Below are 72,089 nucleotides of genomic sequence, written 5' to 3' on the forward strand. Positions count from 1 at the left end.
GCCTACAGGCTTCTGACCCAGTCTGTTGAGGAATGGGAACCCTCATCTGACGAATCAAGCGGGTCAGAATACGAACCTGTAGAAAGCAGTGGCAGTCTGACCCAAAGTTCGGACGATGAGGTTGAGGTCCCTGATACCACCAGGCGTACCCGGCCCCGTGTTGCTAGACCACAGGTTGCGCAGGATCCGCTTCAAGGGCAGCAGAGTGGGGCTGGCGCTGTCGGATTACGTGGTGAGGCATAAACCAGCAGCGCAGCCCATCCTGGACCTAGTACCAGCACTGCCGTAGAATATGGTGAAGTGGCGAGCACCAGAAGGGCTGTTGAAGCTGGTACGGTGGCACGTGCAGTAGTTCCCCCGTCGCAGCCACCGCACAGACAGGCCCGTAGGGCCCCTAGAGTCCCTGAGGTGCTGGCAAACCCTGATTGGCAGCCCCGATCTTCAGCTGCACCAGTAGTTCCCCCTTTCACCGCCCAGTCTGGAGTTTGGGTAGAGACAGCTCAGATCGGATCGGCACTGGGGTTTTTTGAGCTGTTCTTCACTGCGGAGCTCTTTGACTTAGTCAAGGCAGAAACAAACCGGTATGCCACTCAATTTATAGACGCAAAACCCGGGAAGCTTTTATGCCCAGTCTTTCCGGTGAAAACCCGTCCAAGTTTCCGAACTTAAGACTTTTCTGGGCCTTCTCCTCAACATGGGCCTGACAAAAAAGCATGAATTGCGGTCATATTGGTCCACAAACCCAATTCATCACATGCCCATGTTCTCTGCTGCCATGTCCAGGACACGATTTGAGACCATCCTGCATTTCCTGCACTTTAGTGATAACAGCACCTCTCGTCCTAGAGGCCACCCAGCTTTTGACCGGCTCCACAAAATTTGGCCCCTCATAGACCACTTTAACACCAAATTTGCAGATTTGTATACCGCTGAGCAAAACATCTGCATAGACGAGTCCCCCATACATTTTACCGGGCGCCTTGGCTTCAAACAATACATCCTTTCCCCCCCTTTCCCCTTTGCCTTTCCCCCCCCCCCCCTTTTTTTTTTTTGCACATTTTTTGGCTGAGATTTTTTCATCCACATTGATCGATGCGAATGAAGAAATCTGTGCCGTTCATTTTTTCTTTCAGCCCAGAGGCTGAACGGAAAAAATATATATCTCATTACCCGTATGCTCAATATAAGGAGAATAGCAGAAACTCCTAATGCTGGCCATACATGTAATGATTGCGGAGACCCTCAAATGCCAGGGCAGTACAAACACCCCAGAAATGACCCCATTTTGGAAAGAAGACACCCCAAGGTATTCGCTGAGGGGCATATTGAGTCCATGAAAGATTCAACTTTTTGTCACAAGTTAGCGGAAAGGGAGACTTTTGTGAGAAAAAAAAAAAATCAATTTCCGCTAACTTGTGCCAAAAAAAAAAAAAAATTCTATGAACTCGCCATGCCCCTCACGGAATACCTTGGGGTGTCTTCTTTCCAAAATGGGGTCACATGTGGGGTATTTGTACTGCCCTGGCATTTTAGGGGCCCTAAAGCGTGAGAAGAAGTCTGGAATCCAAATGCTTAAAAATGCCCTCCTAAAAGGTACTCATTGGAATTTGGGCCCCTTTGCGCACCTAGGCTGCAGAAAAGTGTCACACATGTGGTATCGCCGTATTCAGGAGAAGCAGGGCAATGTGGTTTGGGTGTATTTTTACATATACCCATGCTGGGTGAGAGAAATATCTCTGTAAATTGACAACTTTGTATAAAAAAAAATGGAAAAAGTTGTCATTTACAGAGATATTTCTCACACACAGTATGGGTATATGTAAAAATACACCCCAAAACACATTGCCCTACTTCTCTTGAGTACGGCGATACCACATGAGTGACACTTTTTTGCAGACAAGATGCGCGAAGGTGCCCAAATTCCAATGAGTACCTTTAGGATTTCACAGGGCATTTTAACGCATTTGGATTCCAAACTACTTTTCACGCTTCAGGGCCCCTAAAATGCCAGGGCAGTATAAATACCCCACAAGTGACCCCATTTTAGAAAGAAGACACCCCAAGGTATTCCGTGAGGGGAATGGCGAGTTCATAGAAAAAAAAATTTTTTGGCACAAGTTAGCGGAAATTGATATATATTTTTTTTTCTCACAAAGTCTCATATTCCACTAACTTGTGACAAAAAAATTAATTTTACATGAACTCACCATACCCCTCACGGAATACCTTGGGGTGTCTTCTTTCTAAAATGGGGTCACTTGTGGGGTATTTATACTGCCCTGGCATTTTAGGGGCCCTGAAGCGTGAGAAGTAGTTTGGAATCCAAATGCGTAAAAATGCCCTGTGAAATCCTAAAAGGTACTCATTGGAATTTGGGCCCCTTTGCGCATCTTGGCTGCAAAAAAGTGTCACTCATGTGGTATCGCCGTACTCAGGAGAAGCAGGGCAATGTGTTTTGGGGTGTATTTTTACATATACCCAGGCTGGGTGAGAGAAATATCTCTGTAAATTGACAACTTTGTATAAAAAAAAATAAAAAAGTTGTCATTTACAGAGATATTTTTCACACACAGTATGGATATATGTAAAAATACACCCCAAAACACATTGCCCTACTTCTTCTGAGTATGGCGATACTACATGTGCGACACTTTTTTGCAGCCTAGGTGCGCAAAGGGGCCCAAATTCCAATGAGTACTTTTAGGATTTCACAGGGCATTTTTACGCATTTGGATTCCAAACTACTTCTCACGCTTCAGGGCCCCTAAAATGCAAGGGCAGTATAAATACCCCACAAGTGACCCCATTTTAGAAAGAAGACACCCCAAGGTATTCCATGAGGGGTATGGTGAGTTCATGTAAAATTTTATTTTTTGTCACAAGTTAGTGGATTATGAGACTTTGTAAGAAAAAAAATTTTCATTTTTTATTTCCGCTAACTTGTGACAAAAAATAAAAACTTCCATGAACTCACTATGCCCATCAGCGAATACCTTAGGGTGTCTACTTTCCGAAATGGGGTCATTTGTGGAAACATGGGGTCATTTCATCAAACATGACAGGTGCTCAAAAAGTCAAAGTGCGTAAATTAATTTTTTTGCACCATAGTTTGTAAACGCTATAACTTTTATCCAAACCAATAAATATACACTTATTGCATTTTTTTTTTATCAAGGACATGTAGAACAATAAATTTTGAGAAAAATTTATATAGAAATGTAGTTTTATTTGAAAAATTTTACAACAGAAAGTGAAAAATGACATTTTTTTACAAAAATTTCGGTCAATTTTGATTAAGATCAAAAAATGTAAAAATGTCAGCAGCAATGAAATACCACCAAATGAAAGCTCTATTAGTGAGAAGAAAAGGAGGTAAAATTCATTTGGGTGGTAAGTTGTATGACCGAGCAATAAACCGTGAAAGTAGTGTAGTGCAGAATTGTAAAAAGTTGTCTAGTCATTAAGGGGGTTTAAGCTAGGGGGCTGAGGTGGTTAAAAGGACTTTTTGGGCCCTATTAGCTAGCATTTGGTGTCTCTATACTCTCTAACAGTCTGTACCTGCTGCACACAGCAACCTGTTCGAACAGCAAAAAAGCAAAATTTGCCGCAAAACGACCGCCGGCTGAATGGCAAGGCCGACTCTACTGACGATGACTTGCGAAAATGGGCACACACGCGGCGCACCTTCACAAGTAGCTCAGGCAAATTCGGGTAGGTTTTGAGAAACCTCTGAACCACTAGGTTGAACACGTGTGCTAGGCATGGTATGTGTGTGAGCTTGCCGAGCTCCAAAGCCACCACAAAGTTACGGCCATTATCAGACACAATGTCACCTAAGCAGACCAATTTAAGTAAGGCCTGTTGCCGCTTCCCCACTGCAGTGCTACACTGCTTCCAGCTACTGACTAATGTCTGACTGGTGCTGCAAGATGATAATTCAGAGGTGGAGGTGGAGCAAGAGGGGGAGCAGGAGAAGGTGGGGTTGTAGCCACTAACGTAGGTGGTGGCGTAAACCCTGATGGAAGTAGGGCCCACAATCCTTGGTGTTGGTAGCACCGGTGACATCCCAGGGTATGACTCGCTCCTTGTTTCCACAATGTTCGCCCAGTGTGCCATCAGGGAAATGTAGTGTCCCTGGCCCAAAGCACTTTTCCATGTGTCAGTCGTTAAGTAGAACTTCCCAATAACTGCGTTGGTCAGGGCATGGGTGATGTTATGGGACACATGCTGGTGTAAGGTTGGGACTGCACACCGTGAAGAAATATTAGCGCTGTGGACAGAGTAACGTGGGACAGCCACCGCCATCAGGCTGCGGAAAGCCTCAGTGTCCACAAGCCTAAATGGTAACATTTCCAGGGCCAGCAATTTGAAATGGTGCGCATTTAGTGCTATGGCCTGTGAGTGGGTGGCTGGGTATTTGCGCTTTCGTTCAAAGGCTTGGGGTATAGACATCTGTATGCTGCGCTGGGACACAGAAGTGGATGTGCTAGTGGATATTGCTTGCGAAGGTCCAGTTGCATGACGGAAGGCATCCGGGCCTGCGTTCTGGACAGGAAATTGTCCAGCACGTTACACAGGGGAAGAGGAGGCAGTGGTGTGACCCCCAGACACTGATTGTGGACCCAGGTGTTCGGTCCGCCTATTAGGGTGCTTTGATGCCATGTGGCGGATCATGCTAGTGGTGGTGAGGTTGATAGTGTTCACACCCCTGCTCATTTTTATATGGCACAGGTTGCAAATGACAATTCTTTTATTGTCCTCACTTTCCTCAAAAAAGTGCCAGACTGCGAAACACCTACCCCTTGGCAAGGGAGATTGCCGCAAGGGGTTGCTCTGGGGAACAGTTGCGGGCCTGTTTGGTGTGGTCCACCTTCTCCCTTTTGCCACCCCACTGCCTTTTCCAGCCTGTTGTGGTGCTGCGGATCCCTTCCCCTCTGTATTGCTGTCCTCGCTCGGCTTGCAACCTACCCAGGTTGGGTCAGTGGCTTCATCGTCCACCACCTGCTCTTCTACTTCCTCACTCTGATTTTCCTCCTGACTTGTTCACCTAACAACAACCTCAGTTATTGACAACTGTGTCTCATACTCATCAAGAACCTTTTGAGACACTAATTGCGGTTGACTTATTGGCAACTGTGTCTCATAATCATCATCCACCTCGTGAAACACTAATTGCCAATCCCCATCATCATCTTCTTGTGACTGTGGATGCTCAAGAGTTTGGGAATCAGGGCACAATATCTCCTCTAGCGAGCTTGTTGAGAGGCCCAAATCAAGGAATGGCGATGAAAAGAGCTCCTCGGAATATTCGAGTGTGAAATCACTTGTTTGCCAAGACTCTCCATGGAGGGAAGAAGGAGTATCAGGGTGAAGATTCTGTTGACCAGACTCTTGGCTACTGAGACTGAACTTTGTGGAAGACAGGGTGGTGCTTAACCGACTGGAAGCATTATCTGCTGCAATCCAACCGACCACCTGGTCGCACTGGTCTGACTTCAAGAGTGATGTCCTGCGACACCCTGCAAACTGGGACATGAAGCTAGGTATCGTGGATGAGTGCGTTTCTTGTGCTCTGGCAACAGGCACAGTTTCACCGTGCGAAGGGCCACGGCCTGCGTGCACCATCAGCAGCACGGCCACTTCCCCATCCCTTACTGTTCACCTTGCGCATATTAAATGGTATATACAGTGCTGCCCATAATTATTCATACCCCTGGCAAATTTTGACTTAGTTACTTTTATTCAACCAGCAAGTAATTTTTTGACGGGAAATGACATAGGTGTCTCCCAACAGATAATAAGATGATGTACAAGAGGCATTATTCTAGAAAAAAAATTATTTCTCAGCTTTTATTTACATTTGAGCAAAAAGTGTCCAGTCCAAAATTATTCATACCCTTCTCAATAATCAATAGAAAAGCCTTTATTGGCTATTACAGCAATCAAACGCTTCCTAAAATTGCAGACCAGCTTTTTGCATGTCTCCACAGGTATATTTGCCCATTCATCTTTAGCAATGAGCTCCAAATCTTTCCATCACCCTGATCTTTAGCTCCCTCCACAGATTCTGAATTGGATTCAAGTCTGGACTCTGGCTGGGCCACTCCAAAACATTAATGTTGTTGTCTGCTAACCATTTCTTCACCACTTTTGCTGTGTGTTTTGGGTCATTGTCATGCTGAAATGTCCACTGGTGCCCAAGGCCAAGTTTCTTTGCAGACTGCCTGATGTTGTCGTTGAGAATCCTCATGTATTGCTCATTTTTCATGGTGCCGTTTACTGTGATTAGGTTCCCTGCTCCATTGGCTGAAAAACACCCCCAAAGCATTAGGTTCCCACCACCATGTTTGACAGTGGGGATGGTGTTCTTTGGCGTTGAAGGCTTCTCCGTTTTTACGCCAAATGAAGGAAACATCATTGTGACTAAACAATTAAATTTTTGTTTCATCTGACCATAACACAGAAGACCAGAAGTCTTCTTCTTTGTCCAGATGAGCTTTTGCAAAGGCCAAGCAAACTTTTTTATGCCTTATCTGGAGAAGCGGCGTCCTCTTTGGTCTGCATTGTGCAGTGTCCGTTGGATTGTCTGCCTTGAGACATTGCCAACAGCAGAGCCCAGATTCACCAGGATGGCCTTGGTGATGATCCTTGGATTCTTTTTCACCTCTCTAACTATCCTCCTGGCCAGCACAGGTGTCACTTTTGGCTTCCGACCACGTCTTCTGAACATCTTGTATTTTTTGCTCAAATGTAAATTAAAGCTGAGAAATGTTTTTTTTTTTTTCCACAATAATGCCTCTTGTACATCATCTTATTATCTTTTTGGAGACATCTATGTCATTTCCCGTCAAGTAATTAATGTCGCTGTCACCAGCGGCTAATAAAAAATTACACTGAAGGAATTGCACTGATATTTAGGATGCGCAAACGTTATACAGGAGGTATAGCGCAAGTAATGTCGCTGTCACCAGCGGCTAATAAAAAAAATTACACTGAATTAATGTCACTGATAATTAGGATGCGCAAACATTATACAGGAGGTATAGCACAAGTAATGTCTCTGTCACCAGCGGCTAATAAAAAATTACACTGAATTAATGTCACTGATATTTAGGATGCGCAAACATTATACAGGAGGTATAGCGCAAGTAAAGACGGACCGGGTGCATCCGCAGACATGGTTATAAAGATAACTCGCTAACTTGTATCGCAAGTTTTTCGTAGCGTGCTCAAACCCCAGAGACAAAGTCCAGAAAATTTCACATAAGTAGAGAAGGGGGCTGCACAGTTACACCAACAATCCGCACTGTAGCGAGGCAATTATCTGTGCTGATGAGGATCTACACACTGCCGGTGGTGCACAGCTGATCGCAGTAAGTAAGGTACATATGGTCACAATGACAATTCTTAATCACACATCACAGGGCTAGAGATTGTATCCGCCCCTCTCCAGGGGGAGGGACAGACATCGCCTCCTCCTGCAGAGGGAAGCAAGATGGATATTGCGCACTCAAGCTCTGGGTGAGCTAGGATTAAATGACAGGAATGATTTGAGTCCAGTCTTATAGTTTAATGTTGCACACGTAATTGTCATGTGGAAGTGTAGTGCTTGGTATTTATAGTTGTTACGTTACATGTGAATTTTTCTATTAACCTTTGATGTGGGCGCAACTTTGTTGTCTATTACCATGACAACAGGCAGCGCCGGTATTTAAAAGGGTGGCGCGAATGTACGCGCTGACGCACAGCCTGAGGAAGCGCGAAACGGCCGTCGCTGTTTGATGCGTGACTAAGAATTGTCTGCCCCCTGCTACATCTTATATATGGAATAAAAGCACCTTTCTGATACAACACACTGGTGAGTGCCGCTGTACATTCCTTCTCTCTTAAGGCTGTTTCACACGAGCGAGTCCATTGCGGGAATCACGCTCCGTGTGTGAGTGTGATCCTCTGCTCTGGACTTGCAGGAGCGCACGGCATTATCATGATTTATAATGCTATGTGTCTATGCTTGACTTTATTTCTACAGAATCATACTGACAGCTTTATGTCACTATGATTCTGTGGAAAAAAGGCCATGCAGAGACACATAGCGTTATAAATCATGATAATGCCATGCGCTCCTGCAAGTCCAGAGCAGAGACTTACACACGGAGCATGATTCCCGCAATGGACTCACTTGTGTGAAATAGCCCTTATTGTGACCATATGTACCTTACTTACTGCGATCAGCTGTGCACCACCGGCAGTGTGTAGATCCTCATCAGCTCAGATAATCGCCTCGCTACAGTGCAGATTGTTGGTGTAACTGTGCCGCCCCTTTCTCTACTTATGTGATATACACATATCACTGTTGCAGTTATCTGTGGCAGAAGCGTTTAGTGGCCTATTTCTGTACAGAAAGAAAAATATATTCTCAGTTCACATTGGCGGTTATATGTGTTGAAAGCATTTAGTGGCCTATTTCAATACAGAAAGAAAAATATATACACATTTCACTGTTGCAGTTATTTGTGGCAGAAGCGTTTAGAGGCCTATTTATATACAGAAAGAAAAATATATTCTCAGTTCACATTGGCGGTTATATGTGTTGAAATCGTTTAGTGGCTTATTTCAGTAAAGAAAGAAAAATATATATGCACTTTACTGTTGCAGTTATTTGTGGCGAAAGCGATCAGTAGCCTATTTTAGTTCAGAATGGAAAATATATTCTCAGTTCACTTCGGCAGTTATATGTGTTGAAAGTAGAGTTGAGCGAACACCTGGATGTTCGGGTTCGAGAAGTTCGGCCGAACTTCCCAAAAATGTTCGGGTTCGGGATCCGAACCCGACCCGAACTTCGTCCCGAACCCCATTGAAGTCAAAGGGGACCCGAACTTTTGGGCACTAAAAAGGCTGTAAAACAGCCCAGGAAAGAGCTAGAGGGCGGCAAAAGGCAGCAACATGTAGGTAAATCCCCTGCAAACAAATGTGGATAGGGAAATGAATTAAAATAAAAATAAAAAAAATAAAAATGACCCAATATCAATTGGACAGAGGTCCCATAGCAGAGAATCTGGCTTCACGTCAGCAGAGAATCAGTCTCTTCATGCCATAGCAAAGAATCTGGCTTCATGTCAGCACAGAATCAGTCTCTTCATGCCATAGCAGAGAATCTGGCTTCATGTGAGCACAGAATCAGTCTCTTCATGTCATAGCAGAGAATCAGGCTTCACGTCACCCACCACTGGAACAGGCCACTGTCACACATTTAGGCCCAGGCACCCAGGCAGAGGAGAGAGGTCCCGTAACAGAGAATCTGGCCTTATGTCAGCACAGAATCTGTCTTCATGTCATAGCAGAGAATCAGGCATCACGTCACCCACCACTGGAACAGGCCACTGTCACATATTTAGGCCCAGGCACCCAGACAGAGGAGAGAGGTCCTGTAACAGAGAATCTGGCCTTATGTCAGCACAGAATCAGTCTTCATGTCATAGCAGAGAATCAGGCTTCACGTCACCCACCACTGGAACAGGCCACTGTCACACATTTAGGCCCCGGCACCCAGACAGAGGAGAGAGGTCCTGTAACAGAGAATCTGGCCTTATGTCAGCACAGAATCTGTCTTCATGTCATAGCAGAGAATCAGGCATCACGTCACCCACCACTGGAACAGGCCACTGTCACACATTTAGGCCCAGGCACCCATGCAGAGGAGAGAGGTCGCGTAACAGAGAATCTGGCTTGATGTCAGCACAGAATAAGTCTTCATGTCATAGCAGAGAATCAGGCATCACGTCACCCACCACTGGAACAGGCCACTGTCACACATTTAGGCCCAGGCACCCAGGCAGAGGAGAGAGGTCCCGTAACAGAGAATCTGGCCTTATGTCAGCGCAGAATCAGTCTTCATGTCATAGCAGAGAATCAGGCTTCACGTCACCCACCACTGGAACAGGCCACTGTCACACATTTAGGCCCAGGCACCCAGGCCAGCGATGGACTGGCCATCGGGAGTACCGGGAGAATCCCGGTGGGCCGATCGAATTATGGGCCGGCCAGGGCCGCCAGGCATCAGGGGGGTAAAGCTCCAGTAACAGCAGGCAGTGTGGGGGCGGCGCTCACTCACTGACGTCACACGCCTGCTCCTCCCACTAGGCGGCGCAGGCGCGTGACGTCAGTGAGTGAGCGCTGCCGCCCGCACTTGTTACTGGAGGCTGGAGGCGGGAGCTGAATGTAAGGTAGTAAAGACTCTTTACTAAAGAGATGAGCGCTGTGCCCCCACGTGTAGTAGAATACCTACCTGGAGCCAGTGCCAGACTGTGCACAGAAAGGGCACTTTGTCACTGTGGACAAAGTATGGCACTTTCTGTGCACAGATTGGCTCTAGGTGGGTACAGTGTGGCACTGCAGTCACTAAGGGCACTATTTATCTGGGCATAGTAGGGCACTATCTGCCCACATAGTCAACATATGGCGCTCTGGGCACTGCCATATAATAGTGTGGGTACGGTACGGCGATATTTGGTTCTATGTGGGCACTGTATGATTGTGGGCAGATAGTGCCATACTATCCACAGATAAATGGCGCATTTAGTGCCTGTCGTGCCCACATAGTGCCATATAGAACCCATACTCGGAAAGCGCCATACTTGTGTAGACAGAGTATAATTATAGGCAAAGTATGGCACTTTCTGCCCACGTTTTAGCTCTAGGTAGGTATGATATGGCACTTTGTGGGCACTGTAGACACTAAATACACAACTTATCTGAGCATAGTATGCCCAGGTCTTCCCACGGTCATACAGTGCTCAGATAGCGCCATGTTATGCACAGATAAATGGTGTATTTCTTGCTTATGGTGCCATACAGTACCTACCTAAAGTGAAAACCTACAGTACTTTGGCCACAGTCATACAGTGCCGACATAGAGCCAAAGTATGGCACTTTCTCTCACCTAGGTAGGTACTATATGGGTACAAATGCGCTATTTTTCTGTGAATAGGAGGGCACTATCGTGCTCTATGTGGGCACTGTATCACTATTAGGGCAGATAGTGCCATAGAGACAAAATGTCTCCCAGCACATTATACATGGCTCGTCATCATGGTTACGACCTCCCTGTAATCCAGCATTGGTGGTCGAAAAAAGCACCAAACTATGTGCACTCCCACAATCCCGGCTACTCCTATAGTGTGCAAGCATGACCACCGCTGCTGGATTACAGGGTGGTCAAAACCATGGAAACGAGCAGTGCATAATGTGATGGAAAAATGACTCCCACCAGCAAAGGAAGCAATATGGACAATCACAATACATTAGTAAGTGCCTTGTATTAACTTTCTCTACAAGATAAATGCCACTTGCTGAAGAGACATAACCCCTTTTTTGAGTGTGTTTGGGAAAAATAAAGTGGGCCGGTCTGGCTGAAGTCCAGGGCCACTTTATTGTCCCAGTCCATCCCTGACCCAGGCAGAGGAGAGAGGTCCCGTAACAGAGAATCTGGCCTTATTTCAGCACAGATTCAGTCTTCATGTCATAGCAGAGAATCAGGCTTCACGTCACCCACCACTGGAACAGGCCACTGTCACACATTTAGGGCCCGGCACCCAGACAGAGGAGAGAGGTCCTGTAACAGAGAATCTGGCCTTATGTCAGCACAGAATCAGTCTTCATGTCATAGCAGAGAATCAGGCATCACGTCACCCACCACTGGAACAGGCCACTGTCACACATTTAGGCCCAGGCACCCAGGCGGAGGAGAGAGGTCCCGTAACAGCAAATCTGGCCTTATGTCAGCGCAGAATCATTCTTCATGTCATAGCAGAGAATCAGGCTTCACGTCACCCACCCATGGAACAGGCCACTGTCACACATTTAGGCCCCGGCACCCAGACAGAGGAGAGAGGTCCTGTAACAGAGAATCTGGCCTTATGTCAGCACAGAATCTGTCTTCATGTCATAGCAGAGAATCAGGCATCACGTCACCCACTACTGGAACAGGCCACTGTCACACATTTAGGCCCAGGCACCCAGGCAGAGGAGAGAGGTCCCGTAACAGAGAATCTGACCTTATGTCAGCGCAGAATCAGTCTTCATGTCATAGCAGAGAATCAGGCTTCACGTCACCCACCACTGGAACAGGCCACTGTCACATTTAGGCCCCGACACCCAGACAGAGGAGAGGTTCATTCAACTTTGGGTTGCCCCGCAATATAATGGTAAAATGAAATTAAAAATAGTATTGAATGAGGAAGTGCCCTGGAGTAGAATAATATATTGTTAAGGGGAGGTAGTTAATATCTAATCTGCACAAGGGATGGACAGGTCCTGTGGGATCCATGCCTGGTTCATTTTTATGAACGTCAGCTTGTCCACATTGGCTGTAGACAGACGGCTGCGTTTGTCTGTAATGACGCCCCCTGCCGTGCTGAATACACGTTCAGACAAAACGCTGGCCGCCGGGCAGGCCAGCACCTCCAAGGCATAAAAGGCTAGCTCTGGCCACGTGGACAATTTGGAGACCCAGAAGTTGAATGGGGCCGAACCATCAGTCAGTACGTGGAGGGGTGTGCACAGGTACTGTTCCACCATGTTAGTGAAATGTTGCCTCCTGCTAACACGTTCCGTATCAGGTGGTGGTGCAGTTAGCTGTGGCGTGTTGACAAAACTTTTCCACATCTCTGCCATGCTAACCCTGCCCTCAGAGGAGCTGGGCGTGACACAGCTGCGTTGGCGACCTCTTGCTCCTCCTCTGCCTTCGCCTTGGGCTTCCACTGGTTCCCCTGTGACATTTGGGAATGCTCTCAGTAGCGCGTCTACCAACGTGCGCTTGTACTCGCGCATCTTCCTATCACGCTCCAGTGTAGGAAGTAAGGTGGGCACATTGTCTTTGTACCGGAGATCCAGCAGGGTGGCAACCCAGTAGTCCGCACACGTTAAAATGTGGGCAACTCTGCTGTCGTTGCACAGGCACTGCAGCATGTAGTCGCTCATGTGTGCCAGGCTGCCCAGAGTTAAGGACAAGCTGTCCTCTGTGGGAGGCGTATCGTCATCGTCCTGTGTTTCCCCCCAGCCACGCACCAGTGATGGGCCCGAGCTGCTTTGGGTGCCACCCCACTGTGAACATGCCTTATCCTCATCCTCCTCCACCTCCTCCTCATCCTCGTCCTCCTCGTCCTCCAGTAGTGGGCCCTGTCTGGCCACATTTGTACCTGGCCTCTGGTGTTGCAAAAAACCTCCCTCTGAGTCACTTTGAAGAGACTGGCCTGAAAGTGCTAGAAATGACCCCTCTTCCTCCTCTTCCTCCTGGGCCACCTCCTCTTCCATCATCGCCCTAAGTGTTTTCTCAAGGAGACATAGAAGTGGTATTGTAACGCTGATAACGGCGTCATCGCCACTGGCCATGTTGGTGGAGTACTCGAAACAGCGCAACAGGGCACACAGGTCTCGCATGGAGGCCCAGTCATTGGTGGTGAAGTGGTGCTGTTCCGCAGTGCGACTGACCCGTGCGTGCTGCAGCTGAAACTCCACTATGGCCTGCTGCTGCTCGCACAGTCTGTCCAGCATATGCAAGGTGGAGTTACACCTGGTGGGTACGTCGCATATGAGGCGGTGAGCGGGAAGGCGGAAGTTATGCTGTAGCGCAGACAGGCGAGCAGCAGCAGGATGTGAACGCCGGAAGCGCGAACAGACGGCCCGCACTTTATGCAGCAGCTCTGACATGTCGGGGTAGTTGCGAATGAACTTCTGCACCACCAAATTCAGCACATGCGCCAGGCAAGGGATGTGCGTCAAACCGGCTAGTCCCAGAGCTGCAACGAGATTTCGCCCATTATCGCACACCACCAGGCCGGGCTTGAGGCTCACCGGCAGCAACCACTCGTCGGTCTGTTGTTCTATACCCCGCCACAACTCCTGTGCGGTGTGGGGCCTGTCCCCCAAACATATGAGTTTCAGAATGGCCTGCTGACGTTTACCCCGGGCTGTGCTGAAGTTGGTGGTGAAGGTGTGTGGCTGACTGGATGAGCAGGTGGAAGAAGAGGAGGAGGAAGCTGAGTAGGAGGAGGAGGAGGCAGGAGGCAAAGAATGTTGCCCTGCGATCCTTGGCGGCGGAAGGACGTGCGCCAAACAGCTCTCCGCCTGGGGCCCAGCCGCCACTACATTTACCCAGTGTGCAGTTAGGGAGATATAGCGTCCCTGGCCGTGCTTACTGATCCACGTATCTGTGGTTAGGTGGACCTTGCCACAGATGGCGTTGCGCAGTGCACACTTGATTTTATCGGACACTTGTTTGTGCAGGGAAGGCACGGCTCTCTTGGAGAAGTAGTGGCGGCTGGGAACAACATACTGTGGGACAGCAAGTGACATGAGCTGTTTGAAGCTGTCTGTCTCCATCAGCCTAAATGACAGCATTTCATAGGCCAGTAGTTTAGAAATGCTGGCATTGAGGACCAGGGATCGAGGGTGGCTAGGTGGGAATTTACGCTTTCTCTCAAATGTTTGTGAGATGGAGAGCTGAACGCTGCCGTGTGACATGGTTGAGATGCTTGGTGACGCAGGTGGTGGTGTTGGTGGTACATCCCATGTTTGCTGGGCGGCAGGTGCCAACGTTCCTCCAGAGGCAGAGGAAGAGGCCGAGGCGGCGGCAGCAGCAGCAGAAGAGGCCGAGGCGGCGGCAGCAGCAGAAGAGGCCGAGGCGGCAGCAGCAGAAGAGGCAGCAGGGGGAGCCTGAGTGACTTCCTTGTTTTTAAGGTGTTTACTCCACTGCAGTTCATGCTTTGCATGCAGGTGCCTGGTCATGCAGGTTGTGCTAAGGTTCAGAACGTTAATGCCTCGCTTCAGGCTCTGATGGCACAGCGTGCAAACCACTCGGGTCTTGTCGTCAGCACATTGTTTGAATAAGTGCCATGCCAGGGAACTCCTTGAAGCTGCCTTTGGGGTGCTTGGTCCCAGATGGCAGCGGTCAGTAGCAGGCGGAGTCTCTCGGCGGCGGGTGTTCTGATTTTGCCCACTGCTCCCTCTTTTGCTACGCTGTTGGCTCGGTCTCACCACTGCCTCTTCCTCCGAACTCTGAAAGTCAGTGGCACGACCTTCATTCCATGTGGGGTCTAGGACCTCATCGTCCCCTGCATCGTCTTCCACCCAGTCTTGACCCCTGACCTTCTGTTCAGTCTGCACACTGCAGAAAGACGCAGCAATTGGCACCTGTGTTTCGTCATCATCAGAGACGTGCTGAGGTGGTATTCCCATGTCCTCATCATCAGGAAACATAAGTGGTTGTGCGTTAGTGCATTCTATCTCTTCCACCCCTGGTGAAGAGCTAGGTGGATGCCCTTGGGAAACCCTGGCAGCAGAGTCTTCAAACAGCATAAGAGACTGCTCTATAACTTGAGGCTCAGACAGTTTCCCTGATATGCATGGGGGTGATTTGACAGACTGATGGGCTTGGTTTTCATGCGCCATCTGTGCGCTTTCTGCAGAAGACTGGGTGGGAGATAATGTGAACGTGCTGGATGCACTGTCGGCCACCCAATTGACTAATGCCTGTACCTGCTCAGGCCTTACCATCCTTAGAACGGCATTGGGCCCCACCAAATATCCCTGTAAATTCTGGCGGCTACTGGGACCTAAGGTAGTTGGTACACTAGGACGTGTGGCTGTGGCAGAACGGCCACGTCCTCTCCCAGCACCAGAGGGTCCACTAACACCACCACGACCATGTCCACGTCCGCGTCCGCGTCCCTTATTAGATGTTTTCCTCATTGTTCCCGTTCACCACAATTTTGAGAATGGCAAATTTGGGAATAGTTTTTCAACCCAGAAAAAAAAGTGTGCTTTTACGGTCGCTACAAATAACTTGACCAGCTAAAACAGTACAGATTTGCTTGAATAGAAATGTGAGACCTGTTTTTTTTTGCACTGTGTGACAGGTTAAGGTTTAATCTCAGAATCAGACTTCTATCTGCACGGTAGCGTGTGTCTTAGGTTTTTCTGAATGACACTATCAGTACCTTCAATGTAAGATATCCTTTTTAGGGTAAGATTTCAAGTAGGCCTCAAATACCAGAAACTAGTTATTTTGAGAATGGCAGATTTGGGAATAGTTTTCCAACCCAGAAAAAAAAGTGTGCTTTTACGGTCACTACAAATAACTTGAGCAGCTAAAACAGTACAGATTTGCTTGAATAGAAATGTGAGACCTGTTTTTTTTTGCACTGTGTGACAGGTTAAGGTTTAATCTCAGAATCAGACTTCTATCTGCACGGTAGCGTGTCTTAGGTTTTTCTGAATGACACTATCAGTACCTTCAATGTAAGATATCCTTTTTGGGATAGATTTCAAGTAGGCCTCAAATACCAGAAACTAGTTATTTGGAGAATGGCAAATTTGGGAATAGTTTTTCAACCCAGAACAAAAAGTGTGCTTTTACGGTCACTACAAATAACTTGACCAGCTAAAACAGTACAGATTTGGTTGAATAGAAATGTCAGGTCTATTTTTTAGGCGCTGGGTGACAGGCTCAACTTGCCCCTGATGTAGTATATGGCCAAAAAATAACCACACTGTTGATGGTTAAATGCACTTCGGTGACACAGGCTCAGCCTGCAGCTGATGTAGTATATGGCCAAAAAATAACCAGACTGTTGATGGTTAAATGCACTTCGGTGACACAGGCTCAGCCTGCAGCTGATGTAGGATATAGCACAAAATAACCACACTATTGATGGTTAAATACACTTGGTGATAGCTTGTGCTGGCGCACCACAAGTCGCAAAATGGCCGCCGATCACCCCAGAAAAAAAGTGATCTAAAAACGCTCTGGGCAACCTCAAAAAAGTGAGCAAGTCAATACTAGCACTTCAATGATCCACAGCTGCAGATCGATCACAGAATGAAGTCTTTTGGAGGAGTTAATCACTGCCTAATCTCGCCCTAACGTCGCAGCTGCAACCTCTCCCTATGCTTGAATCAGCAGAGTGACGTGCAGCGCAACGTGACCCAAGCTTATATAGAGGCTGGGTCACATGCTGCACTGGCCAATCATAGCCATGACAATAGAAGGCTGTGATGGCCTCTTGGGGCAAGTAGTATGACGCTTGTTGATTAGCTGCTTTGCAGCCTTTCAAAAAGCGCCAAGAAAGCGCCGAACACCGAACCCGAACACGGACTTTTACGAAAATGTTCGGGTTCGGGTCCGTGTCACGGACACCCCAAAATTCGGTACGAACCCGAACTATACAGTTCGGGTTCGCTCATCCCTACTTGAAAGCGTTTAGTGGCCTATTTCAGTACAAACAGAAAAATATATTCTCAGTTCACGTCGGCAGTTATATGTGTTGAAAGCGTTTAGTGGCCTATTTTAGTACAGAAAGAAAAATATATACACACTTCACTTCGGAGTTATGTACTTAAAGCAGTTATATGTGTTTAAAGCGTTTAGTGGCCTATTTCAGTACAAACAGAAAAACATATTCTCAATTCACTTCGGAGTTATGTACTTAAAGCAGTTAGTGTCCTATTTCAGTACAGAAAGAAAATTATATACGCACTTCACTGTTGCAGTTATTTGTGGGGAAAGCGTTTAGTGGACTATTTCAGAACAAAGAAAAATATTTTCTTAGTTCACTTTGGCAGTTATATGTATTGAAAGCATTTAATAGCCTATTTTAGTACAAAATCAAAAATATATTCTGAGTTCACGTTGGCGGTTTTATGTCTTAAAAGCATTTAGTGGCCTATTTCAGTACAGAAAGAAAAATATATTCTCAGTTCACGTTGGCGGTTATATGTGTTGAAAACGTTTAGTGGCCTATTTCAATAAAGAAAGAAAAATATATACGCACTTTACTGTTGCAGTTATTTGTGTCAAAAGCGTTGAGTTGCCTATTTCAGTACAGAAAGAAAAATATATTCTCAGTACACTTCTGCGGTTATATGTGTTGAAAGTGTTTAGTGGCCTATTTCAATACAAAAAGAAAAATATATTCACAGTTCGCGTCAGCGGTTATATGTGTTGAACACGTTTAGTGGCCTATTTCAATACAAAAAGAAAAATATATTCACAGTTCGCGTCAGCGGTTATATGTGTTGAACACGTTTAGTGGCCTATTTCAATACAAAAAGAAAAATATATTCACAGTTCACGTCAGCGGTTATATGTGTTGAAAGCGTTTAGTGGCCTTTTTCAGTACAGAAAGAAAAATATATACGCACTTTACTGTTGAAGTTATTTGTGGTGAAAGTGATTAGTAGCCAATTTTAGTACAGAATGGAAAATTTATTCTCTGTTCACTTTGGCGTTTATATTTGTTGAAAGCGTTTAGTGGCCTATTTCAGTACAGAAAGAAAAATATATACGCACTTTACTGTTGCAGTTATTTGTGGCGAAAGCGATCAGTAGCCTATTTTAGTACAGAATGGAAAATATATTCTCAGTTCACTCCGGCAGTTATATTTGTTGAAAGTGTTAAGTGGCATATTTCAGTACAAAAAGAAAAATATATTCTCAGTACACGTCAGCAGTTATATGTGTTGAAAGCGCTTAGTGGCCTATTTCAGTACAGAAAGAGAAATATATACACATTTCACTGTTGCAGTTATTTGTGGCAGAAGCATTTAGTGGCCTATTTCTATACAAAAAGAAAAATATATTCTCAGTTCACTTCGGCGGTTATGTGTCGAAAGCGTTTAGTGGCCTATTTCAGTACAGAAAGAAAAATATATACACACTTCACTGTTGCAGTTATTTGTGGCGAAAATGTTTAGTGGCCTATTTCAGTACAGAAAAAAAACAATATTCTCAGTTCACTTCAGCAGTTATATGTGTTTAAAGCGTTTAGTGGCCTATTTCAGTACAAACAGAAAAACATATTCTCAATTCACTTCGGAGTTATGTACTTAAAGCAGTTAGTGGCCTATTTCAGTACAGAAAGAAAATTATATACGAACTTTACTGTTGCAGTTATTTGTGGGGAAAGCGTTTAGTGGACTATTTCAGCACAGAAAGAAAAATATTTTCTTAGTTCACTTTGGAGGTTATATGTATTGAAAGCATTTAATAGCCTATTTTAGTACAAAATCAAAAATATATTCTCAGTTCACGTCGGCGGTTTTATGTGTTGAAAGCGTTTAGTGGCCTATTTCAGTACAGAAAGAAAAATATATACGCACTTTACTGTTGCAGTTATTTGTGGCGAAAGCGATCAGTAGCCTATTTCAGTACAAAAAGAAAAATATATTTTCAGTACACGTCAGCAGTTATATGTGTTGAAAGCGTTTAGTGGCCTATTTCAGTACAGAAAGAAAAATATATACACATTTCATTGTTGCAGTTATTTGCGGCAGAAGCATTTAGTGGCCTATTTCAATACAAAAAGAAAAATATATTCACAGTTCACGTCAGCGGTTATATGTGTTGAAAGCGTTTAGTGGCCTTTTTCAGTACAGAAAGAAAAATATATACGCACTTTACTGTTGAAGTTATTTGTGGTGAAAGTGATTAGTAGCCAATTTTAGTACAGAATGGAAAATTTATTCTCTGTTCACTTTGGCGTTTATATTTGTTGAAAGCGTTTAGTGGCCTATTTCAGTACAGAAAGAAAAATATATACGCACTTTACTGTTGCAGTTATTTGTGGCGAAAGCGATCAGTAGCCTATTTCAGTACAAAAAGAAAAATATATTCTCAGTACACGTCAGCAGTTATATGTGTTGAAAGCGTTTAGTGGCCTATTTCAGTACAGAAAGAAAAATATATACACATTTCACTGTTGCAGTTATTTGCGGCAGAAGCATTTAGTGGCCTATTTCTATACAAAAAGAAAAATATATTCAGTTCACTTTGGCGGTTATGTGTCGAAAGCGTTTAGTGGCCTATTTCAGTACAGAAAGAAAAATATATTCTCAGTTCAATTTGGCGGTTATATGTGTCGAAAGCGTTTAGTGGCCTATTTCAGTACAGAAAGAAAAATATATACACACTTCACTGTTGCAGTTATTTGTGGCGAAAGCGTTAAGTGGCCTATTTCAGTACAGAAAGAAAAATATATTCTCAGTTCACTTCGTCAGTTATATGTGTTGAACACGTTTAGTGGCCTATTTCAATACAAAAAGAAAAATATATTCACAGTTCACGTCAGCGGTTATATGTGTTGAAAGCGTTTAGTGGCCTTTTTCAGTACAGAAAGAAAAATATATACGCACTTTACTGTTGAAGTTATTTGTGGTGAAAGTGATTAGTAGCCAATTTTAGTACAGAATGGAAAATTTATTCTCTGTTCACTTTGGCATTTATATTTGTTGAAAGCGTTTAGTGGCCTATTTCAGTACAAAAAGAAAAATATATTCTCAGTTCATTTCTGCAGTTATATGTGTTGAAAGCTTTTAGTGGCCTATTTCATTACAAAAAGAAAACTATATTCTCTGTTCACTTATGCGGTTATATGTTTTGAAAGCATGGCTGGGAATCAGCAGAGTGGCAGCAGTAGATGGTCTGGAGCCAAACGTACCCGGGGTAGACCACCTGCCTTGCAGCAGCCTACCTGCCCGGGAAGTAGTGGTGCAGGGGTTCACGGAAGCAGCGGCGGTAGCAGTCAGTCAGTTCGAACTGTTTGGGGGGAAAATCTCCTACTCGGCAGTCTGGTCGTTTTTTGTTAAGCCGCCAGAAGAGGTTAACATGGCCATATGTAGAATATGTGGGCAGAAGGTGAAGCGTGGCCAGTGTGCCAATGTTTGCAGTTTAGCCCTGCATCAACATATGCAGCATCAACATTTGTGGTATCCTTATGCTGCTGCTGCTATTGCCATATCCACACTATGTCACCTTGCCACTCTGTGGTATGCTCCTGATGCTGCTGCTGTCGCCACCTACAGACTCTGTCATTGGGCCACTTTTTGGTCTCCTTATGCTGCTGCCAACTCCAGACTGTGTCATTGTGCCACTTGGTGGCCTCCTCCTGGTGCTGCTGCTGCTGCCACCACCTCCACCCTCTGTCATTGGGCCACTCTGTGGTCTCCTCATGCTGCTGCCAACTCCAGACTTTGTTAATGTGCCACTTAGTGGCCTCCTCATACTGCTGCCACCTCCAGGCTCTGTCATTGTGCCAATCTGTGACCTCCTCTTGATACTGCTGCCGCCACCTCCACACTTTTATTGGGCCACACTGTGGTCTCCTCATGCTGCTGCCACCTCCACACTCTGTCATTGTGCCACTCGATGGACTCCTCATACTTCTGCCACCTCCAGACTCGGTCATTGTACCACTCGATGGCCTCCTCCTGCTGCTTCCGCCACCCTCACACTCTGTCATTGGGCCACTCTGTGGTCTGCTCATGCTGCTGCCAACTCCAGACTATGTCATTGTGCCACTCGGTGGCCTCCTCATACTGCTGCCAACTCCAGACTCGGTCATTGTGCCAATCAGTGGCCTTTTCATACTGCTGCCAACTCCAGACTTTGTCAGTGTGCCACTCGGTGGCCTCCTCATACTGCTGACACCTCCACACTTTGTTGTGGTGCCACTCTGTGGCCTCCTCATGCTGTTGACACCTCCACAATCTCTCATCATCGTGCTACTATGTCCTACTCATGCTGCTGACACCTCCACACTTTGTCTTCGTTCCACTCTGTGGCCTCCTCATACTGCTGCCACCTCCACAATCTCTTGTCGTCGTGCTACTCTGTGGCCTCCTCATGCTGCTGCCACCTCCACAATCTTTCATAGTCGTGCCACTCTGTGGCCTCCTGATGCTTCTGCCAAATTCAGACTCTGTCATTGTGCCAAGATTCAAAAGTCAATGTGACTATTTGACCAATCATTTTCTTGTGTAGTGGACAGACCTAGTAACTGCAGTGCTGCTCCCATTCACTGCACAATGGAAGGTGTTGTGTAGTCCCAGCACCAGCTACCAGCACCTGAGCTACAAGGTGACAACTGATCAGCAGGAGTGTGGGGTGTTAGACCCCCACCAATCTGATATTGATATTGGTCAGAATCCTTGACAACTCCATTAACCCCTTTGTGACCTTCGTTGTAAATGTACAGCGGAAGTCGTCGTTTTAAAGATCGTGTCCACTTGCAAATGCAACAGACTTTATAGCTGCTGGATTTCTGTTGTTTGAAACAGCAGAGGTTCAGGGTGAATGTCTGTGATCGCATACATTTAACCCCTCAGATGCCTTGATTAAATGTGAAGATCTGTGAGATCGCGGAAGCTGTAATATATGGTAGTGATGGCTCAGAGCCTCAAGCAGGCTCTGATACCCATCAGTGGTATATTCCAATACGGTTAATGAGTGCTGGTTATAGTCACCCAGGGTGACCTAAAAAAAAGTTTTAAAAAATATAACAAAAAATTTAAATATAAAAGTTCAAATCAACCCACTTTCCCAAAAATGAAAATAATAATAAATAAACAATTAAAAAACATAGGCTTAGCCGTATCCAAAAATACCTGTACTAATAAAAAATAAATACATACAGCAAATGGTGTCATGGAAAAAAATTCAATATGGGCAACATGTAATTATCTTGTCACTTCAACTCCCCACAAAAAATTTTTAATAAAAAGTAATCATAAAGTTATACACACTTTAAAATGGTCTCAATGATTACTGAAAAGTACAGATTGCCCTGAAAAAAAATTAGCCCTCACACAGCTTCATAAACATAAGGAGACATACTCATTTGTCTGGTCACATGGACAGGACCTCTATGTGGACAGCACAGATTTGCCCAACAAGGGCACATGGTTTATGTAATATAGCACATGACACAGAATATCAACAAAGGCTATATTAGTGCCATATTGTAATATTACATACACATTGGCCACAAGCAGGGCCTTCTTTAACGAGGGACAACAGGGGCAGCTGCGCCGGGCCCAGTTGCTCCTGGAGCGGAAAAAGTAGCTAGAGGTAGTTAAAGGGTTTCTATCACTTCGTATGCCATAATTAGCTCTCAGACACTAGCGATCCGCTAGTGTCTGCTCTGGCCAACCATCCTAATATAAGAGCTTTTTGGGCAGCCGTTTTGCTAAAAAAATAACTTTTATAAATATGCTAATGAGCCTCTAGGTGCTAATGACGCCCACATAGCACCTAGAGGCTCATTAGCATATTTATAAAAGTTATTTTTTTAGCAAAACGGCTGCCCAAAAAGCTCTTATATTAGGATGGTTGGTCAGAGCAGACACTAGCGGATCGCTAGTGTCTGAGAGCTAATTATGGCATACGAAGTGATAGAAACCCTTTAAGTATTTTTTTTTTTGTCAATGTATGCACACACCGGCTTCACTTCGAGGGGAGGGCAATGATTGGGGGATCTGTGGTGCGGCCGGCAGTAACTCTGAATTTAGAAAGAAAGAATGGATAGGGCATACACCGGCTTCATATCTGGGGGGAGGTTGGGGGGTGGCGTTGGATGATCTGTGGTGCGGCCGGCACTAATGTCTGAATTCAGAAAGTCAAATTTTCTAAAGAGCACAACGGGGTGGCACTGCCCAAAACTTTTTCCCAAGACATAAAAACCTCCAATGCCGGGTTTTCCTCACTACAGATGGTGCTCTGCCTCCAAATCACAACAACTTATGTCACAAAGGAGAAAACAAATATGGGCGACACTTGCCAAAAAAGTAGCTTCTTTATTCAGACATCATTATTGCAGACATCAAACATTATTGTTGCAGACATGGAGCGGACTTGGCATAGCGCCAGCAACAAGGATCGTGGCGATGGCCGTTTCGCGCCTCAGCGCGTTGCATGGTAAGGTGTGGGAAGGCGGAATCCAGGGGGCCCAAGTAAATTCTTGCCCAGGGTCCTATTAATATTAAAGACGGCCCTGGCCACAAGTAGCCAGAAAGTGGCCAAGCCTTTTAGGGTCATTATTTTTCAGGGATGTCAGATCAAATAGCAGGACCTTGTCCCTAAATAATCAGAAAGCTTTTCACAGATTAATTATCATGATGGAATAGGCAGTGCGTATTGCAGAGTTTATTATCTGTGCAGAACTGCTATGCTGGTCATTTGATTACATTTCATATAACTTGTGACAGAAAAGTGGATGTTTTTGTTTAAGGTTGATTGGTGATTTTTGAGGTGGAGAGCCAATATGATTTTGATTTCCGGGAACTGATGTTTTTTTTACACATACAGTACAGACCAAAAGTTTGGACACACCTTCTCATTCAAAGAGTTTTCTTTATTTTCATGACTATGAAAATTGTAGATTCACACTGAAGGCATCAAAACTATGAATTAACACATGTGGAATTATATACATAACAAACAAGTGTGAAACAACAGAAAATATGTCATATTCTAGGTTCTTCAAAGTAGCCACCTTTTGCTTTGATTACTGCTTTGCACACTCTTGGCATTCTCTTGATGAGCTTCAAGAGGTAGTCCCCTGAAATGGTTTTCACTTCACAGGTGTGCCCTGTCAGGTTTAATAAGTGGGATTTCTTGCCTTAGAAATGGGGTTGGGACCATCAGTTGCGTTAAGGAGAAGTCAGGTGGATACACAACTGATAGTCCTACTGAATAGACTGTTAGAATTTGTATTATGGCAAGAAAAAAGCAGCTAAGTAAAGAAAAACGAGTGGCCATCATTACTTTAAGAAATTAAGGTCAGTCAGTTAGCCGAAAAATTGGGAAAACTTTGAAAGTAAGGGCTATTTGACCATGAAGGAGAGCAATGGGGTGCTGCGCCAGATGACCTGGCCTCCACAGTCACCGGACCTGAACCCAATCAAGATGGTTTGGGGTGAGCTGGACTGCAGAGTGAAGGCAAAAGGGCCAACAAGTGCTAAGCAACTCTGGGAACTCATTCAAGACTGTTGTAAGACCATTTCAGGGGACTACCTCTTGAAGCTCATCAAGAGAATGCCAAGAGTGTGCAAAGCAGTAATCAAAGCAAAAGGTGGCTACTTTGAAGAACCTAGAATATGACATATTTTCAGTTGTTTCACACTTGTTTGTTATGTATATAATTCCACGTGTGTTAATTTATAGTTTTGATGCCTTCATAGTCATGAAAATAAAGAAAACTCTTTGAATGAGAAGGTGTGTCCAAACTTTTGGTCTGTACTGTATATTCATAGAAATCCTTAAAAAGTCCCTAAAAAGATGTCCATATTAAACTGGGGTGATTTCCCCTCATCAGTGCAGAGCAAAGAGTACTGGCTTAACACAGTGAGAGGCCTAAGTCAGGACATGGGGGCTACTGTCTCTCCTTGGGGATAGAGCACTTTAGTCTGTGAGTAGACCATACATGCTGCTCTGGAATTCTGGGAAGAAAAGGATGCAAATGAGCTCTTAGCAACCTTTTCCTCTGATGCTTCTATATGTAAGGTAGCTATCCTATAAGTCAGTGTTCAACCCTTTAAATAGGCTTAAACCCCTTAAGGACTCAGCCCTATTTCACCTTAAGGACTTGGCCATTTTTTGCAAATTTGACCAGTGTCACTTTAAGTGCTGTTAACTTTAAAACGCTTTGACTTATCCAGGCCACTCTGAGATTGTTTTTTCGTCACATATTGTACTTCATGACACTGGTAAAATGAAGTCAAAAAAATCTTTTTTATTTATAAAAAAATAACAAATTTACGAAAAATTTGCAAAAAAATGCAAATTTCCAAGTTTCAATTTCTCTACTTCTATAATACATAGTAATACCTCCAAAAATAGTTATTACGTTACATTCCCCATATGTCTACTTCATGTTTGGATCATTTTGGGAATGATATTTAATTTTTTGGGGATGTTACAAGGCTTAGAAGTTTAGAAGCAAATCTTCAGGTCTGAAGTCACTTTGCGAGGCTTACATAATAGAAACCACCCAAAAATGACCCCATTCTAGAAACTACACCCCTCAAGGTATTCCAAACTGATTTTACTAACTTTGTTAACCCTTTAGGTATTCCACAAGAATTAATGGAAAATAGAGATACAATTTAAAAATTTCACTTTTTTGGCAGATTTTCCATTTTAATAATTTTTTTCCAGTTACAAAGCAAGGGTTAACAGCCAAACCAAACTCAATATTTATGGCCCTGATTCTGTAGTTTACAGAAACACCCCATATGTGATTGTAAACCGCTGTACGGGCACACGGCAGGGCGCAGAAGGAAAGGAATGCCATACGGTTTTTGGAAGGCAGGTTTTGCTGGACTGTTTTTTTTTTACACCATGTCCCATTTGAAGCCCCCCTGATGCACCCCTAGAGTAGAAACTCCATAAAAGTGACCCCATCTAAGAAACTACACCCCTCAAGGTATTAAAAACTGATTTTTACAAACGTCGTTAACCCTTTAGGTGTTCGACAAGAATTAATGGAAAATAGAAATACAATTTCAAAATTTCACTTTTTTGGCAGATTTTCCATTTTAATAATTTTTTTTAATTACAAATCAAGGGTTAACAGCCAAACCAAACTAAATATTTATGGCCCTGATTCTGTAGTTTACAGAAACACCCCATATGTGATTGTAAACCGCTGTACGGGCACACGGCAGGGCGCAGAAGGAAAGGAATGCCATACGGTTTTTGGGAGGCAGATTTTGCTGGACTGTTTTTTTTGACACCATGTTCCATTTGAAGCCCCCCTGATGCGCCCCTAGAGTAGAAACTCCAAAAAAGTGACCCCATTTTAGAAAATACGGGATAGGGTGGCATTATTGTTGGTACTAGTTTAGGGTACATATGATTTTTGGTTGCTCTATATTACACTTTTTGTGAGGCAAGGTAACAAGAAATAGCTGTTTTGGCACCGTTTTTATTTTTTGTTATTTACAACATTCATCTGACAGGTTAGATCATGTGATATTTTTATAGACCAGGTTGTCACGGATGCGGTGATACCTAATATGTATACTTTTTTTTTTATTTATGTAAGTTTTGCACAATGATTTCATTTTTGAAGCAAAAAAAAAAATCATGTTTTAGTGTTTCCATAGTCTGAGAGCCCAAATTCTTTCAGTTTTTGGGCGATTACCTCAGGTAGGGTATAATTTTGGCGGGATGAGATGATGGTTTCATTGGCACTATTTTGGGGTGAGTGTGACTTTTTGATCGCTTGCTATTACACTTTGTGTGATGTAAGGTGACAAAAAATGGCTTTTTTACGCCATTTTTATTTTTATACGGTATTCACCTGAGCGGTTAGGTCATGTGATATTTTTATAGAGCACGTTATTACGGACGCTGCGAAACCTAATATGTATACTTTTTTTTATTTATGTAAGTTTTACACAATAATATCATAAAAAAAAAAACATGTTTTAGTGTCTCCATCTTCTGAGAGCCATAGTTTTTTTCAGTTTTTGGGCGATTATCTTAGGTAGGGTCTCATTTTTGCGGAATGAGATGACAGTTTGATTGGCACTATTTTGGGGTGCATATGACTTTTTGATCGCTTGCTAATACACTTTTTGTGATGTAAGGTGACAAAAAATATTATTTTAGTTTATTTAGCACAGTTTTTTTTGTTTTTTTTACGGTGTTCACCTGAGGGGTTAGGTCATGTGATATTTTTATAGAGCCGGTCGATACGGATGCGGCGATACATAAATAAAAAAAGTATAAAATTTAGGTAAGTTTTACACAATAACAGCTTTTTTAAAACAAAAAAATTATGTTTTAGTGTCTCCATATTCTGAGCCATAGTTTTTTTTTTTTTTTTGACGATTGTCTCAGGTAGGAGCTCATTTTTTGCGGGATGAGGTGACGGTTAGATTGGTACTATTTTGGTGGGCAAACACCTTTTTGATCGCTTGCTGTTGTACTTTTTGTGATGTAAGGTGACAAAAAAATTGTTTATTTAGCACAGTTTTTATTTTTAATTTTTTACGGTGTTCATCTGAGGGGTTAGATCATGTGATATGCTTATAGAGCCGGTCGATACGGACGCGGCGATACCTAATATGTCAACTTTTTTTTTTCCCCTATTTTTTACCAATTTTTTTTTACTTTATTTCGGGAAAATGACGTTTTTGTTTATTTTTACTTGAAACTTTTAATTTTTGGGGAAAACTTTATTTGTTCAACTTTTTTTGTTACTTTTTTTTTTACCCCACTTTTGGACTTCAACTTTTGGGGGTCTAATCCCTTTTACAATGCATTCCATTACTTCTGTATTGGAATGCATTGTCTGTATGAGTAATACTGTGTGTATTACTCATACAGCTTCCGGCCTGTGAGATCAAGGGGGCTAAATCTCATAGGCTCGTCACCGGAAGGCAGCGCAGATTCCTAAGGAAGGCATTGCGCTGCCTTCCATGCCATCGGATCCCCCCTACAGCCGCATGGGGACCCGATGGCACCGCCGCCCGCCGGATAAGGTAAAACTGCAAACCACAGGTCTGAATTGACCTGCGATTTGCGGCGATCGCCGATGCGAGGGGGTCACATGACCCCCCAAGTGTTGTGACAGGATGCCCGCTGGATGATTTCAGCGGACATCCTGTTCCAATTATCCCCCGCCGCGCCGCAATGAAATTTTAAAGTTAGGACGTACCGGTATGCCCTGGGTCCTTAAGGACTCGGCAAACATGGCGTACCAGTATGTCTTTTGTCCTTAAGGGGTTAAGACATGACTTGGATATTAAATAAACCAGCACCTCAGCTGCAGACAGCTGTTTTGTGTTGATTGCCCCCTCATCAGTTCAAAGCAGAGAGTACTGGCTTAACTGAGTGAGAGGCCTAAGGCTACTTTCACACTTGCGGCAGAGAGATCCGGCAAGCAGTTCCGTCGCCGGAACTGCCTGCCGGATCAGGCAAAATGTATGCTAACTGATGGCATTAGTAAGACTGATCAGGATCCTGATCAGTCTTAAAAATGCCTGATCAGTCGAAAAAATGCATTGAAATGCCGGATCCGTCTTTCCGGTGTCATCCGGCAAAAAAGGATCCGGCATTTATTTTTTCACCTTTTTTTCAGTCTGCGCATGTGCATACCGGAACGACGGATCCGGCATTCCGGTATTCTGAATGCCGGATCCGGCACTAATACATTCCTATGGGAAAAAATGCCTGATCCGGCATTCAGGCAAGTCTTCAGTTTTTTTAGCCGGAGATAAAACCGTAGCATGCTACGGTTTTCTCTTTTGCCTGATCAGTCAAAACGACTGAACTGAAGACATCCTGATGCAAACTGAACGGATTACTCTCCATTCAGAATGCATGGGGACATACCTGATCAGTTCTTTTCCGCTATAGAGCCCCTGTGACGGAACTCTATGCCGGAAAAGAACAACGCAAGTGTGAAAGTAGCCTAAGTCAGGCTTTGGGGGGTACTGTCTCTCCTTAGGGAGAGAGAGCCTTAGTCAGTCTCCTTGGGAGACTTATAGGTCATACATGCTCTTCTAAAATTCTGGATAGCTGCCTTACATCTGGTGGCATTAGAGGCACAGCTTGTTAAGAGCTCATTTGCACCCCTTTCTTCCCAGAATTCCAGAGGAGCATGTATGGCCTATAAGTCTCCTCACGCTGACTAAGGACCTCTCTTCTCAAGGAAAAATAGTACTCCCCAAAACATTAACTCTCCGTTTACATGCAATAGTAAATCCAGCAATCACATTCTCCATAACTTTCTGGCAGCCACTTTCAACAAAATATAAGCATTATTTACTGTAGTATGTATTGTAAATGAGAGTACTCCATAATTGTGGCATTGTAACTGTTTTGCCTGTTCCTGCTTCAGAAGCTAGACAAAGGGGCAGAAGATGGCATAGACTGAGAGCTGTAATGAGCTCACTGTTTTAGCTTCTGAGAGGGTGTATATAGGCAGAAGCCCCTTTCAACATCCAATCAGTTAGATCTGTGCCCAACTTAAACCTGCTGTCCTTTTCCCAAGGCCAGTTATTATTCATTACCTTGGTTTGTCTCTCTGTGCATTTTATTAGTGTACGTGTGTTAATTGACCTGGTGTAACAGTCGCGTACACACACACACACACAGGGGGGAGGGAAGTGACCACTGCGTTCCACCCTTACCCCTGGCCCTGCCTACTTGCCTCGCGAGTCCTAATGACAGGGGACAATGGATGGCAATCCCTAACTTGGAATAAGTGCAGGGATGACAGACAGACAAACAACAGGACGTGAACGGACCGAGTCAATACCAGGAAAGCTACAAAGTACAAATGGAGCAAGCAGAGAATTGTCAGGAGAAGCCGGGGTCATAAATACCAGGAGAGACGTGAAGTACCAAAGGAGTCAGCAGTAGAAACGCCAGGAGGAGACCGGGGTCAGAATACCAGGATAGCAGCAAAGTACACAAGGAGCAGGCAGAGGATCGTCAGGAATTCAGCAGGAGGTAAGTATGCCAGGAAAGACCAAATCACAGGTGGAACCTAAATTAACAGGCAACCTGTGGCCAGCAGGCTGCCTGTATTTATAGTGGGGAGTGAGGGTCATGTGACGTGGCCAGCGTCACATGACCGACAGACCAACCAGTCGAGCACTGAGTGATCAGCTCTGCGCTCAAGGCAGACTAGGAGCAGGGATCCACCCAGCTAGTAAAGCCGCCCTGGGAATGAGGTCAAACACAGATCCTCATTCCCAAAGCTAAGCAACAGGTCTGCAGGTAATGGGGGACCGAGTGCACCTTCGGAACCCCGTTACAGTACCCCCCCTTTTACGAGGGACCACCGGACCCAAAACTTCAGGCGATGGCTTTTCAGGGTGTTCTAAATGAAATCTAGGAGCATGAACCTCCCTGGCAGGTACCCAAGATCTCTCTTCAGGTCCATACCCCTTCCAGGGAATCAGGTACTGCAAGGAGTTACGCACCTTCCTGACATCCACTATTTTAGACACGACATACTCGACAGCATCATTAACAAGAACCGGCGGAGGCGAGGCTTTTGATGGTACTACCGGTTCAAAATATTAAGTAGAGACTTATGGAACACATTATGAATGTGGAATGACTCGGGCAGCTCCAACCTAAAAGATACCGGGTTAATCACCTCCGTGATCTTATATGGTCCAATAAAACGAGGAGCAAACTTTTTAGAATCAACCTTAAGAGAGAGATTCTTGGAGGACAACCATACCTTATCCCCAACCTGAAAATGTACCCCCATTGAACGTCTCCTATCGGCCTTGAGTTTCTGAGAACTTTGAGCCTTTTCTAAGTTCGATTGAACCCGGGCCCAAACTGTGCACAGTTCAGAGGAGAGCCTATCCGCCTCAGGGTTAGAGGAGGAGACGGATGACCCAGAATAAAAACGGCGATGGAAACCATGGTTACAAAAGAAAGGTGAAACCCCAGCAGAAGAATTGACACGGTTATTCAAAGCAAATTCAGCCAATGGAAGAAATTTCACCCATAATTGCTGGTCATCAGCAACATACGACCTCAAGAATTGTTCGACAGACTGATTAAGGCGTTCAGTCTGCCCATTACTCTCAGGGTGGTAGGCAGAGGAAAAAGACAATGAAATTTTACATTTTTGACAGAAGGCCCTCCAGAATTTGGGCACAAACTGCACACCCCTGTCAGAAACAATATTTTCCGGGATACCATGCAATCGAACAATTTCTTTCACAAAAATAGACGCCGGGGTTTTGGCATTCGGGAGTTTAGACAGGGGAATGAAATGGACCATCTTGCTAAACCTATCGACCACTACCCAAACTACAGTCTTACCCTCCGCCGGCGGTAGGTCAGTTATAAAGTCCATCGAGATATGGGACCAGGGTCTACTGGGAATGGGTAGGGGTCGTAGGTTACCAGCAGGGCGAGTCCTAGGTGTCTTGGACCTGGCACAAACCTCACAGGCTGACACGTAGGACTTGATATCCCTAGTTAGAGTGGGCCACCAATAAGATCTAGAAACCAGATCCTTAGTGTCCTCAACACCCGGATGTCCACAAAAGGCAGAATCGTGACACTCACCCAACAGCTGGAGACGAAATTGTACGGGAACAAACAACTTATCTGTTGGGGTGGATACCGGTGCCAGATGTTGTTCAGACCTAATGCGAGCCGAGATATCCTGGGTAAGAGCTGCTAAGAAGATTTTTGCTGGTAGGATGGATTCAGGTGGTACCTCAGTAGGTTGAAAAGCCTGGAAGCTCCGAGATAATGCGTTCGCCTTCACATTTTTACTTCCCGGCCTGAACGTGATGGAAAAATCAAAACTAAAGTAAAAAACAGAGCCCATCTGGCTTGACGGGGATTTAACCTCTTAGCAGACTCGAGAAACATAAGGTTTTTATGGTCAGTGACAACAGTTACACAATGCCTTGCCCCCTCCAGAAAATGCCTCCACTCCTCAAATGCCCATTTAATGGCCAGCAGCTCCCTATTCCCTATGTCGTAGTTTCTCTCCGTGGGAGAGAATTTCCTGGAGAAGAAGGCACATGGTCTCAGATTAGTGAGGCTAGCAGGACCTTGTGAAAGGACTGCTCCTGCGCCGTCCTCGGACGCATCCACTTTCACAATAAAAGGTTTCTCCTGATCAGGCTGGATCAGAATGGGAGCGCTACTGAATGCCTTTTTTAATTTTTCAAATGAAGAAATGGCCTCAGTAGACCAATTCTCCAAATCCGCCCCTTTCTTAGTAAGGTCGGTCAACGTTTTAGCAATTACGGAAAAATTCATAATAAATTTACGATAGTAATTGGCGAAACCTAAGAACCGCTGTAAGGCCTTTAAGGATGAAGGTCTTACCCATTCCTTAATTGCTAGTACCTTACCAGGATCCATCTTGAAGGCGTGAGGAGTCTGAACATGCCCTAGAAACAGAATCTCCTGTACACCAAAGACACATTTCTCTTGTTTAGCGGATAGCTGATTCTCCCTCAACACCTCTAATACTTGTTTAACATGAGACACATGGGATTCAAAGTCAGGAGAGAATATCAAAATGTCGTCAAGATAGACAATAACAAATTTACCTAAGAACTCCCTAAGAATGTCATTCATGAAGTTTTGGAACACAGCTGGGGCATTGCTGAGTCCAAAAGGCATCACCTGATATTCAAAGTGTCCTACCGGAGTATTGAACGCCGTCTTCCATTCGTCTCCCTCCTTGATTCGGATTAGATCGTATGCCCCTTTCAGGTCAATTTTGGAAAACCAGGTTGCCCCCAGAACCTGGTTAAATAAATCCGGAATGAATGGGAGGGAGTATCTATTCTGGACAGTGATTTTATTTAATCTCCGGTAATCGATACATGGCCTAAGACCACCATCTTTTTTCTTAACGAAGAAAAACCCCACCCCCATAGGAGAGACAGAAGGTCTAATATGCCCTTTACCAAGGCTCTCCTTAATATAATCTTCCATGGCCTTGCGTTCGGGCATAGAAAGATTATAAATTCGTCCTTTAGGAAACTTGGCCCCCTCTTCTAGCTCTATGGTACAATCATAAGGTCTATGGGGGGGGTAGAACCTCCGGGTTGGTGATGAGAATACATCAGAATATTCTCTAACAACAGAGGGTAAAGTATCAGACTTTACTGAGACCCCAGCCTGTACCACGGACAAGCACGAGTCACACTTAGGCCCCCATCTCACCAACTCCCCATTGGACCAATCTATAGTGGGGTTATGTAGTCGGAGCCAAGGCAGCCCTAGTATTTTAATATTTTGCATCGATTTGAGCCATTTCTGTCTGAGATCCATTTTTTTAAACAGTAAAAAAGTCTTGCATGTCATACTTTTCTTTCCGTCTACACAAATGTGCATAACTCATGGACAGCATCCATTTATTTTACAAGATCCTGTTTTTTTCTGTTCTTCTGCTGGATCAGAAGAATGGACAATGATATGGTGATATGAACTCTCCCTTACCAGTACTTCCACAGTTTCATTACAGATGTGTACTGTATTTCATCCTATTAATGTAAATGGGGTTGAGTTGCAGTACCAAAAAAACCATAGTGCAACACTGTGCCAAGTTATGATGATTATTGGGGTACTATATGGTTGGACCATTGAGTAAATTAAGGGAAAATTCCTGATACCCAAAAACCCTTTAAAATCGTTTTAGCTAACTCTTGGGGGGGGGCTTACTGCATATTGATTTATTATAGAGTTTTAAAGGGGTTGTCCGATGTGGACATTTATGGCATATTTATAGATCCCACCTTTGGGACCAGCTCCTGTCTCAAGATTGGGACTTTACTGTGAATGCAGATGTCCAGATGGAACAACCTCTCCAATGGGAGCTGTATAAATCCCTATGCAATAAGGTTCATCTAGTGCAAGCTGTATTAAGAATCCTTCATTTAAAAATGCTGTGTTATAAGTTGTCTTTCAGTTAATGTGTCAGGAGACCCCTTTACTAATATGAAAATGTCAGTATTTGGTAATAAACCCATTTCTTTTTTTTTTCTACCTTATTATCTATTCTTATTCTTTGCATCATTAACTCAGTATTTTCATGCAGTAACTGGAAGGAAATTTCAATAATGTTTCAGATTAAAAATAGAGCTAAAAGAGATGCGACTAACATGATTGATTTCAGTTAAAGAGTGATCGTCATGCGGGTTTCTTACCATCACAGAGGATGTTACATGATCCCTTATAGCAGATTTAAGAAATCATTACAGTCAATCACAATGATGGACCTACATGCCTTAGGAGATTTGCAGAGTATAAATTACACACACCTCTGCAATTAAACTGGTTAATAAACAACAGAAACTGCCTTGTATGTATACGGAGAGATGAGACAGGATCTGTAATCTTTAGCTTTTCCACTTGAAGGACAGCATGAATAAGTAAATCCAAAGCTTGGTCTCTGTGTTATCTGCTCTGCTGCAAAGAACAGAAAAGACCTTGTTTAAAAAAAATTAAAATCATTTCAGCCTGTGGCTTCTTTTAAATCCAATCCGTACATTGCAGAGCGAGAAACATGGAGCTGCCATTGGAGTCAAAGGCTTTAATTAGCTACAGTGAAGGATGAAGGGAATTACAGCATGCAGGAAGAGCAAGGACAGAAGAAAACACAGTGATATATAGTCCTGGAGATAAGAATAAACAAATAAATGAAGATTAAGGTGGAGGCTGAATGCAGCTTCAGTCACAGGGAATAAGGGATGGATGGAAGGGTCACTGCATAATGGAGCAAGAAAAGGGGATGAAGGTATAGCTCTGAAGACAAATGGAAGCAATGCAAATGCATTATAAGAGTGAAAAACTGATTTACTTGCCATCCAAAATGTCCATAAAACAAAGTGAAATTGATATTATAAAACAGATGCTGATTTGTAAAGCAAATGTTCATCAATATGTGTGACATGGCATCATGATCATTGGTCACATGGCTTAGTTGCAGCTCAGTCCCATTCAAGTGAATGTGCCTAGACTTCAAAACAAAGCACAGCTGCTATCCAATGTATGGCACTGTGCTTGGTATGCCACGTGGAGGCCGTTGCATTCCCTGGTGCACTCTGTCTTTTCCAACAGAGGATCATTGGAGGTGCTGGGTGTCGGACTCCCACCGATAATATATTGATTACCTATGCTGATGATAGCTCATCAATATTCCATTCCTGTAAAAACTAATTTAAAGGTGTCCATACATCTTCCATGGCTGTTAGCAGAAACAGCTATCTCCACCAACCCCCCTTCAATGGGGTTCTCCAGAAATAATTAGTTTTTTGCAAGAGCCCACATCCCTACTCCTCACAGCATTGGTCCTCCATGCTTCCTCTGCTGTGTCCATGTTTCAGTCCCTACAGTGTTGACATCTGGCAGAAAATGGGCATAGTCACATGGTCCGCTGCAGCAAATGGCTGGCTTCAGAGGTGACATGTTGACTGTGGCCACATCACCATTGAGGTGAGTCATTGGCTGAAGCAGAGCATGTGATTATGCCCATGCTATGCCAGATGTCAATACTACAGGGTCCAGAACATGGATACAGTGGAGGCAGCTCAGAGGACCAGAGCAGCGTGAAACAGGTAAGCATCAATATTCTGTTTGGAGAGACAGATTGTGGGCACTTTCTTCATTATTACTGGAGAACACCTTTAATGCATGCTCAGTTTGGCTGTGTGTATGCATTCTCAGAGAGAAAAACCACCACTGTTGGGCATTTACCCCTTATTGACTACCCATATGTCGTTTTATGGGGGCCTTAGGCTGGGCTGCCGTAAAAAAGCGGCAGCAGAGAGCGGGCGCTCGGCTCTCACATGAGAACTGCGCTCCCGCTCTAACAGCCTGGACCGGCAGGAGTGCCGATCCGGGCTGTTTAATGCTTTATTTGCCATGGGCGATGGCGCCCGCCACATATAAAGTGCTGACAGAGGAAAAGGACTCCTTCTGTCTCCCAAAATACTCATTAACATTCACCATATGTCTACCTTATGTTGGCATCATTTTGGTAATGAAATTTTATTTTTTTAGGACGCTAGAAGGTTTCGAATTTTAGAAGCAATTTTTTACATTTTTAAGAAAATTTCCAAAATCTACTTTTTTAAGGACCAGTTTGGTTATGAAGTCACTTTGTGGGGCTTACATAGTAGAAACCACCCATAAATTACCCAATTTCAGAAACTACATCCCTCAAACTATTCAAAACTGGTTGTAGAAATGTTGGTAACCCTTTAAGTATTTCACAGGAATGAAAGGAAAATAGATGTGAAATGTCAAAATTTCACTTTTTTATAGGTTTTCCATTTTAATCAAATTTTTTCTTGTAACACAGCAAGGGTTAACAGCAAAATAAACCTCAATATTTATTACCCTGATTCTGCAGTTTACATAAACACCCAATAGGTGGTTGATTACCACCATATGGGCACACAGCAGGGCGCAGAAGGCAAGGAGCATCATATGGTTTTTGGTGGAAGATTTTGCTGGAATGATCTTAGGGTGCCATGTTGCATTTGAAGAGACCCTGAGGTACCCCCACAGTGAAAACCCCCCAAAAGTGAGCCCATTTTGTAAAATACACCACCCAAGGAATTTCTAAGAGGTGTAGTGAGCACTTGAACCAATAGGTAATTCATATAATTTTTAATACTTGGCTGGCTGTGAAAAAAAGGAAAAATAAAAAATTACAAGAAAATGGAGCGCTAGCCCCAAACTTTCTTTTTCACAAAAGATAACAGGAGAATATCACCCACAATTTGCTACCCATTTTCTCCTTAATACAGTAATACCCTAATTGTGATCATAAACTGTTATTTGGGGATACACTTGGGCTCAGAAGGGAAGGAGAGGCATCTGGATTTTCTAACCTGGAATTTTCTGTCATGGATTTTAATAGCGATAACTTTACATTTTTTTGTTGACTGAGATGCGTGAGGGCTTATTTTAGGCGGGGCAAGCTGTAGTTTTTATTGGCACCATTTTGGCGTACATTTGGCTTTCTGGTCACAAAAAAAGCAGTTTGGTGTCATTTTTCAATTTTTTTTTACACCATTCAGTTGATGGGGTAGATCACGTGATATTTTTATAGATCCGGTCATTATAGATGCAACAATATCAAATATGTCTACTTTTTATTTTTACATTTTACACAATAAGAACATTTTTAGAAAAGAAATCATGTTTTTGTGTTGCCATTTTCTTAGAGCCATATTTAAAAAAAAATTCTGGCTATGGTCTTGTGTCGGGGCTCATTTTTTGCGGGATAAGGTGATGTTTTTATTGCTACCATTTTGGGGTACATACGACCTTTTGATAGATTAATATAATGTTTTTTGGGAGGTGAGGTAACAAAAAAAATCAGTTTTGACGTAATTTTTTTTCTTTTTTTTGACAGCGTTCACCTGATGGGTTAGATCATGTGATATTTTTATAGAGCCAGTCATTACGGATGCAGCAATACCAAATATGTCTATTTTATTTTTTTTTTTCTATTTTTAACATTTTTAAAATGGCTTCGTTGTTTTTCAGGGCTGATTGAGGTCTGTGGAAGACCCGGCAGCTCTTGCACTCCCCCGACTCCGGCGGTCACATGATCACCAGGCTGGGACAGGAAGAGGCATTGGGCTTCCTTGCTGTATACACAGCACTCGTTCAGCACTGTGTATACAGCGATCTAGAAGGCAGAGACACCCAGGAATGGTCCCTGCCTTCTCTCTGGGGTACCCTGCTGTCACTGACAGAGGGTCCCCTGCTCGGCAGCTGCACGCTAATATCTGAAAGGATGTTTAGAAACGTTCGATCAGAGATAAACCTGACCGCCCTGGATGCTTATAGTCAATGGTTGGTCGGGAAGTGGTTAAGACCCAAAACAGGCTGGTCACTAAGGGGTTAAAATTCAAAGTATCTAATCCACCATCTGTTTGTGGAACTCTGTGAGGTCACCAAACACGTAAGGCTGAGTCTCACCAAAAATCGCTGGTTCAGCCAACAATAGACAGTAATATAGACAGTTGTATTGTGATAATTCTTCTGAACGTCATGTGAGCACTGTAGTAAGTACTGCAGAAGAGAATTATGTCAGAACTTAATGAAGATGCTGTGATATTGTACTGATAGTATTTATGTGGGCATTGTGGTTAGTATTACGTGAGGTAACATGATTGATATTTATGGCTGTGTCTGTCACTCTTATGGGAACTCTGATTGTCACTGTGGTTGGGCAGTGTGACTCATGTGGATACTGGACCCGTTATTGTTTTGGTGACACTACTGGTGTGGTGGTACTGTCATGGGGATGCATTTTGGCATGTATGCCTAAAGCACTTACACTGAGAGACCCTTCTGTTGGTGGCCTATCTCTCTTAAGAATAAACAATCAAACAAGTAAAATCTAACCTATCCTCAGGATAGACCATCAATATTAGGTTGGTGGGGTTCCAACTCTTAACACTTCTACTGCTGTTCGAAGGGGCAATGGCACTTGTCCGAACACTGACGCCTCTTAATTATTTAAATCTGGACATCTGCTTGTGTGCCTTCTACTTAGTAGTGACTTATCAAGATATTTCAGCTTCATCCCATTCAAGAGAACAAGAGGAAGCTGAAATATCCTGCAGTGCTGCTACTACAGTAAGTTAACTCTGTGCATATAGATGGACCAATGTACTACAATAAAAAGACTGCAGCCATTGCCCTTCAAAGAGCTGATGGATGAGATGCCAATATTAGGACCCCCACTAATCTGATATTTATGATCTAGAGTGGTGTTGAGCGAATCGAGCTTCGAATCATCATCGATTCATTCTAACACCTGTCTCTGCACAGCAATAAAATGTATTTTCCTCCTTGAAGACAAAATTTGTTTCACCCGAAGTCACGGGAGACTTTGTGGATGAATTAAGCATTCAGTTCTACATCTTTAAAAGCATTTCAAATTTGGAATTCGAAGTCAGGTTTGGTACAGGCTGGTACCTCGTACCAAACCCAACTTCAGATTGCTAATTTGAAATGTTTTTAAAGATGTAGAACTAAATACCGAATGCCGAAGTCTCCCGCGACTTCAGGTGAAACAAATTTTGCCTTTACGGAAGTGAGTTTTTAATGCTGTACAGAGACAGGTCTCCGTATAGCATTAAAACAAAGTGTTAGAATGAATCTACTTCGGATCTATGATCTGAATTTCGATCCGCTCAACACTACTAGAGATGATTATAAAGAACAAGAGAAATGGGCCCCTTACTAGTGAAGCTAGTGAACGCAACGCTTATACATATACCCCCCCACCACACACACACACACACACCATGATCTAATATCTATAATCTATCCATTAGATAAGCAAAGTTTCATGTGGCAACTCTTTTAAGTTGGTTTCACACACAGCTTTTCATGGTAGTTTTTGATGCAGTTTTTTTAAGCCGAAACCAGAAGTGGGCAATAAGGGAAATATAAAAGAAAGGTTTATACTATAGTTCTCCTTTCTGCTGGAAAGAATTTACTCAAAAAAGAATTTACTCAAAAAGCTGCATCAAAAACTACCAAAAATAACTCTGTGTGTAAGGCCTCATGCACACAAAAGTTTTTTTTTTCTGTTTACATTCCGTTTTTTGGTTTCCATTCATTTCAATGGGTCCACAAAAAAAACAGAATGTACTCCGTATGCATTCTGTTTCTGTATTTCCATTCCGGTCAAAGATAGAACATGTCCTCTTATTGTCCACATAACGGACAAGGAGAGTACTGTTCTATCAGGGGCCAGCTATTCCGTAAAAAATGGAATGCACACAGACGTCATCTGTATTTTTTGCGGACCGCAAAATACTGAAAAAGTAATACGGTCGTGTGCAATAGGCCTAACTCAACCCTTATGATGGCAGATCACATTTCACATTTTCTGACATGTATATCCCAAGCTAAGGAAAACCTGTATGGCATCTTTTAAACATGCAAATATGCCAGTATTAATTAAACGCATATAAGGCATATCATATGCTGAATATATGAATATGATGCCAAGATACCATGAAAATGTACCATAAGAGTAATTTACCTACTTCCCACTATACAGTAAGTTTAAGTTATTGGAAAAACAGCATATAACTACAGGTATTGTTCAGGACTAGAAATCAAAAGGGTTTGCTTTTTTCCCCTCGCCACTCTTGTCCATGAACATGTGAGTATTGCAACTAAACTCCATTCACTTCAATGGGAATGAGCTGCAATACCATAATTAGCCCATGGACAAAAGTTGTGCTGTTTCTGGATTTTGTTGTATCATATGCAGCTGCTTTAATGTGTTGTGCCAATAATATAATGTATCCCACCCAACAAGTATCACTGTTATATCACTTTCCCTAATCACAACTATTTATCAAAATTGCCTTATTCTAAAGTTATTGTCCTGTCATTGCACCCTATGGCAAATCTGTTTTGATATCCAGTTGCTGTAGGCTATGTCTTGCATTGTAGCCTTGTAATGTAGGATGTAGGAAGCATTATTGGTATCACATGATCTGATTATGTATCTCACTGCCCTAAAGCATGATGGGATAGCAGACACAGACAAACCAGAATGTAGGATTCAAGCATGGGGGTAAGAGAAAACTACAAATGAGGTAAATCTGAAAAAAAATTCAAGGGGAAATGGGAGGTGTAGTAATTGATCAAAATGCACTTTAGAATGAAGAGTAGTTTATGACGACACAATCCTTTTAAAGTCTGATATAGGAGCAGTAAAGGGTTAAAACTACCTTCTGCCCTTGATTAGCTTTTATAATGTTTATAATACTTTGAAATTCACAAGAGACTACTTTAGACTTTATCCAGGTGAATTAATAGTTTAATATACACAGAAGTTTCATACACTAAGTATTTTGCAGCAATCAAGCAAGAACATCTCCCTAAAATCAGTGAAGCATATCACAAGCTCTACAGACTGAGCTAACTCTATCAAAAGTAAAAGTTCTGTTCAGTAGTATAATATACCTCCCTTCTACCATCTGCCATTATTTACTAAAGACAAAATAAATCCCAGCCTAGGGATAACGAAAAACATTCCCAAGAGCCACAGTTAGAAAGGTTCTCCTACTTTTCTTGAACCTTTTTGTATTATTATTTTTTTCACATCTGCCTAACACTAGACTGATAAGAGCTTAGTACTTGAATAAGTGAATATAACACAGATGCTGGGCCTGAGTTAGAAGCTAGGATTTTCTTCTGTATATTTCAAATTTCTGTTGAGTGATGATTAGGGATGAGTGAACCCATGGAAGTTTAGGTTCGCCGGGTTTGGACAAACTTCATGTCAAAGTTCGGGTTTGGGAGCCGAACTTGACCCTAACTTGACCCCGAGTCAATGGGAACCCGAACTTCACTTTATTGGCCATTGAGGGGTTAAAAATAATTTAAAAAAACTCACCTCATCCTCTTGATCGCACAGCCGGTATCATCTTCTTTCTTCTTTCTGCAGGACCTGCAAAAGGACCTGTGATGACGTCACCACGCTGTGACACCACCACAGGTCCTTCTATCTTCATGGTGAGCGCGGTGACGTCATCGCAGGTCTTTTTGCAGGTCCTGCAGAAAGAAGAAATAAGAGGATACCGGTTTAGCAATCAAGTGGATGAGTTGAGTTTTTTTTATTATTATTATTATTATTAACCCCTCAATGGCCATTTTATTTAGCATTCTGTCATAAGAATTCTATCATTTTCCTTTATAACCAGGTTATAATGGAAAATAATAAAATCACCCAAACACCCCAACCCGAACGTCAGTGAAAAAGTCTGGTTCCGGGTCCGAATACCCGAACTCGCAAAGTTCTGTACAAACCCGAATTTTGCAGTTCAGGTTCACTCAACCCTAGTTTCGAACCATCGGAAGCTAGCTGTTGATATGCAGGACAGTTATAAGCACTCCTTCATATGTGTAATAATGAAGGCAAAGTGCCACCAGGAGAAAATCCCTGTGGATTATAAGATCTTTACCATTCCCTATAACAAAGTTAACCTATGAGGCAAAATTGAGCCCACTAAATAATCAGAAAGTGAGCGCCACACCCCTCCTTTTTCTATCCATAAGGAACCAGGACTGAAGAGAAGAGCATCATGTGATTTTAAACTTTGTCGATTGGCTAAATGTCAAATTTAAAGGCCGCAGTTATCATTAGTGTGGGGACAAATAATCATTAATACGATTATTTATTTCCATGCAGTTTTCTGAAGCACATCCACAGGCGATGTGCTATTGACAAAAATGAGTGCAGCAACCGGACCTATGGGTGTATGTCAGTGTGGGTAGGTGGATGGGTGTATTAGTTGTACTCAAGGTTTCCTGAAGCTCGCTGGACCTGTGTGCAGTGACGGGAAGGACACACTAGTTCTTCCCTTTGGGGCACACTCTGGTTCTGGAGTTTACTTGCCTGATGGCAGTTGAGGGGCTGTTAAAGGGGATATTAATTATTGATATTTATGCAGATCTCAATAATTAATATTCATAAATAGGCTTGAGTCGTCTATGATGGCTCCGCCTATTTATGCCTAAATAAACGAATCAACACTACTGATTGTCTTACTCTACACTGAACTACCTGCGGCGCCTTACTACTACAAAAGACTACACGCTGTGCTTAAATAAAAGGTATTTATTAACACACTATACGTCACAGTATAATATATTTGCTTATAACTATATATATCTATATCAAGGGAATAGATATATATATTTATAGCAGCACACAGTAATATAAGTACACACACTATAACAACACACTAATACGGTTCTAACTACGCTTACACAGTCCAAATTCCTCCCCAGAATCTAACTACAATTACAATTATACACATATATACACTTTACCAGTCGCCCACCCAATCCTGTCAATATACTATCCTTACGGGGAACACCAAGGGGTTAATACGGACACTGCTGCTGCTGGGGTGAGCAGGGCAGCCGTGAAGGGGTATCAGGGGTAGAAGCACAGAGCAGGGGATATGAGGGATTCTGGGGGAACACAGGGGAATTAGGCTCAGGGCAGGGGAAGGTAAGGGTTACCAAGGGTTCAGGGGGTAAGGGTGAATGAGCTGCAGGGGAAGGTAAGGGTTACCAAGGGTTATAGGGGGATTAGGGGTAAACCAAGGGAAGCAGAGGCTATAGGGGAACACAGGGGAATTAGAGTCTGTTGGTGGTGTAAGGGTTAATGCAGGGGAATCAGGGAATGCAGGTAAGGTAAGGGTAAATATGGAATATATATCGGTGGTATAGGGAGGGTAATACCAAAGGGTTAATAATATATTATAAATCGATACTCAGCGGTTGTATGCTCGTTGTCCAGGGGGGCTCGTTTGTCCAGGGGATGCTTCTTCCTGCTCCGGGTGGTCTTACCTGACTACTGAGCGCAGCGCCGCCGGCCTATTTAAGCTTGGCGGCGCCCGCTCTTCGTCCCAACATTGCCGCCGTGCACATGCCCACCGCCGGCCTGAACACGTGCGCCGGCGTGGTGATATGACGTCACCGCGCCGGCCCGCGCATCTCGGAGCGCGCTTCCAGGCGGGGGGATCCTTTGATCCTCCCGCCTGTGGAGCGGACGCACACCTCCGGTGCTGTAATTACAGCGCCAGAGGTCGGCCATCCACAGGGGCATGGGAACTCTTTGTTCCCATGTCCCTGTTAGGCACACCATCTCTGGCGCTGCTGGAGATGGTGACAAAGGGCAGAGGATCTTATTGATCCTCTGTCCTTTGAAGAGGCCGACGCTGGACATAATTGTCCAACTGTCGGTCTCCTCCACCCCGCCCAGCAGGCGCAGTGAGCAGGGGGGATTGGGCGCAAGAATAACGGCCATATATGTTTATAGATGCTTGAGGCACATCTATAAACATATATGAATGGACATGACATATAGGGGGCAGGCACAATAAGCTTACCTATAATATATATATATATATATATATATATATATATATGCATATATTATGTACATAGGGGTACATATGTATCTATAGATGTTTGGGGCACATCCATAGACATATGTACCCATACCCATGAAACCCACCCATACAATATACACTGTATACATAGAGATGTATGCTGCCAAGGGGGCATACATACATCTCCATGTATGCATACACATTGTACCTGGACGGGCCCAGAAAAGGACCCATATATATGCATATACACTCACCTAAAGAATTATTAGGAACACCATACTAATACGGTGTTGGACCCCCTTTTGCCTTCAGAACTGCCTTAATTCTACGTGGCATTGATTCAACAAGGTGCTGATAGCATTCTTTAGAAATGTTGGCCCATATTGATAGGATAGCATCTTGCAGTTGATGGAGATTTGAGGGATGCACATCCAGGGCACGAAGCTCCCGTTCCACCACATCCCAAAGATGCTCTATTGGGTTGAGATGTGGTGACTGTGGGGGCCATGTTAGTACAGTGAACTCATTGTCATGTTCAAGAAACCAATTTGAAATGATTCGAGCTTTGTGACATGGTGCATTATCCTGCTGGAAGTAGCCATCAGAGGATGGATACATGTTCTCATTCTGTTTACGCCAAATTCGCACTCTACTATTTGAATGTCTCAACAGAAATCGAGACTCATCAGACCAGGCAACATTTTTCCATTCTTCAACAGTCCAATTTTGGTGAGCTCGTGCAAATTGTAGCCTCTTTTTCCTATTTGTAGTGGAGATGAGTGGTACCCGGTGGGGTCTTCTGCTGTTGTAGCCCATCCGCCTCAAGGTTGTGTTGTGGCTTCACAAATGCTTTGCTGCATACCTCGGTTGTAACGAGTGGTTATTTCAGTCAACGTTGCTCTTCTATCAGCTTGAATCAGTCGGCCTATTCTCCTCTGACCTCTAGCATCCACAAGGCATTTTTGCCCATAGGACTGCATCATACTGGATGTTTTTCCCTTTTCACACCATTCTTTGTAAACCCTAGAAATGGTTGTGCGTGAAAATCCCAGTAACTGAGCAAATTGTGAAATACTCAGACCGGCCCGTCTGGCACCAACAACCATGCCACGCTCAAAATTGCTTAAATCACCTTTCTTTCCCATTCTGACATTCAGTTTGGAGTTCAGGAGATTGTCTTGACCAGGACCACACCCCTAAATGCATTGAAGCAACTGCCATGTGATTGGTTGACTACAGGGAGTGCAGAATTATTAGGCAAGTTGTATTTTTGAGGATTAATTTTATTATTGAACAACAACCATGTTCTCAATGAACCCAAAAAACTCATTAATATCAAAGCTGAATATTTTTGGAAGTAGTTTTTAGTTTGTTTTTAGTTTTAGCTATTTTAGGGTGATATCTGTGTGTGCAGGTGACTATTACTGTGCATAATTATTAGGCACCTTAACAAAAAACAAATATATACCCATTTCAATTATTTATTTTTACCAGTGAAACCAATATAACATCTCAACATTCACAAATATACATTTCTGACATTCAAAAACAAAACAAAAACAAATCAGTGACCAATATAGCCACCTTTCTTTGCAAGGACACTCAAAAGCCTGCCATCCATTGATTCTGTCAGTGTTTTGATCTGTTCACCATCAACATTGCGTGCAGCAGCAACCACAGCCTCCCAGACACTGTTCAGAGAGGTGTACTGTTTTCCCTCCTTGTAAATCTCACATTTGATGATGGACCACAGGTTCTCAATGGGGTTCAGATCAGGTGAACAAGGAGGCCATGTCATTAGATTTTCTTCTTTTATACCTTTTCTTGCCAGCCACGCTGTGGAGTACTTGGACGCGTGTGATGGAGCATTGTCCTGCATGAAAATCATGTTTTTCTTGAAGGATGCAGACTTCTTCCTGTACCACTGCTTGAAGAAGGTGTCTTCCAGAAACTGGCAGTAGGACTGGGAGTTTAGCTTGACTCCATCCTCAACCCGAAAAGGCCCCACAAGCTCATCTTTGATGATACCAGCCCAAACCAGTACTCCACCTCCACCTTGCTGGCGTCTGAGTCGGACTGGAGCTCTCTGCCCTTTACCAATCCAGCCACGGGCCCATCCATCTGGCCCATCAAGACTCACTCTCATTTCATCAGTCCATAAAACCTTAGAAAAATCAGTCTTGAGATATTTCTTGGCCCAGTCTTGACGTTTCAGCTTCTGTGTCTTGTTCAGTGGTGGTCGTCTTTCAGCCTTTCTTACCTTGGCCATGTCTCTGAGTATTGCACACCTTGTGCTTTTGGGCACTCCAGTGATGTTGCAGCTCTGAAATATGGCCAAACTGGTGGCAAGTGGCATCTTGGCAGCTGCACGCTTGACTTTTCTCAGTTCATGGGCAGTTATTTTGCGCCTTGGTTTTTCCACACGCTTCTTGCGACCCTGTTGACTATTTTGAATGAAACGCTTGATTGTTCGATGATCACGCTTCAGAAGCTTTGCAATTTTAAGAGTGCTGCATCCCTCTGCAAGATATCTCACTATTTTTGACTTTTCTGAGCCTGTCAAGTCCTTCTTTTGACCCATCTTGCCAAAGGAAAGGAAGTTGCCTAATAATTATGCACACCTAATATAGGGTGTTGATGTCATTAGACCACACCCCTTCTCATTACAGAGAGGCACATCACCTAATATGCTTAATTGGTTGTAGGCTTTCGAGCCTATACAGCTTGGAGTAAGACAACATGCATAAAGAGGATGATGTGGTCAAAATACTCATTTGCCTAATAATTCTGCACGCAGTGTAGATAATTGCATTAATGAGAAATAGAACAGTTGTTCCTAATAATTCCTTAGGTGAGTGTATGTCAAGGCATATATACATATATATACTTGAATATGACACTTCCCTCAACAGGGGCCCTTGATGTTGATGTTTTACGGTGCAAGGCATGGTCCCTGTTGTAGTGACGTCGGCACCTTGCGGTGCAAATGTAGGCTAGAAATAATGAGTCCAAGTGAACAGCAAGTGATTCTTTAGTAAAGCTTCAGATGCAGACAATTCACAACAGTTCTTACTTATTATGGACCAGCTTATGTTACACAGAAATACAGTCTCCTCAGAGGTTACAGGTCTCGCAGATGCACAGATAACTATATGCCAAACTGGTGTCTCTTTAGATGTTTTAGGCAATCTTCCTTATCCTGCACATTACTAACTTCAGCTGCCAGATGTGGGGTGTAATACTATCATTTAAGGCAATGCAATGCAACCAACAGGGTGATTCTCCCTAACAACAGGCAAACTCCTCTGCTCCATTCTTTGACAGGTTGCTTATCCACGTTTCCACCTTTGGATATATAGAGGTGCGTCAAACTGTACTTGGTGTTTGCTCAGGCACTGGAGGCTTCTCCTGAACATGAGTGCCATAGAGTAAAAAAAGTCCTTTGTAGACTGCTCACTTCTACAGGTCTTACTCTACACCTCTCTATCATCAGGTCCACTTTAGAGATGTTATGGCTTTACCCTGGGTGGATCCAAGTTTAGGATGAGCTAAAATGTCAGCTGTATATCTTAACTCTTTGCTGGTTTAGACTCACACTGGTTCAGATTGGATTACGCTATACACTCACTAAACTGCTCACTGACTCTGCACTAATCAGACTCACTCCTCTCCTTATATAGGATGACACCAGCCCCATCTAGTGGTGGCTGTGAGATATGGCCTATAATTATTATGTTCTTACAGAAAAACAAAGTGAATGCATACATGGCATGATGACAATTAGTGATGAACAAAGTTTTAAGAAATTTGATTAGCTGCTTCTCCAAACTTTGACAAGAAATTTGGATTCATTATGAAGTAGTTTGTCACGAATTAGGAGCAATGTACGTAGCGGGCGCAATGACGGGGAATGGCGATAGCGCCACCCCCCGTAGTTGAACCCCTCAGATGCCAGGTTTAGCGCTGATCATGACATCTGAGTGTCACATTGAGGCCTTTCAGGGGTTAATCAGGGGTTAAAAATAAAAGTAAATACTCATCTAATTTATTTGAGTGCGAAGAGACCGTTGTGGACGTCATGATTAAAGAAAACGTGCCAAATCTTACACGCTGACATGATGACGTCACCATGTCCTCACGCTGGGCAGATGCAGTGATGCCAGACCACCTCCTTTAACCGCTTTAACCTTCTAAAATGACAAGAAATTTAAAGGGTTTCTGTCACCAGATTTAACCCTATTAAGCTAGCTGACATTAGCGATGTGTTGTCAGCTAAACCTAACTAGCCTATTCCTACTTTTATCTATGCCCCCGTTACACCAGAAATGTAACTTTTATAATATGCTAATTAGCCTCTAGGAGCAGGGGGGGGGGCGTTCTCCTACCTTTGTCGCCTCCCTCCAAGTCCTGATTGACAGGGCCAGGCAGCGCTCGCATCTGTCTGCCAGCCCTGTGCTCTGGTGAAATGTCGCACCATTCAGCATTCGGCGCAGGCGCGGTGAGGGAAAGATGCTCGCAGGCTGCCAGCTTCCTCAGCGCCGCAAGATTTCACCAGAGCACAGGGCTAGCAGACAGATACGAGCGCTGCCTGGTCCTGTCAATCAGGACTTGGAAGGAGGCGACAAATGAGGGAGAACGGAGCTTCTAGGAGCAGGAACAATGCCCCCCCCCCCTGCTCCTAGTGGCTAATTAGCATATTATAAAAGTTCGATTTCTGGCGTAACGGGGGCATAGATAAAAATAGGAATAGGCTAGTTAAGTTTAGCTGACTTTAGCACATCGCTAATGTCAGCTATGTAGCTTAATAGGGTTAAATTTGTTAAAGTTGTTGACACTTAAAGGGGTTATCCAGCAATTTGTTATTGATGGCCTATCCTCAGGATAGGTCATCAATATCATATCAGAAGGGGGTCCAACTCCTAGCAACCCTGCTGATCCCCTGTATGAAGAGGCGTTGCGGTCACTGGTGCTACCGTGAGCACTGCAGTCTCTTCACAGCTTACAAAGTGCATTGCCATACATTGTATAGCAGTTTTGCTTGAATGGAGCTCAGCTGTCCCTAGGCCACATGACCAATGTAGGGTGAGGTCACTGGCCCAGGAAGAGGCCTAAGCACTCAAAAAGTGCTGCAGCTTCTACGAATAGCTGGTCGGTGGGGGTCCCAGGAGGATAGGTCATCAATATTGAATTCCCGGATAACTCCTTTAAATGGGTTTTCCAAGACTTAGATGCATATGCACACACTCTGCATGCTTGGTGCTCTCCCTAATGAAAAAGAGTGCCCCTTTAAAGACAGCAGGGGTGTTGATAGGGTCTCAAAAAATCCTGGGCCCATGCCCCAAAGAATATGGCCCAAATCTCTAAGTCAGCCCCCTGCTTATCCTCCCCACACACTCTAGCACTGAAGACATTTTACTGTACTTGCTATACAGCAGCACATACCTCTCACATTCAGGTCCTCCCAGGTGATGTCTCCTCTGATGTAGATATTCTCTCCCATTATCTTCTCCATTTGGTCCGGACAACTTATTTCAGCTGTGCCTCGTCTCTACAGAGTGTGACACACAGACATCTTAGCTTCCTCACTTTTCTATGATCATCTTAGCTTCCTCACATTTCTATCATCATCCCCCAACCTCGTGTCCCAACAGTGTTATCTTGCTGTGCTGCGCAATACCCCTAAATACTATCCTGAAGAAATATTAGTGCCATACAGATATACAGTAATAGTAATAGTGCTCCTCCAAGTCCAAATAATAGTAATTCCCTTCTAGAATGCCCTCATTAGTAATACTGCCCCAACAATGCCCCAACTGTGATAATGCTCCCCAAGAATACCTCCATTAGTAGAAGAGCCCTCCAGTATTAAAAATGCCCTCACAGAGCCCCCAGTAAAAATAAGGCCCCCCTATTGTTCCCATGTTAGTAATAAAGCTCTCTACAGACCCCTCAGTAGTAATACAGCCTCCATAGTGCTCTTAGTAGAAATAAGGCAGATCTATAAGTCACTCCTATAAATTCCCCAGTAGTAATAATAACACCTATAATGTCCCCACAGCTCCTCCAGTATTTGTATCGCCCCCTACTGTTATAATACTTGAAATGCCCCCAGTATTTGTAATGCCCCATGCAGTGCCCTTCAATATACAGTCCCATGTAAATATCACCCCTCAACACTCAGTCCCATGCAAATAACATCCCTCCCTTCATCCCTAACATACAGTTAAATAACCACAACTCCCAGCATTACTTTGCCTATCCCTTCACTTTACCTCTCTTCATGTAGCACACCTCACCACATCTTCTTCCCCAGGACTTATTTTCACTGCTGAGCACCATCCTCTCCTGCACTGGTCACATGATAGTGACATCATTGCAGGTCCTTCTCAACCACTGCCTTCAGCACTGATAACATGGACTGTGATGTCATCACAGGTCCTTCTGCTCTTCCAGTGCATTAGATTCATTTGTATTGCCTTCTTGAGGACACCAATACAGTTGTATCTATCAAGCAGGCAGTACATTCGGGGTCTGGGACAAAACATCAGGGGCCCAGGCCCCGAATGTTTTAACCTAGCAATGCCTCTGAAAGACACATATATATGGTTGAGAAACACAGGTTGGTGTAGCAGAAGGTCTCTCTCTCGCTCACCATCAGTCACCAAAGATACTTGAAAAAACATTTTTGCAGGAATACTATAACTAACCTGCAAACCACCCCATATATATATATAATAATATATATAATAATATATATATATATATATATATATATATATATATATATAAAAAAAACAAAAGAGTTCAGTGGCAGCACCGTCAAAGGAAAAAATGCGGGTGCAGCTGGCCCAGTGTGGATAAAAGCCAATCCAAATAGATAAAAATAACAAAAAGGGCAGCACTCCAGAAAGTAAAAGAAGAAAAAATCTTTAATTACCCATATGGGACAAGCGACGTTTCGGCTCAATGTGTGAGCCTTTCTCAAGCCTATATATATATATCTTGTAGTCTATATGGAAAATTGAGAGGGCATTTAAAGCCTTCCCTTGAATCCATTCTATTGCTGCATGTGGTCTTGATCATCAAACGTTGAAATCTTTTCTGTAGATTGTGCCATTATTCATAAAACTAGGCCATAAAACAGATAATATATTGGAAATAGGGAAGAAGTATATTTCTTTTATGGCCAGCGATCATGAAATTACCCTAGGCGGCCTGTAGTTTTAACAAAACATCTGTTAAAACAGTGAACAGCCTAGGTTCTCCCCTTTAAATGTGTCCCCGCTGCAGGGCCTTCTAATGCATGACATCCAGACTGTAAAGGAATAGCTGTAGAATATAATATAGAACATGGCAAGGGCATCACCTTACACAGAGCACTTATAAAATTCTGTATGACTTTATTGTGAAAGGCTCCTCAGAGAGTGCCAGAGTGTTTAAGGTGAAGAAATAATGGAGAAAAGCAAAGGTCTCTTGAAGGCCTCTTTTTTTCCAGAATAAAAAAAAAATCCAAATAAGCTTTGAAATGTTCTGCTTTCTTCTTGCTGAACTGGCCTATGTTTATATTTAAGATATCTCGTTGGATGTGTTAATTGCCTGCAAATTAGCACATTCATTTGACATTAAATGTTGAAATGTAGGAATTAAATGAATAATTTTACTGTGTGTCCATGTATTTTCTGTCCATGTTGCTTTATAGCTTTCGCTGTTTAATGCCCAAATATGTTGGTCCCTTTTTTCTTGCAGAATGAAATTGTAGCATATTCTGTATGAAGCCAATGGCCTCTACATCACCCTGCAGAAGAAAAAACCCACCTCTCAAAAGATACTGACGTCAACTATTAAATTTACGAAAACACAGTTTACCCCTTGAAACAAAGAAAATATAAAAAAATTTACAATTTTATAGAAAAAGGTTGTGTCTGTGTAGCATTCAGCTGGGAACATCCTCAGGGTCCATTCACACATCCGTGGTGTATTGCGGATCCACAAATTGTGGATCCGCAGTACACCCGACCGGCACCCCCCATAGGACTGCCTATTCTTGTCCGCAAGAATAGGACATGTTCTATTTTTTTGCGGAGCCGCGGCCCGGAAGTTCGGGGCCAAACCCCGGAAGTTCGGGGCCGCGCTCCGGAAATGCGAATGCGGAGAGCACATAGTGTGCTCTCCGCATCCATTCCTGCCCCATTGAGAATGAATGGGTCCGGAAGAGAACTGTGGGGAGCAGGTGGGTACAGTTTTCTTCACAGGTACTGCTGAGTAGGAGAAGGGGGACTTTAAAAAAATAATCTGAATGCCTCCTTTAAGGTTATGTAATGTTCATAGTAATCTACAATTGTCCTGTGACCTGAAGTCATCCAAGATACCTAGGCTTAGAGGAGTCATCTGAACCCTAAATAATATCAATAAACTTGGTCTTGAAAAACTCTTCTGCCAGCGTTTATGCACACTTATTGGTCTTCTGGACTGTGATTTCCCCTCCTTTGAGATGTTACACCTCACGTGACCATGTCAATCATTAATCCTTGAATTTAAATGAGAATTTAAAGACTTTTCATTTAGTATTTGGTAATATATGGCCAGTTTTGGGTGAAAATCCTCTTTGGGGTTTACCTGCAGTCTTATGTAAAATCACAGATAATGCATAACATTTTTTAACATGCTGTAAAGAACTAACTTAGCTCTGCTACATCTTTTATTCACATTATAACAACCACATGGAAACAAATAAGATTATTATGGCAGATTGGCAAATTATCAGTTCTCCTTTTAGTTTCCGCTGACATAGATGATCTTCACTTAATGGAACAGTTCACCCTCCCTTGCACCTTTTGCTCTGCCTGTGAATTTTTCTTCCTAATCCATATAAATGCATGGCTTTTACTTCCTCATTAACTCCTTGATCTAGTCAAAGGCTCATTTGCTTATATAGGCCATTGATGACTTGTGCTCTAAGGCACAGGGCACAATCCATCTGTTGATCCTCTGCTTCCAGTTCTGCTTCTATCCTGAATTTTCTTTGCTTTGTACGTTATTTAATTCTTCAGACGGTGGGAAAAACACAAAGCAAAGAGCAGTTCTTGTTTGCCCTTTTCTGTCATTTCTAAACATTACACAGCCTGACCCTCGGGCTTCCTGCAGATGTGATGTTGATATTTCTAATTTCCAAGGCCCTCGCTCCGGTTTATATCTGCTATAGGGTTGATTTCTCTGCCCTGCAATGCATATCTTTTCATGTGCAAGCTGGACCTGTATCCTCTAGTATAAGAAATACATAAAAAAGGCCTTGAAAGATGATTCTGTGTTCTCTTTCTGCTTCGTGACTGAAATAATTAATATTGATTTGTCATTCTTTTGTTAGGAAAAACTCTGATTATAAATTAGCATGGAAAAATAAAGGAGAGAACAATGGTCTGGAGTGCAGAGACATTTTACTTGTGTCTCTAGGCCTTGCATTATTACATAAGCAGATGATATCAGAAAAAGGACTCATTAAAACTTAAAGGGGACCTAACAGCTGTTCTGACCATGCTAAACTGCTGACAGCACCAGCAGGGGCTGGGTAAAGCAGTACAGCAGTACCTTTTGTGCAGTTTTCATTATCAGGAGTGGTGAGGACATGAAAAGATTGTTTAGCTATTTTATTCATTTGAAGGGGTTGTGTTAAATTCAGCATTAGATTATTAGTTCTACAGAGAAACATGTTGGACATGTAATGTAGACTGGAGAAGTTTCCTTGTAATGGGGAAAGGACTGGATCCAGGACATCTTTGTTGGATTTATGGGGAAGATTTAGCAAGACTTTTACTCCAAAAAAAGTGGTGTTAAAAAAAAATCACAATTTATGGCACATACAGTGTTTGTACCTTGATTTGTAACTTTTTGTGCTTTTCAACTTTCTTTTCAGAGGGTTGAGTAAACAGGGTGGGGCTTAATAGGGGTGGGGGGGCAGAGCCACCTTTGCCTGCTAGGTTTGCTATAATGTCTCTTAAAAAAAAAATTGCCACATCTTACTCCATTGCACAGGAGATCAAGAGTGCCAAAACAAAAATATCAATCTTCCTTGTTTGAAAAATTCCTGACCTGATGCTGGGTTTTAAATAACAATTGAAAACATTTGTGAGTTGGTCTTTCTAAGAATGGTTAAAGGGTTTCTGTCACTTCAGCAAGTGGCATTTATCATGTAGAGAAAGTTAATACAAGGAGCTTACTAATGTATTGTGATTGGCCATATTGCTTCCTTTGCTGGCTGGATTCATTTTTCCATCACATTATACATTGCTCGTTTCCATGGTTATGACTACCCTGCAGTCCAGCAGCCGTGGCCGTGCTTGCACATTATAGGAAAAAGTGCCGGCCTCTCTGGTGGCTGGTGATTTTTCCTACAGTGTGCAAGCACGATCACCGTTGATGGATTGCAGGATGGTCGAAAGTAACCATGGAAACGAGCAGTGTATAATGTAATGGAAAAATGAATCCAGCCAGCAAAGGAGACAATATGGACAATATCAATACATTAGTAAGTGGCTTATATTAACTTTCTCTGCATAGTAAATGGTATTTGCTGAAGTGACACATCCCCTTTAAAGGAGAAAAAAAAATAAAGCTTGGAGTCAAAGTTGAGACCACAATTCAATAATAAATGCTGTGCCAGAACCTCAAATGAGATGTTGTCATGCTTCAGTGTGGGAGGGAAACACCACACTGAGCATAGGAGGGAAGGGGGGGGACAGGGAATCAGGCCTGAGAATTAGTAAAGGAAAATGGACACCTCCTAGTAAAAACCCTAACCAAAATCCTGACTGACTACCAGTATGAACAGACCCCAAAGGTAGATGAGTTCATACACAGGAATACCTAGAGTCCTACTGTAGTGTCCCACTAGGTAAATGTGGGCACTACACAAGGGTCAATTGGGTCACGTTGTTCTCCACCTCCTGTGGAACATGGTGATTGTATTTTATATGTCATTTTAATTTAAATTGTCATGTTATTTATGTAACTCCTGTGTACCAGGCCTATTAAAGGTGTAGTTCCTCCTCCTAGACAGTAGAGGGAGCAAGGGAACCCCTTATATAAATAGTTAGGCCCAGACAGGGAAGGTTCAGTTGTGTAGAGAAGCCAAGAGTGACCTTAGCCAGAGAGTAGCTGAGGAGCAGCTTCTGATATGCAGCTAGACAGCCCAGGCTTCTAGCTTGCCACCAGGAGAAGAGCCTGCCTCCTGAGAAACCTGAAGTTCCTATAAGAGTCCAGAGCAGAACTATTGTTCCAGCTAAACAGAGAGCTGAAGGGGAGAAGGATTTATTCAAAGCAAGGAGATATATACCTAAGGAAGTTTCCATAACCAAGGATAAAGCCAGCAATAGGGCATACGGGCCTTGGGAAAAAGACAGACAGGATTCTGAGGAAAAGTGCAGCCTGATCTGTAAGTGTTTAACCCTCTGAGTATCTTGCAAGAACATTGTGCCTGCCATTGGATGTATAGCCTGCCTGTTACCTTCTTGTATATGTGGAACTGAAGAAAAGACTGTAAATAGTTAACTGTTTCAGTAAAAGGAAGTTTTGGTTCACTGCAACGTGTGTTCCTCCATTATTACTGCAACAAATCGGCAGGGCTTTTTTTCTCAGACCCCCCCTCCCCTGGCCAAGCCCCTACCCACCCCTAGGACCGCCCCCCCTACCCACCCCTAGGACCGCCCCCTAAAACCACCCTTTAGAGAACAGGGATGCAAGTAAAATTTGGGGGGGGGGGGGGGCTATAAAAGTCCAGCCCAGCAAAGAAACCCCCCCGATGGGGATGGCACTGTTAATGGGGGATCTGGGGATGGCACTGTTAATGGGGGATCTGGGGATGGCACTGTTATGGGGTGGAGGATCTGGGGAAGGCATCCACAGATCCCCCATCCTATAACAGTGCCATCCACAGACCCCCCCCATCCTATAACAGTGCCATCCACAGACCCCCCCACCCCATAACAGCGCCATCCACAGATCCCCCCACCCCATAACAGTGCCATCCACAGACCCCCCCACCCCATAACAGTGCCATCCACAGACCCCCCCACCCCATAACAGTGCCATCCACAAACCCCCCCATAACAGTGCCATCCACAGACCCCTCTCCACCCCATAACAGTGCCATCCACAGACCCCCCATCCTATAACAGTGCCATCCACAGACCCCCCCACCCCATAACAGTGCCATCCACAGACCCCCCCACCCCATAACAGTGCCATCCACAGACCCCCCTCCACCCCATAACAGTGCCATCCACAGACCCCCCTCCACCCCATAACAGTGCCATCCACAGACCCCCCTCCACCCCATAACAGTGCCATCCACAGACCCCCCCACCCCATAACAGTGCCATTCACAGACCCCCCCCACCCCATAACAGTGCCATCCACAGACCCCCCATCCTATAACAGTGCCATCCACAGACCGCCCCACCCCATAACAGTGCCATCCACAGACCCCCCCACCCCATAACAGTGCCATCCACAGACCCCCCCACCCCATAACAGTGCCATCCACAGACCCCCCTTCACCCCATAACAGTGCCATCCACAGACCCCTCTCCACCCCATAACAGTGCCATCCACAGACCCCCCTCCACCCCATAACAGTGCCATCCACAGACCCCCCACCCCATAACAGTGCCATCCACAGACCCCCCATCCTATAACAGTGCCATCCACAGACCCCCCACCCCATAACAGTGCCATCCACAGACCCCCCCCACCCCATAACAGTGCCATCCACAGACCCCCCTCCACCCCATAACAGTGCCATCCACAGACCCTCCCACCCCATAACAGTGCCATCCACAGACCCCCCCACCCCATAACAGTGTCATCCACAGACCCCCCATTGCCGCTCCAGTACAGTTATAAAATGTGTAATTAAATGAATAATGATTCATGCTGCTCCCTCAGTAGTATAACTTTCAATATATTGTACTCACAGGGCTACTGTTATCGTAATGCAGGCCGGCCGGGCAGACGAGCGGCAGCGTCACTGACTGACGTCACGTGCCTGCGCCGCCTACTTTATGAATGAAGTAGGCGGCGCAGGCACGTGACGTCAGTCAGTGACGCTGCCGCTCGTCTGCCCGGCTGGCCTGCATTACGATAACAGTAGCCCTGTGAGTACAATATATTGAAAGTTATACTACTGAGGGGGCAGCATGAATCATTATTCATTTAATTACACATTTTATAAGTCTCTACTGGAGCGGAGGGGCCGGAGCACAGTGAACGTACCGGCCCCCAGCTCCTCCTCCCAGTCCCTCCCCGCTGATACATCGCAGCCTGCGATGTCAAAAGGTGGCAGAACGCCGTTCCGGTGCGTTCCCCCAGAAAAAAAGCCCTGCTAATCGGTATGCCACCGTTACCGGCACTGGCGTCACGAACTTTAAAGGATAACTGTCACACTTAGACCCTAATTTCAATTTTCATATATTTAGTTACTAATAACATGATATTCCAGAATCAGTTACTATTAGACTGACTTCCCCCATATTTAATAAGATTCAGCCCTTCGCAACCAGTCTGCATAAAACTGCAATCTCACTATTCAGTTAAGATGGCCGCCACTGCCCTCCCCCTGAGGCTAATCCCGCCTGCCCTTACTAGCCAGTAACAATAGCCCCCCAAAAGTGTCAGTAACCGGAGCCCTCCCCCTAAAGGGTTAATCTCCTGCAGCACAAAGGGGTCCTCTTACCACATGTTGCTTTCATTTATACACTGAGCAGACGGCAGATCTCCCTTCCCTGGTCTGCGCTGGTTCAACTCTGCATCCTCCAGCTCTGCTGAGTGAGGGAGCATCTGCCAAGCGCAGGGACAGAGAGAAGTGCACACAGCCCAGGCACTGTTATCAGCTGCTGGGGAGGACCTGGCTTTAATCATTTACTTACAGTCCCTGGCTGTCAGTAATCTGACCTTGCAGGCTGCGTGCTTCTGCGTCCTCCGTCCTTCAACACATAGATGGACCCTGCATAGCAACCTGATTTTAAGCACAGGTAAAAATAGGCAGTACAGGGAACAAAAATGTGGAATTAAGGGGTAATTGAGTACACAGTGAAAAGTTGAAATAGGGCCACCAAGGAGATATTAATCACCACAATCCAATACTCCAAAAAATATATATATGACAGTTATACTTTAAGGGATCTTGCCACAGGCACATTAAACCTACAACACCTAGGGCACCTCACCTACCACCTGGCCTGGTCCCTATATGCAGAGAGTGCCCCAGAGGTTCCAAGTGCCAGCCTCTCCATCACTGCCGTACGCCTGCCCAGGGTCTATCATAAACTATGAGTAACCAAGAGCAACCATCGTTTTGCCTATTAACCGTGACCTCACCATGGCAATACCCTGCAGGGCTGCGTACTGCATATTTTGGCGTCACAAACAGGATTTACAGATCATTCCTACGCCATTGTGGAATCTAAACTGTGTGTCGTTATTGCCCATAAAGTGATAAAGCCCTATCTGTTTATTTGAAAAATTGCTGGGCCAAGAACTGTGAAAATCGCCATGTGAAAACTATATATTGTGGACTGTTTGCCGCTTCTTAAAGTCACCGCTTGCTGTCAGTGAATGGACAGCGTTATACTTAAAGATAGCCGCCTAAGCTGACTGAAATAATTGCTGCGCCATCCCTGTATTGTATTGGCGGGAAGAATTTGGCGCCGTCTGCTGAGAAAGCGGGAAAGACTGCGCCACTGCCTTATCAGCTTATTTGCATGTCTGCCAGTATGGACTCCGCCTCCCTCATGTTGGAGTACCTGGGGGCGGCCTCCCGGAGCAGTGGGAGGTCTTGTGTGCTGTACTGGATGCCGCCCTGTCGCTCGTCAGAGAAGGATCGAGCATGCTGAAGAGTGAGGATTGCTCTGATTTGATGGCTTCACCTGTTGTCCCGATTATGGAATCTACCATGTTGGAGAAGGAAGAAGCACCACCGGCCTATACTCCGGGATGGAGAGGCCATCCTGCCTGCCACAGGGGTCGCAGCCCAAGCCGTACTTTGGCTCATGGAAAGACTTTGCCCGACCCAGTGCGCAGTGTTCTGCGCTGATGGCCGAGATACGAGATGCGGCCATACAAAAGACTACACACAAGAAAATCTACTTCGAAGAACTTGCCAAAACAGTCTATGAGCGCCACGCCAATACTCAACCCCGCCTGGAAAGGAGGATGGGGGTAGTGGTGGCATTTGACAAGAGCCGGGGGTTCGGCTTTATTAAGGACTATTCCACCAGCCGAGACCTTTTTGTAAACCGGAGGTCTGTCAAGCGCAGCTACCTGCCGGAGCATCTACACAACCTCCGCGAAGGAGAAGAGGTGGAGTTTACCCCCGCTGTAGCCCGTCCCAAGCAGGGACCTGAAGATTGGGAGGAGCCCGAAGAGCTCATCAGCCTGGAACGTGAGCCCGAGCGCCCGGTGGAACCAGCACACAACACTTTAAGAAAGGGGTTCCTTCACCGGCCCCAATGTTTTCTGGCAACCGACTGTACTGGAAAAGTGGGTGAGTCCTTACCCCTCACCTAAGTTGCCCCGCCGGGAAAAGACTCAGGCGGATATGGAGAATCTGGAGAAGTTCCATGCAGCCCTTGATACCCTACGGAGAGGGAAAAGTTCCGACCCCCACCGGAGCCTGCTGCAACCGTGCCGGAGACCTGCACTGAAGCGGCGCCTGAGAGGCTGGAGGATCAAATCGCAAGGTTAGAGATCCATCTTTATGGCCTGCGCCAACTTGTCGCATCTAGGGTGGCACCGATACCACCGGACGCTTGTGGTCCCCCAGAGAACTCCAATGTCCCTGAGCCTGTAGTCAGAGTTCCAGTCCCTGCCAGCTCGGTGACCTCTATGCTGTGCCCGCCGCTGCGGCACCAGAGAAACTCTGCTATTCCAGGAGTCAGGTCCGTCGCCTGAGGCCAGCGACACCCAAATTCATGGAGTCTCCTGAAGCGTTAATCCCTCCTGCAATGTTAACCCCCAGGCCCATGGGGCCTATACCAGTGACAGGCCCATTTATGCTACAATTGCCTGTCAACACTATTCTGTGGCCCCAGCCATGCCTGGATCCCCGTTTCAGGCCAAGACCCAGGGCAGAGCCAGGATGTACCACAACTGATGACCAGGGTGGACTTGATACATACCTGTAAGTAGGCCTGCTAGGCCATGTTTTGTTGTGCTGAGGGACCCTTACAGTCAATTTAACTGTTTCAGGACAGGAGTCCTATGTTTTGGCAACAAGAGCTGCTGCCAGTCACCCACGGCCCAGTGGTAGTTGAAAAAAAAACCCACTGATTATACCAAGTGCTCTACTGCCATCCTTCTACCAGGACATCCTGCCTGCTTTATAGTGCCAAACCAAGTTGTGCCTGTTATTTTTGCACTTTACTCTTTTAACCCCCTTTTCAGGTTGATCAGGGATTTTACAGCACTATTTTTATATACCAGGACTTGCCAGGGAAAAATGTCCCTGGGATATGGACTTTTTTGTGCTGTGACTTTTATGTGCAATATTAAAACTTTAAAGAAATGTGCCCAGGGATGACCACAGTGCTTGTGGGTCTCTGAGATGCTGTTTTATGGGACTATTGCATTTTATCATTATGGACTATCCTGGTTATTCCTGATACGCTGTACCAGGTCAGCGCCCCTGTTCCCTATACTATCCTGAGTGAAGAGAACGACGCACCTTTTCACCGCACTTGTTCCTTTGCCAGCGGAGCTGCCTGATATTTGTATTGCAAATGTAGATGTGTGTGCCTGCTTTGCATTTTTTTTTTTGTCTTTCAGGTGACAGTTTCCAGCTGGGCGGGCCCCTTGTGTTGCGCCGAGGACGGGCAACGTAAAAGCAACGGGGTATGTAGTGTCCCACTAGGTAAATGTGGGCACTACACAAGGGTCAATTGGGTCACGTTGTTCTCCACCTCCTGTGGAACATGGTCATTGTATTTTATATGTCATTTTAATGTAAATTGTCATGTTATTTATGTAATCTCCTGTGTACCAGGCCTATTAAGGGTGTAGTTCCTCATTCTAGACAGTAGAGGGAGCTAGGGAACCCCTTATATAAATAGTTAGGCCCAGACAGGGAAGGTTCAGTTGTGTAGAGAAGCCAAGAGTCACCTTAGCCAGAGAGTAGCTGAGGAGCAGCTTCTGATATGCAGCTAGACAGCCCAGGCTTCTAGCTTGCCACCAGGAGAAGTTCCTATAAGAGTCCAGAGCAGAGCTATTGTTCCAGCTAAACAGAGAGCTGAAGGGCAGAAGGATTTATTCAAAGCAAGGAGATATATACCTGAGGAAGTTTACCTAACCAAGGATAAAGCCAGCAATAGGGCATACGGGCCTTGGGATAAAGACAGACAGGATTCTGAGGAAAAGTGCAGCCTGATCTGTAAGTGTTTAACCCTCTGAGTATCTTGCAAGAACATTGTGCCTGCCATTGGATGTATAGCCTGCCTGTTACCTTCTTGTACATGTGGAACTGAAGAAAAGACTGTAAATAGTTAACTGTTTCAGTAAAAGGAAGTTTTGGTTCACTGCAACGTGTGTTCCTCCATTATTACTGCAACAAATCGGTGTGCCACCGTTACCGGTACTGGTGTCACAAACTTTAAGGGATCTTGCCACAGGCACCTCACCCACCACCTCACCCACCACCTAGGGCACCTCACCCACCACCTGGCCTGGTCCCTATATACAGAGAGTGCCCCAGAGGATCCAAGTGCCAGCCTCTCCATCACTGCTGTACGCCTGCCCAGGGTCTTTCATAAACTGTGAGTAACCAAGAGCAACCCTCGTTTTGCCTATTAACCGTGACCTCACCATTGCAATACCCTGCAGGGCTGCGTACTGCACTATAAAGCCCTATAGGACCCTGGTACTAATGGCAGGGACAAGATTACCTGTTCCTCCAAAAGGAAGGACGAACAGGAGTCTCCTTCAGGCCTAATACAAACAATAGGCAAATGCAACAAAAAGAGACCAAACAAAATACAAGAGGGAAAGAAAAGACTTGACTTCAAAGGAGCAATGGAAGCACCAGGAACTCAGTCGAGATCCAACCACAATGTATACAAAGGTCCAAACAGAAGCTATATACCACACAGCATTGTGGGAGAAGCAACTATAAATAGAGAAGGTTAAATTACCCTAAAAGCCACACCTGGGGAAAGAAAGTGTGGCAATCACCAGAAACAACACTGACTTCATTTGATCCAAACGGAAAACATATCAGATCAAACCACGTGTTGCCAGTCTCACTAATCTCCTGCCACCTGTCGCGAGAACGTCTGTAACAGATGTGCATGCAATAACCCAACAAAAGCAATGATTTCTAGCTCTTTTGATGCATGGGACTTCATCAGTTACAGTACTTGGGGTCACTTTAATTACTGAAGTATAGATACACATACTTTATCCAACAAAAATGTTGTCTGACAAAATACTGCAAAGGTCTCTTTCTTCCAACAATCTGCTGATCGATAGCGGAGGAGACCGGTGTATTTATATGCACTGATCTCCTCCAGAGTATAGGGAGGAGTGATCGCTAATGCCACTGCTCTTCCCTATACAGACTCGTTGTTTACCAGCAACAGATCGTGTATACACAGAACCATCTGCTGTCGGGAAACAAGAATTTTTATGCTGCACTAACGATCCAATGAGCATTTTGCTCATTCATCTGGTTATTGGCAGTACATTTACACCACCAGATCATAGCTAACGAGCGTTACTATGAACACTCATTAGTGATGATCTTTTCAATTCTCGGCCCGTGCAAAGGTCCCTTTAGTGTTTCATCGAATAGTCACACAGCATGTCCCCACATAGAAGCTTCATTTATCAGCTGTATTATTTTTCCTGAAATGACATATATTATAGCAGTTTAGGCTTTCTGGTAGTGTAGAGCAAATCGAAGTGAAACAAATTGAATTTAATCCGAATTTTAGGGAAACATTTGATTTGTCACAAATCCACATTTCTTTGCACTTCATGGAAAATAACCTTTTTCTTTCTACAATGGCGGCTACACGTATTACAAAGTGAAAGTAAGAAGCCTGGGAACGCGATATAACCCATAAGGCAGTGCAAGCAGCCAATCAGCAGATAGACATTCCCTGTGATGTCACAGCCCTATAAAAAGCCTAATCCCACCTGTTCTCCACAATTTTACTGTGAAATGAGCAAACGGAGAGATGTGGCAAGTGCCAGGGCCACTGTTTTAGCAACCTTTTAGAATATTTAGCAATCGTTGTAGAATATTGGATAGGGACAATGCAGGGACAGTGCAGGGAGATTGTAGGGAGAGTTTTTAAGACACTGTAGGGAGAGCATAGGTAGACTGCAGGGACAGTGCAGGCTCTGTGCATCTTGTTCCACTGCTGTGCCATTCATTGTTAATCTGTTCTGTTATACATAAGCCTACTGTGCATCAGATCTAGTTTCAACAGCTGATCTTCTATATAAGCGTGTGTACCTAGTTCATCGGCTGCGCCATTAATAATTAATCTGTTCAGTTATACATAGACATACTGTGCATCAGACTCATTGTCAACAGACGGTGTAATATATAGGCACGTTTATATTGTTTATCTGCTGGGCCACTGATACGTAATCTGTTTTGTTATACATAGACTGACGGTGCATCAGACTTCGTCTCAACAGCCAATATAATTTATAGGTGCATGTACCTACTTCATGTACAGCGCCATTAATAATTAATCTGTTCAGTTATACATAGAGAAACTGTGCATCAGACTCATTGCCTACAGGCGGTGTAATACATAGGTGAGTTTTTCTAGTCTATCTGCTGCGCCATTCATACTTCATACATACATGTAGCTGATCGCACGTGGGAGCCAGGTGAAGAGGGGGCATCATCATCATCAGGGAGTGAGGGTGGCAGCAGACCCGTGAGACAGCAGCAGGGTGGCAGTGTGCTGATGAGCTAGCAGGGTGGAAGCAGTGTGAGATATGGAGCCAAACGCTCCCAGGTTAGACCATCTGCTACTCAGGAGCCTACCTGTCAGGGAACAACTAGCAGTATACAGGTTCATAAAGGCAGCGTCAGGCAGTCAGAAGGGAGTGTTGGGGGTAAAATGACATAATCAGCAGCGTGGCAATGTTTTCTCAAGTCGCTGGAGGACATTACCATGGCAGTATGTAGGATAGGTGGGCAGAAGGTGAAGCACGTTCAGGGTGCTAAAGTTGGCACCACGGCTCTGTGTCAACACATGGAGAGTCACAATAAAGAGGCTTGGGTAAACAGTGGCACTAATGTAGTGGTACAGCCTGATGCAGCAACCGCTGCATCTCCCAATGTCCCGCACATCTTTTCCAGCAGTCAGGGCTTCTCAACCTCAGCAGAAGAAAGCTGTCGTTCCTTCCCTATGTCTATTGCTCATGATGCTACACCTCCTTGTCACATGTTTCACCAGCAATCGATCACCGAGACAATTGCAAACAGACAAGAGTATGCGTGCACTCATCCAAAGGTGTGAAAGCTAAACGTGCAGCTGGCAAAGTTGCTGGTACTACAGTCCCTCCCTTTCCATATTGTGAACATATCAGAGAACTGATGGCTTGTGCCCCCTAAGATGGAGAGTCCCAAGCCATTAGAAAGCTGTACCAGCCCTGCACACGTATGTTGAGCAGAAGGTGGGACAGTCCTTGAGCCTATAGTTGTCTGGTATAGTTCATGCCATTGCCGACGTATGGAGCTGTAACTATGGCCAAGGGCAATATATGTCCTTTACAGCCCCCCACTGGTTAAATGTAATGCTTGTCCAGCCACACCAGCAACTTGGTCAGGTGATGGCAATGCCGCCTCTGTGTTATAATTGTGGGATTTCTGTGCCAATGTCCTCCTCTGCCCCCTCATCCTTCACCTTGTCCACTGTAGGCATAGTTCAGGGTGGTCCTCCAGCATACCACCTACGGAAAGCATAGCATTGTCATGCTGTTCTGCACCTGGTCAGCCTGGTGAATGCAGGATTTCTCTGAATAAAACAGATTTCAAATGAAAATGGCCAAAACCAAAACCCATGCAAATTGAGCATTAGGCCTCTATTACATGGTCAGTATTTTACATCCGGATTTTATCATGATGTGGAAAACAAAAGCAGGGGTGCGTCCAAAACACAGAACATATGCAAATATTTCACATTTAGCCATATATGGAGTCAGAGCAGGGACTCCTAAGCTGGGAACTGGAGTCCAACTCTTCAGTAACACTGCGGGGATTCCCCACTGTTCAGCGATCTGCTGCATAGAACTGAGTGGGCCTTTCCAGGAGCAGTGGGCCCCGGTGTTTGCCGGGTGCTGACGCGGGCCCTGCACTGCACGGTTAAGTCCATGCCAATAAATTAGACCTGATGCTAACATTGACTTGTAAGGCAGAGTTCACAACTCTGTTATTTGGTCAGTTATTTCCATCACTTAGGGCTTGTTCACATGAACGTGCCGTGCTTTGCGGTCCGCAAACTGCGGATCTGCAAAACAAGGATGCCACCTATGTGCCTTCCACAATTTGCAGAACGGAATGGACGGCCCATTATAGAAATTCCTATTCTTGTCCGCAAAACAGACAAGAATAGGACACGATCTATAATTTTTGTGGGGCCACGGAACAGAGCAATGGGTGCGGACAAAAAATGCGGCTCGGATGCGGAACCAAACCACGGTCGTGTAAATGAGCCCTTATTGTGAGGCAAATTCAGGAGCTAAGCCTACCTTATGTACTATGTTACTATGTTACTATGTTACTCTCAGATTAGGCATCAAGAATATATATGCATCTGTTCTGTGGGTTTGACCAGCCCCTGCTTTAGGGCTCGTTCACACAAACGTGTGCTGCCCGTTGCCATATTGCGGACCGCATTTGCAGATCCGCAATACACGGGCACCGTTCCGTGGCCATTCCGCATCACGGATGCGGACCCATTCATTTCAATGGGTCCGCAAATCCAGAGATGCAGAACGGTGTGCTTTACTGAAGGCTGCTGTATGCTTTTTTTATCATTTGCGCAATAATGCGAACATCCATACATGTGACCTGCCTGTTATTCTGATGCACAGCTACTCTTTATGTACCAGAAAGGACTAGCTATGCATGTTATTCTGATGCACAGTTATGGACACCAGGATATTTTCTCCCTAAAATTTAACTGCAGGCCGGGATAGACCTGATTTAACATGCTTCTTGACAAATTAATTCAGATCGAAGCAAATTTTTTGGAAAGGTTCATCAAAGCGGCCAAATTGAATTTTTGAAAACTTCGCTCATCTCTACTTTCTGGCATAGCACTAACACAAAAAATGGGTATAAGTGTGTTTATTGAAAATAAAATTATTGAAAATTTTACATTTATTTTTTTAGGGGTCATTTATTAATCTGAAATATGCCTAAATAAGGTGTATTTCAGGCACAGATTGTGGCACAACGTCTAAAATGGCGGTCTTAATAAATGTGCCCCATTGTCCTTAAAGGTAATTGAACTCATTAATTCAGTGCTCAGTAAATCCTATAATCCAGCCACAGTCTGAAACATGCATGTCAGATTACCAGAATTGTTCTGTTATTTTCTCTGTAAAATAAAGGGAAAATAAACAGGTTCAAGCAAAACTATATTTCTAGAAGGCTGTACATTATTCATAGACATAGAAAAGCCCTGCAGAATAAACAGTAATTATAGAATGTGCTCCACATGTATGAGCCATATGCACTTCAGTGAATGGTCATTAAAATGAACAATAATGATTACTGAGCCCGCATAACATTTCCATAACAATGTAATTCTACATCTATTGTTTGCAGATGTTCTGAGAGCAAATATGAATCAAGGCTATACATTACTACTACTAAATCTGACTCACACCAAAGTGCAAAATTTGCGCGCACACATACTGTATTGCTGGATATAATATACAAAGCATGTGCTAGGAAATTATCGTCAATTACTAAATGCATACTTATCCCATAACTAATATAAAAAATTTAAATCATACATAATCTAGTACATGACAATCTCTTTGTAACAAAGTGAGAACCAACCCTGTACCTCACATGGATACAAAGATTTTCCCATTCTTAGCTCCAATTTCTCTGCTAGATTTATTTCAAGCTGGCAGTTTGATCTGAGAACGGATGAATTTGATGGGCCTGTGTCTTTTTTTCAATCTATGTAACTATGCAAGTGGTAACGCTCAGCTGGACCTTTATTGCAAACTGCTGGCAAATCAGTCATGAACTTCTAGCAGGAATAATAGGGGAATTGCACTACATAGAGCCAGAAGAATATATTCTCCAGAATTATTATTTCCTAGGGCATCTACGTAATTACTAAAACAGATATGTCAGGTGACAGGACAGGTCTTCTTTAATTTTAGGTTTCCTGCCTGGCACTGTAATTGCTTTATTAGACATAATTGTGACACTACAAAACACACACACACGGGAATGGGTTGGAACCTGGCGGACAATACAGTACCAAATCAGAAGCCAGAGGGTAGTCAGAATAGCCAAGCCTAAGTCAGAACCAGACAGGAGTCACAGTACCAAATCACAAGGCAGGCCGAGGTCAATACAACAAGCAATCCAATACTAGTGTTGAGCACGAATATTTGAATAGCGAATTTTTATCGTGAATATCGCCACTTCGAGAATTTGCTAATATTTAGAATATAGTGCTATATATTCGTTATATCGAATATTCAGCATTTGTTTCCATCTGAACACATGATTCCTCTCTGCTTCTTGCTTGTGGGCCAATGAGAAGGAAGCAATGTCAAGTTCACAACAATACATAGTGCGCCAATCAGTAATCTGTAGTCAGACCTGCTAAAATGTGAAGTTGCAATATTCTAATCACTGCCGATTAGCGCAATCGCGAATATATTGGAGCACTTGACTCTATCTGCATATAAAGCTATCGTAATGTTCTGCCGTGCCAACTCATGAAACTTCTAGCAGCTTGAAATATTTAGCCAAAGTGACCCACGCCTGTATCTCGCGTTACGAATTTGCATTATGCGATTTTTACATTGCCGATTTTTCGCATGCAATAAAATAATCTCGAATTCTCGAATATATGACAAATATTCTACAAAAGCGTTTCACAGGGGGCATGGCCCACATCGCATCTGGGGTACAGTCCCAGACCGCAGAGCTGGAGCCCGGACAATTAAGTTGGTGACAATAAATCTCCTAAATTGTTGGACAAGATTGAGTGCATTGAAATTGTTCACTTCTTAGGCTAAATGCACACGATCAGGATTGTGTGAGGATTTTCTGCACTGATTTGTGTGCGGAAAGTCCGCACCGTAGGTCATGTACATTGTATTCTATGAGAATTTGAAATTCTCATGCACACAATGCTGATTTTTTTTATGCGGATTTTGACGTACGGTGCAGATTTTAACATCTTTCCTGTCCGGATTTTCTCCATTCGCTTCAATAGGGACCGTAAAATCCGCATGCGGAAAATCTGCAACAAATCCGCATGCAAATTCACACTAATTGATGCGGATTGACCGTACAGATTTCCCTGCGAACACCTGCAGATTTCAGTGCAGATTGTCCGCACATAAATCCTGAACATGTGCATTTATCCTTACAGTATTATGTAGGTTTTTCATTAATGTAAGTAATATAGATCTGTGGTGACTCAATGTCCAGAGTTGGAAAAGTAATGTAATCAAGTAACCCGAGATTCCCCAGGAACTGGGAGTGTTGTCGATCCGCTGTATTTTAGAAAAAAAACGATAAGAGTGCCAACTATGTTGAGTTTGTTACCGAGGCACTTTATTTTGTCCTTACACACAACGCCTTCATGTTCAATCAACAATGGTATAGACAGTAGAGTTGAGCGAACACCTAGATGTTCGGGTTCGAAAAGTTCGGCCGAACTTCCCGGAAATGTTCGGGTTCGGGATCCGAACCCGACCCGAACTTCGTCCTGAACCCGAACCCCATTGAAGTCAATGGGGATCCGAACTTTTCGGCACTAAAAAGGCTGTAAAACAGCCCAGGAAAGAGCTAGAGGGCTGCAAAAGGCAGCAACATGTAGGTAAATCCCCTGCAAACAAATGTGAATAGGGAAATGAATTTAAATAAAAATAAAAAAAATTTTTTTTTACCAATATCAATTGGACAGAGGTCCCATAGCAGAGAATCTGGCTTCACGTCAGCAGAGAATCAGTCTCTTCATGCCATAGCAGAGTATCTGGCTTCATGTCAGCAGAGAATCAGTCTTCATGTCATAGCAGAGAATAAGGCTTCACGTCACCCACCACTGGAACAGGCCAATGTCAGATATTTAGGCCCCGGCACCCAGACAGAGAAGAGAGGTCCCATAACAGAGAATCTGGCTTCATGTCAGCACAGAATCAGTCTTCATGTGATAGCAGAGAATCAGGCTTCACGTCACCCACCACTGGAACAGGCCACTGTCAGATATTTAGGCCCAGGCACCCAGGCAGAGGAGAGAGGTCCCGTAACAGAGATTCAGGCTTCATGTCAGCAGAGAATCAGTCTTAATGTCATAGCAGAGAATCAGGCTTCACGTCACCCACCACTGGAACAGGCCACTGTCACATATTTGGGCCCTGGCACCCAGACAGAGGAGAGAAGTCCCGTAACAGAGAATCTGGCTTCATGTCAGCACAGAATCAGTCTTCATGTGATAGCAGAGAATCAGGCTTCACGTCACCCACCACTGGAACAGGCCACTGTCAGATATTTAGGCCCAGGCACCCAGGCAGAGGAGAGAGGTCCCGTAACAGAGATTCAGGCTTCATGTCAGCAGAGAATCAGTCTTAATGTCATAGCAGAGAATCAGGCTTCACGTCACCCACCACTGGAACAGGCCACTGTCACATATTTGGGCCCTGGCACCCAGACAGAGGAGAGAAGTCCCGTAACAGAGAATCTGGCTTCATGTCAGCACAGAATCAGTCTTCATGTCATAGCAGAGAATCAGGCTTCACGTCACCCACCACTGGAACAGGCCACTGTCACATATTTAGGCCCCGGCACCCAGACAGAGGAGAGAGGTCCCGTAACAGAGAATCTGGCTTCATGTCAGCACAGAATCAGTCTTCATGTCATAGCAGAGAATCAGGCTTCATGTCACCCACCACTGGAACAGGCCACTGTCATCTATTTAGGCCCAGGCACCCAGGCAGAGGAGAGAGGTCCCGTAACAGAGAATCTGGCTTCATGTCAGCACAGAATCAGTCTTCATGTCATAGCAGAGAATCAGGCTTCACGTCACCCACCACTGGAACAGGCCACTGTCACATATTTAGGCCCCGGCACCCAGACAGAGGAGAGAGGTCCCGTAACAGAGAATCTGGCTTCATGTCAGCACAGAATCAGTCTTCATGTCATAGCAGAGAATCAGGCTTCACGTCACCCACCACTGGAACAGGCCACTGTCACATATTTAGGCCCCGGCACCCAGACAGAGGAGAGAGGTCCCGTAACAGAGAATCTGGCTTCATGTCAGCAGAGAATCAGTCTTCATGTCATAGCAGAGAATCAGGCTTCACGTCACCCACCACTGGAACAGGCCACTGTCACATACTTAGGCCCGCAATATAATGGTAAAATGAAAATAAAAATAGGATTGAATGAGGAAGTGCCCTGGAGTACAATAATATATTGTTAAGGGGGGGGAGTTAATGTCTAATCTGCACAAGGGATGGACAGGTCCTGTGGGATCCATGCCTGGTTCATTTTTATGAACGTCAGCTTGTCCACATTGGCTGTAGACAGGCGGCTGCGTTTGTCTGTAATGACGCCCCCTGCCGTGCTGAATACACCTTCAGACAAAACGCTGGCCGCCGGGCAGGCCAGCACCTCCAAGGCATAAAAGGCTAGCTCTGGCCACGTGGACAATTTGGAGACCCAGAAGTTGAATGGGTCAGTCAGTACGTGGAGGGGTGTGCACAGGTACTGTTCCACCATGTTATTGAAATGTTGCCTCCTGCTAACACGTTCCGTATCAGGTGGTGGTGCAGTTAGCTGTGGCGTGGTGACAAAACTTTTCCACATCTCTGCCATGCTAACCCTGCCCTCAGAGGAGCTGGCCATGACACAGCTGCGTTGGCGACCTCTTGCTCCTCCTCTGCCTTCGCCTTCCACTGGTTCCCCTGTGACATTTGGGAATGCTCTCAGTAGCGCGTCTACCAACGTGCGCTTGTACTCGCGCATCTTCCTATCACGCTCCAGTGTAGGAAGTAAGGTGGGCACATTGTCTTTGTACCGGGGATCCAGCAGAGTGGCAACCCAGTAGTCAGCACACGTTAAAATGTGGGCAACTCTGCTGTCGTTGCGCAGGCACTGCAGCATGTAGTCGCTCATGTGTGCCAGGCTGCCCAGAGGTAAGGACAAGCTGTCCTCTCTGGGAGGCGTATCGTCATCGTCCTGTGTTTCCCCCCAGCCACGCACCAGTGATGGGCCCGAGCTGCGTTGGGTGCCAGCCCGCTGTGAACCTGCTTCATCCTCATCCTCCTCCACCTCCACCTCCTCCTCATCCTCATCCTCCTCGTCCTCCAGTAGTGGGCCCTGTCTGGCCACATTTGTACCTGGCCTCTGCTGTTGCAAAAAACCTCCCTCTGAGTCACTTCGAAGAGACTGGCCTGAAAGTGCTAAAAATGACCCCTCTTCCTCCTCTTCCTCCTGTGCCACCTCCTCTTCCATCATCGCCCTAAGTGTTTTCTCAAGGAGACATAGAAGTGGTATTGTACGCTGATAACGGCGTCATCGCCACTGGCCATGTTGGTGGAGTACTCGAAACAGCGCAACAGGGCACACAGGTCTC

Source organism: Bufo bufo, chromosome 1, assembly GCF_905171765.1.
Source record: "Bufo bufo chromosome 1, aBufBuf1.1, whole genome shotgun sequence".
NCBI classification, from domain to species: domain Eukaryota; kingdom Metazoa; phylum Chordata; class Amphibia; order Anura; family Bufonidae; genus Bufo; species Bufo bufo.